We start from the raw sequence: 68262 nt of genomic DNA on the forward strand, positions 1-68262 counted from the left end.
TCAATTTCTTCATCTGAAAATTGTTCATATCCTTTCATCATTTATCAATTGGAGAATGGCTTGGATTCTTATAAGTCTGAGTTAATTCTCTACATATTTTGGAAATGAGGCCTTTATCAGAACATTGAACGTAAAAATGTTTTCCCAATTTATCACTTTCCCTCTTGTTAAAAACTGCTTTATAGATCCCAACCACCCCCACCCCTGAAAAACTGGGTTTGAAGATGACCCAGCAATCCCAAACTCCTTTTGCATACCAAAAAAAAAAAAAAAACAAAACAAAAAAAAAAACACTTGTCTCCATGTCTCTGTCAGAACCTTCCTTGGCACAGGAATAGCAAAGGAAACCTTATGCAAGACCTCCCTGTCCATGTCTTTGAAGTATTTCTTTAAAGATAACTGTTGAGCCATATAACTACCCTCTACTTCTTTGTCATTAGGACTGGAAATTGATTTTTTTAAAAAAGGGCCCAGGAAAACCCTTGGAGCGCTAATCATACCATTGTGTCATAAATTCCAGCTGCATTATCTCAATCCTTGCTAGGATAATCCCCGCTCTTTTTGGGTATTGTCCCTTGCCTAGCTGCCTCCTGCCCTGAACCTTCTTATCTTGACACCTATCCTGTCAGGATTAAGTTATGTTCCTTTCTTGGAAATTATGGTTCAGTCCTCCCAGTGTCCTTGCCCCTTATCTGCCTGTTTCCCCTATAAGGTTGTATACTTTAGATTATGTATTTTGTTTGCAAATCCTAATTAGCTAAAACCCTATATAAGTTTCCTGCCTTGGTTTATCTGCACTAAATGCTTTGGACAAGATTCCTATGAGGTCAGGTAGCCTAAACTTTTCATATTAAAGATTAAAAACCAATCTCTGTCTGCCTCAGTTTCTCTGGTATTACATAACAACAGCTGCAAAGATGTTAGATAAGGAAGCAAGCCAACCCTTTGTTTGGTTTTTGTCAACCCTGCTTACACAAAAGCCTGTAAAAGGCCTGATGTCTCTTTTGTTCACTACCACATGCTTTGGATAGAACTCTCATGTGTGGTCAGTTGACCTTCAATAAATTCTCCAATTTAAAATAAGTGTTTGCCTCCATATCATGGCACTCTAATCTCCCTCTCAAATAAAATATTAAAAATTGTCTAATCTCTATCTTGCCTCAATTTCTCCGGCATTACATGGGCAATCAAATTTTGCAATGATCTATCTACAATTTAGTTCCATGATAGCACCCTTGCTCATATTCTGGAAAATGGACAATGCTTTCTAATTTTTCCCATCACCAGCAGAGGTGAAACACGAGTGAAACATTTTTCTAGCATGATGCTTTCAATGAACAGGCAAACAGGGTTAAATGATTTAGCCAGTGTCGCACAATTAGTACATGTCTAAGACTGAATGAGCCCTTCTGATTCTAAGGCAAGTGTTCAATCCACCCTGCCACGTAGAAGTTAAGGTTACCAAGCACTGAATAGTCAATCATAAGTAAAAACAACAGCCAGCAAGTCTACATAATACATCACTAATTTGTTGTAGAGACGCCAAGAGATACAGGTATTTTAAACCAAAACAATTTAGAAAAGATTTTAAGAATTCTTTCCAGGATATGAGATAAACGTCATAAAAAGGAATAATACATAACGCTGAAGCTGTTCGATTGGTTCAGTTTTTTAAATAACCCAGCCAATTGGAAAGTAAAATTGATATCTGTTAGTTTGCATGCGTTCTTTTCAATAGAGAAGGATTTAGCATTTTTTGTCCAACCAGGCGTTAGTTTTCCAATGCTTCATTTGAACACACAAACTACAAGTAAACCAAATATGAGGAGGCTGCGGCTCATCTTTTCTGAATTGTTTGGCACTTTATTATTTTTAGACCATGCCTGAACCCGCCAAGTCAGCTCCAGCCCCGAAGAAGGGCTCCAAGAAGGCTATGACCAAAGCACAGAAAAAAGACGGGAAAAAGCACAAGCGCAGCCGCAAGGAAAGCTATTCCATCTATGTGTACAAGGTGTTGAAGCAGGTGCACCCCGACACGGGCATCTTCTCCAAAGCCATGGGCATCATGAACTCCTTCGTTAATGACATCTTTGAGCGTATCGCTGGCGAGACATCCCGCCTGGCACCTTACAACAAGCGCTCCACTATCACGTCCCGGGAGATCCAGACGGCTGTACGCCTGCTGCTGCCTGGGGAGCTGGCCAAGCACGCAGTGTCTGAAGGTACTAAAGCAGTCACCAAGTATACCAGCTCTAAGTAACCACTTAACTCCTAAAACCTTAAAAATCACAACCCCAAGGGCTCTTTTTAGAACCACCTATACTTTCGGACAAAAAGTTTTGAACACTCAACTTAAAAGAGAAAATTTTTTTAAAGTACCGGAATCTGACACACAGAATGAATATCCAGTAGATAATCTTGGATTAACTCGAGAAGGCTCGACTTGAAAATTTCACCAAGAGGAAAATAGTTAATAGTGGACAAGATGCTATTCTAAACTCATCTTATGAGACATTTTGTACTCCCAGAAAAGGGAAAAGAAGAGAAAGACTTTAAAAACGACACCCCTCCCCCCACCTGCATCAAATTTTTTTCCCTTGGTTGTTGGTTTTGTTCAGGTGAGAAACCAAATAATTGCTTGAAGATCTATTTCTGGAAAAAAAGACTACCTTAAATAAAGGAGTAATTTTATAGAAATTATTCTTATAAACATCTAAAGGGAATTTACACGGGAGAGAATTATTGCTCCAGGATGGGAGGAGGGAAGAGAAATGAGATAGGGAGGGAGAAAGGGAAGGCCTGTCCCTTGTTCCCGAGGGTTTCTAAACTAGAAGCAAAGTTTTTTTGTTTTGTTTTGTTTTGTGTTGGAATCTTTACTAAAGTGTTAAGACATTTCTTTACAAAGTGTTAAAGACATTGGAGTTAATTTAATCTTAGAGTTATTTGGGGCCAGAACTTGAAACAAGATACTAAGTGGAACTGATTGAACAATGCTTGTGTTCACACCTTTAAAAAGCTAAGTATCTAAGTACTCAATAGAGTTCACTCCTTTGGGAGAGTTCAGGGCTAGTATGAGAGCTGAATTCACACTTCCCTTAGGACCAGAGAGCACTCTGGGAGATAATCCAGAATCCCTCTCCCTCCAGAAGGCAGAGTTAACCTTTGGGAGATGATATATATGGAGGAAGCTCTTGGAGCAAAAGGAGAATTTCTCTGGAACATCAACAGGGCTCTGAGACAAAACACTCTGGAAGAAAAGACTACTCGCCACAGACTGGAGATTGAGAAGCCACGAGTCAGAGCTGGCTGGAGGCTGAAGAAAGCAGAGGCAGAAGCCAAGGACAAAGCTGCAAGATCTCTTGGAGCCAGGTAGAGAGATAGGCCTCAACTAACTGGGCTAAATTTGAAGGAGAAATAAATGTTTGCAATTTTTACCAGCTGGCTGAGATTTTGGAATAATTATTTACTTCAACTGAGACTAACACTGCCTCCAAGGAAAATCACCATACCCTTGCTCTTTTAAGTCTCCATGCCCTGTTGGGGATATGGTCATTAATCTCTTCATTGTCTTCCTCCTTAATATCAGGCTTCCCTATTTGGCTACTCCGAGAAGCAACTTTTTTCTTTCTTCTAGGGATAGGGTTTCTTAGTGCTAACTGAATTATATTGTATAAATTAAATGCCTCAATGGAAATTGAATGAGGACCGTTTTCATTGTAATATGCGGACATCTATTGTCCAACCAGGGACCAGTTATAGAGAGATCTGCTCCTGCTCTACGAACCAAGGGGAGATGCGGTTTAATGTACCCAGAAGTCTACCTACCTGTCCCCAAGTTATAAGTAGCCCTTGTCCTTCTATCAGCTTAAGCATGCTTTCTATAGCACCACTTGTGGGTGGGGTTGAAGGGGTTGAAGGCAGGGATGGAGAGTCTTTAGCTAGCATTTGTCCCATTTTAGCCAAAATTCTACTTTAATTCTTTTAACAAAATTTCTTTGTTGTACTCACTCTGATTTCTGAGTTGAGAAGACTTTTCCACTCGATCAGGGTCACAGGCTTTTCCACTTAAAATCAGGATCGGAGCTTTTCTACTGAAATCAGCTGAGGGTCCTGTCAGCCCCCCATTGGGCGCCAAAATGTGGGGGTTTTCCTGGGAAGGCAGTCTTAGGTTTTGAGGTCTTTCTCTTTATCATCTGGTAATTATATTGGAGCTTTTTGCACTGAATACTGCTCCGTTGAGTTAAAAAATCTGTATTCTCTCCAACTGTAATCCTGATTGCTTTTCTGTTGGTTGATGACATCAGAGTCTTGAATTTCTAAAGACTCTCTGGGTGTAACCTCAGCTGCTATCATGCCCCACCTGTCCTTTGATTGATACTTAGGAGCTGAGCCCTGCCTCTTAATTCTCTGGGTCAGTCTACATTCAGAGGCCCATTGAAAATCTTGATTGCATTGTGGACATGGGGTTTTGGGTTTTCTCTCACCCTGTCTTCTCATTCTATCTCCATATCTACATTGAGCTCTCAAATGTCCAACTTTTCCACACTGAAAACATCTTTGAGTTTCTCTAGAATTCCGTTGCCAAGAAGGACCCTGTCTTTCCATGTTCATCATAGTTTGGGTATAATAAGCATTTGTGCCCACTGTAGCACAGCGTCTTATGATCTCCTCTAAAGGAGCATCTTTGTCTAGTCCCCATATAATTCTTTTGCAAATCTCATTGACATTTTCCTTAGCCAGATGTCTAGTCATTATTTCTGTAGCAGCATTATCTCCAATGGTTCTGATTACAGCTGTTTGCAAACGTCCCACAAAATCTGCAAAAGGTTCATTGGGACCTTGCTCTATTTTTGTGAAAGCTTTATTTCCATCTTTCTGTATAGGGAGAGAATTCCAAGCTTTTGTTGCAGCCTTAGAAATCTGCTCATACACTGTTATAGGATAATAAATCTGCTCTGAATTCTCTGCATACTGACCTTCGCTAGCTAGTTGGTCAAAAGTGATTTGTCCAATAATTCCCGTTTGCCTATTGCGTTGAGCTTGAAGCCTACATAATTGATGATACTCCGAAAGCCACAACAAATTTTGTCCCGGTTCTAAGCATGTTTTCGCTATGGATTTCCAATCATTTGGGGTTAAGATTTCATAAGATAAATTATCTAGCAACATCTTCATATAAGATGATGTAGTCCCATAAAGAGTGCAACCCTTTTTCAAATCTTTAATTTTTTCCAAATTAAAAGGAGTGTATTGTCTTTCTTTTTGACTTGAAGAGTCAATCTTTTCCATATATCTTCTCCTTTATTTTTTGCTTTAATTAATGCTTCTTCTAATCTTGTCATATTCTGCTTCACAGGAGAAGCTGATTGTATCTCTGCCTCTCTCTCTTCCTCTTCTCAGATGAGGAATGATCTAATTCCTCCTGCTGTGAAGTATCACACTCAGGATTGTACTTAACTCCATTATCTGAATTTTCCTGCTTATCATCTAGTTTAGTTGGCACTTTCTTCTTTTTCATTTTAACACTTAAAAAGCTTCTTATAGCCAGTTGTATTAAATTATATGTATTAAATATGTCTTTAGAAATTAAGTTAGGGCCATTTTTATTACAGAATTGACAAACATTCTCTCCTACTAAGTTCCATTCATCCAGATCCAAATCTTTCTCCAGAGAGAAACAAGGACATATTTTCTTAACAGTTTGTAAAAGTTCAGTGATCTGCTCCATAATTATGATCAAACCTTGGCTTTCCATAACTTTAACAATGCTCTCTAAACATTTTCCTTGAACAGAAACAGAAGGCTGTTTTCTAAAGATCTGTCCCATCTTAGCTGAAATTCTACTTTAATTCTTTTAACAAAATTTCTTTGTTGTACTCACTCTAATTTCTGAGTTTGAAGAGACTTTTCCACTCGATCAGGGTCACAGGCTTTTCCACTTAAATCAGGATCAGAGGCTTTTCTACTGAAATCAGGATCGGAGCTTTTCCACTGAAATCAGCTGAGGGTCCTGTCAATCCCTGTTCGGGCGCCAAAATGTTGGGGTTTTCCTTGGAGGCAGCCTTAGTCTCAGTTGAAGTAAATAATTATTCCAAAATCTCAGCCAGCTGGTAAAAACTGCAAACGTTTATTTCTCCTTCAAATTTAGGCCGGTTAGTTGAGGCCTATCTCTCTGCCTGGCTCCAAGAGATCTTGCAGCTTTGTCCTTGGCTTTTTTGTTTTGCTTTTTGTTTTTGAGGTGTCACCCTGTCTGGGAAAGGAAAAGAGGCTTATGGAAATGCTTATGACATTGAACAGGAGGCCAAAATTCCTGTAACATCTCCCATGGAATCAAAGCACATAGTCCAAAGTTGTATTGTTGTTGCATAAAAAGTGCTGTGGAAACTATACAATGTTGTGTAATTGGGAATTACTATTACATATATGTGTGTGTGTGTGTGTGTGTACACACACACACACACACACACACACACATATATATATATATATATATATACATATTCCCCGAAGCAATTAAGGTTAAGTGACTTGCCCAGGGTCACATAGCTCAGCCTGTAAAGTGTCTGAAGTCGCATTTGAACTTGGATCCTCCCAACTTCAGGGCTTACTATTATATTAAAGGAAACAAATTTTCCTCAACTTTTTTTTTTTTTTAATTCAAGTTCGGCTCAGATAAGAGTAAATTCCTATTCAGAGAGAAATCAAAATTTCTGACCTTGTGGGTTTTAACATTTAGTAAATATATAACTAAAACACAATCAACGATGTAGACTACACCTTTGATTTTGTTGTTAGAATATGCTTTCTATCAAAGTTTATTTTTAAAAAGTTGCTTTGGAGTACTGAGTTTGAATTACTTTCTTAGGATTACTCAGAGGTACAATCTGGATTGAAATCTTCATCACTCCAGGGCTAACTATTACATTCCCTCAATAACATTTACATGAGATAAGAAATAAATGCCATGTCTTCTAGGAAGGCTTTCCACATCTTCCACACTGTATTTGAATTAGACTTTAAAGATGTATAAGAAATCAGCAAATAGTGAGTTTATTCCTAGCATTGGGAACAGCTTACATAATGGTACTGTTTGAGGCAAAGAAACCTACCCAAATTGTCTACTACAGAGATCACTCATAGAAAGCAGAATGATTTATTAGAATCTCTAGAAGCAGACCCCAGCCAAATTTCACAGCTGGATAGGGCCAGGGTCTTTTATACATTTCAGACAAAGAACCTCCAAAATCCTGCCCTCCATATGTTGTGATTGGTCACATAAGTCTACTGTTCCCCTAGTTGGTCAGTGGAATGTAGTAGACAAGGTGATAAACAAATTCTTTGGCCAAGTAATCCCTTCTTTGGATAATAGAATGTGGTCCAGGCCTTATCTAAAATCACATGACTCTGGAGACAAGGAAACTGAGGTCTATAGGCTTGATCTACTTTAACAGTTTCTGATCAATATATGCTTAATCTGTAAATTCTTCACCTTTTCCCACACAGTACTGAAGTAGCAAAGTAGAGACTATATCCTGAAGATAAATTGTGGTACAGTTTGGTTGGATTGTTGGGTGGTCTGAAAAGAATAACATGAGAGACTAGAAATATAGGGGGCTGTCAGACTTTGGAAAGTAAAGGCATCTGAATTGTATTCTATAAGCACTAAAGAGCTACTGACATTTTTAAGCAGTGGAATTATATGACTAAATTTATGCTTAAGAAAAATTGTTCTGGCAGTATTATGACGGATAGATTCAAGTTTGTATGTGTACTGGGAATGTAAGACATAAGTGGAGGTGGAAATGTTGTGCCACGGTTTTATTTTATTCTTCTGACTCAGTTTCCCTAATTGGTCCTGCCTCAGTTTCCCTAAATTGTTCTGCCTCAGTTTCCCTAATTGTTATGCCTCAATCCCCTTAGTTGTAAACCCCCCTCTGGTTCATGAAGACTGACAGGGTTATTTGCTCTAAGGTTATAAACTGTCAATGTGTAAACCCAAAAAAGGGGAATCCAGACATTCTGTCTCTTGCCAGACACTTTCTTAGCTCCCAGTTACTAAGAATTAATGGTCCTACCCCCAAATCTGTCAGAACCGAATTAATGGTTCCTGCCTGGAGATTTCCCCTCACCAGACTATAACTATGTCATGGAGAACTCGAATTGGCTGCTAGATGCTGAGTGGATGCTGTTGGATGCTACATTCTTGAAGACCATAGTCTCATTCAGTTCTGGGACCAAACCATGATCCATTTGGTCTCAGTAAATCTCTCCTTTGCAAATAAAATATTAAATTGTTCTCTAATCTCTATCTTGCCTCAGTTTCTCCAGCATTACAGAAAGATGCTAGATTATTAATTCTCTAGTGATTGGTGATAAAGGCCTGTATGTTAGAAAAGTGGAGGGCATAAATTAGAGAGGATATGTTAAATGATTTTTTTCCCCATTCTTTTATGCTATGAAAGAAAATGTAGGATGTTTCCCAATATAGTGATGTAAGAATGTAATGAAACTAAAAGGGATGTTTATATAAAAACATAAGGGTTTAAAAGGCTAAGGACATTTAATGTCTTAAAAGTTTAATTTTTGAATTACCTAGTTTTTAAATATTTAAAACTGAAAAAACTTAGGAAAAAAGACAGGTGAGTATAAATTAATATTATTTGATGATATTAAACCAGTTCTATTTCCTTAACTTTATGATTCAATTTTATAATCAGTTTACTAATGACATTTAGATAAGTAGTCAATTTGATGACATATCCTTATCACAAAAGAGTCAATAGAGAGAACAAAAAAGAAGTGCAAAGATATATGTGTAGATATACTTTCTGTCTCTGGGCAAGTAATAACTAATTTAATAATTAGACAAACTAATAAAAAATGGTCAGTGGAGCAGCTAAAAGTTTTGATATTCTTTTGTAAAAAAAAAAAAAAAAAAAAAAAAAGGTGCCCTTGACAAGTGAAAATCAATACTGATTGGTTCACCTTTAATGAGGAGATGGGCTGGAAATCTTCAACTCCTTCTGTTGGGAACAGTGGCTTGAAGAGCCACATGAGCAGAGGAAGCCATCTCTATCCAGAGCACTCTATTTGGTTTTCTTCTTCATAATCTAGTTCATCCTTAACTTCAATAGATATGTGCAAAGACTGGGGCTCATTTTCTTGGGGCAATAATGTGCCTGGATTAGATTCTGTTTACATTCTACACAGAAATAAGGTTTCCTTATTTGGTGAGGTTTTACCCAAGATAGAGGCACATGTTTCCTTAAGAATTAAGAATATCAATCAATCATTATTTCATCGACTGATTGACTGACCTATAGGAGCTGGGCCCTGAATGAGGAAATAAAAAACCTTAATGGTAATTTAATAATTGGTTGCTGTTATGATAGCAAAATATTAATTTCTCTCATAATCATGTCCCTGTTACTGTAGGTGCATCTCCAAGGTATTGTGTGAACCCTAATCTCTTCTCTCCATTCTCTCTTGGCAATCTCATCAGTTTCTATGGGCTTTAAATATCTCTGAGCAGATGATTACCAAATGTATATATTAAGTCCTAGTCTCTTTTGTACCTCACCAATTGTTTATTGGGCATTTCCAACTGGAATTTGCCATCTTCAAACTCAGCAGGAGCCTGGAGAGGAGAGACTTGAGTTCAAATAAGTAATAAAAATTATCATATTTGAAACTAACATTATTTTTGTCCCTAAATTTCTTCTGATCTTCTCTACTTCTGTTGAATAATACTGTTCTAGTCACCGAAATTGGCAAAATCTATCATACAAGAACTTTCTCTTCCTCCTCCTCTATAAAATCAACTGAAAAATATTGATATTTCTACCTCCATAAGATCCCTTACATATCAATTTTCTTTTAACTTACAGGTTTCACTACAAAAGTCCAAACTCTAATAATCTATCCTGGACGGCTTGCAATAGTGTATTAAACCGAACCCAATTTTATCCTCCACACGACAGGAAAGGCAGTTTAAGGGTAAAATCCGCATTTTTCTCCTACTGAATGAACTCCAATGATCCCAAACTTTTTTTTCTTCCTGGATATTTAATTTCATCAGTGTAGCTTTAGAACTCCTCGTAAATAACTTTTCTCTAATTAAAACTTGCTAAACCTCAAGGAGATGGTGACACGTGATAGTGATAACTTTGCAATTTGGTTGTTCCCAGGATATTAGAGAATAAGTGATTTGTTCTAATGAAACTCCACGATTCCCAGATTTTTCCGTCTTAATCTCAATATTTATTTACCCTATTCTTCAATTTGTGGGTAAAAAATCATCCCACCTAATAACTCCCGTAAAGAACAATGATGGGGAAACTCTTTTTCCAAGGCAAGTACAGAAGCTCCAAAACAAACACAAACTTTAGTACAACTTTACAGCTTCTCTCACTGACAACGTGGGTGGCTCTGAAAACAGGCATTAGCCGATAATTCCGTGCAAAAATGACATTAAGCTCTCTCCCTTCGGATGTGATGGGCTAACTCTATGTCCTTGGGCATGATTGTTACCCGTTTTGCGTAGATGGCACACAGATTCGTGTCTTCAAAGAGCCCTACTGAATAGGCTTCACTCGCCTCTTGCAAAGCCATTAACAGCTGAACTCTGGAAGTGAAAATCAGTTTTAAAATTCTGTGCAATCTCCTGGACCAGTGCGCGAATTTAGGGTTTCAAAGGAAAGGGGAGCTTGCAGATTAGAAGCTCAGTGGATTTCTGGTAGTGTCGGATCTCTTGGAATGCCATGGCGCCAGGTCAATAGCGATGAGGCTTCTTCATGCCGCCAGTGGCAGGAGTGCTCTTACAAGACGCCTTAGTGGCCCACTGTTTGCAAGGTGCTTTGCCTCCCGTAGACTTACGAGCCATGAATAATAATAAACAGATTTTACCTGGAAAACCAAAATCGGAAGTTGGGAGCCCTTGCTATCTCATTTATATACATAACCTTGCTCTGGAACTTTGGAAATGCTGGCGCTTGAATTGATTGGTTAAAAATGAAAGCCTACAAGTAGCTGAATATGTTAACAATTTGAACAGAAATCGATTCTCAATGCCCATTTTCTCTATAGGCTTCTTTGGTGATTTTTTTTGTTCAGCTTGTCTCCTACTTTGGATCTTGATTCTCTAGCAGTTTTTAATTTTATCCTATAGAGACGTATTAATTTGTGCTGCTTAAGCTGTACTTCAATTGTCACACACAAATATATTTTCTTAGAAACAGTGAGGTAAAAACTAAACTCACCAATAAAATGTATATGTATACTCATACATAAATATTTACTTGGACTTGGGAACATTAGTTAACTTGCATAACATTTGAAAAAGCCTGATAGAATGTGATTGGTTAAATGGTTTAACTCTTTGCTTCTTATTCTTTCTTCTTAGTTTCTTCAAATTCTTTTAAATACAAATTGTGATAGGGGAGCCACCTGCCACTGGCTGCTGGAGGTCTAACTCAGACCTATAGAATGGATCCATTCATGTGAGAGGATGATATGATATAAAGGGACTGAGAGGCACTTGAGTTGTCTGACTTCTCTCCTCTTCCTTCTTTCCTCCAATTTATTTCATTCCCAATCCAAAAGGGACATCTTCGAAGATGGTTTTGCATCTCCTTCAAATTTATGATTCACAGCTATGGAGGCTCTGGGAGAATTGGCCTGCCCCTTCACCTAGGCATGGTCCTTAATAACAAATCACAATACTTCCGTTTCCTCACTCAAACTTCTTAAGTTCTGGGATCTTCCTCACTCTACTCATACTCTTACCATCTCTCCCATTCTGCTCTATCCTGTACCATAGAAACTCTTGAACATCGAATCTGATTTGACTCATGTAAACTTTATTTTTTATTAAGTAGCCCACCCGTCAAAAACAGTGATTTCCTGAATCTAGCATTTGTACCATTACAAATCTCTCTTTCATACATTACACAGTTGGAAGTGGCAATGGACAATATTAAAACATTCCATACAGTGGAGAAGTTGCAAACCAGCAAGCAGCTTGTTATAAAAAAAAAAAAAAAAAAAAAAAAAAAAAAAAAGCTAACTGAAGGAGAGGCTATCATACACTTTCTTATCTAGTCCTCAGTTAACTGAAAAGAGAACGTAGACTTTCAAGTATTTCAGCCAGATATACCAATTCTAGTTCCAATGCTTTATCTAGAAGCAGCTGTTTTGGGTGAGTAGCTAGTACACAGGGCTCACTTTGCAACTACCTGCAGGTTCATCTGAAACAAGGAAGGATTGATCTTAAAATCGTTTTCAAAACTTTTATCTTGTTGTGCCACAATTCCCTTTTATTGTCCTGTGTCAGTTTCCCTAATTGTTCTACCTCAGTTTCCCTGAATTGTTCTGCTTCAATCCCCCTGATTGCAACCCCCCTTCCTGCTCATTAGGGCTGTAGAGATCTGGCCACTCTGGGATTCCAAAAGATAAAATCCAGAGTCCTATCTCAGATACCTAATTGGCATCCTCTATCTCTAAGTTCCAAACTTTGTCTCTGATTACCCCCTTAATTCCCAGTTTATCAGAATTTGTGATCCTTAGCCCCCACCATGTCAGAACTGGATTGATGGTCCATTCATGGAAATTCCTGCCTCTACCAGTGTTCAGACCCCACCGCTTGCCTTTCTCTCCCTGACTTCTGAAGCCATATATAATTCATTGGACTCTCACATTCGATGCTGATGCTGATGCTGAATCAGCTCTGGGACTAAAATGGATCCTTTGGTCCCAGAAAATCTCTCCTGTGGTGTACTCTTCTTTTTTATAACATATGATGGTTCTCTCTGGGAGCAGGTTTCTTGGGGAGGTTTTCTGGAGGCAGCCTTAGTTTCAGTTAAGAGTAATAATCACCTCAAATACAGCCAGCTGTTAAAATTCAAATGTTTATTTTCTCCTTCCAAGTCTGGTCTCCTTGCCTGGGGCTGCGCAGCTTTCTGGAGAGCCTTTCAGACCAGCCTTGGTCTCAGTGGGGGAAGGACAGGAGGCCAGCCACCACAGTGGTGTGAGATGTGGTTCCGCCTCCGAGAATAGGCTTCTTCTGAACTGAACTGACGCTCCCCTCTCAATTTTTTCAACTGAACTGGACTGACTGAGCTCAGCTGTTTTTATGCTCTCTCAAAGGTTGACTCATCCTCTGAGAGTGGAATTATGGGTTTTTGACTTGTGAATCTCATACTGAATACTGACTTGTGAATTTCCCAAAAGTGTGAACTCCAATGAGTACTTAAATACATTAGTAAGCTAGAGAATTTGCTAAGTACCATGCTAAATTAGGCAACTGACATCACTTTGTAAGGATTCTCATACTCTCCCCTCAGAAATCCAAATAAAATGTTAAAAACTCTCTAATTTCTATCTTGCCTCAGATTCTCTCGTATTACACTCTAAGGAATGTTCGTGTTCTTGATCAATTTTTACAATTAATTTACACAATTTTCTTAGTTCATATTTTATTTTACAATTCAAAGAATGCATTACAATTTCATTGTATATACAATAAGATGAGACAATAAATATTTATCGATAATATCATTTGTGATCTATTTGTGACATGACCATGATAATAATTATTATTATATGACATCTCATTTGATCCTCATAACAACCTTGTGAAACTGATGCTCTGGTTATACCAGTTTTAAGAAAAGGAAACTGAAGTCTCGCTAGAGAATATAAATAATTTACCTACGATCACATAGTTGGCAAGCATCAAAGAAAGGATTTGGATATCTTACATTAAAAATTGAAAAATAGGGAGGATTAAATCTAAAAGAAAGAAAAAATAATTCAACAATCTCTTTGTATTTCTTTGCACTATTTAACTTGGTGATTTCATCAGCTCCCATATATTTAACTATTGATTTTATGTTTATTGATTCTCAAATCTATCTATCCTGTTTCAAAATCTCCAGTCTTGCATCTCCAAATGCCTTTCTGACATCTGGAACTGGATAGCCAATACATATTTTAAATTAATCATTCCCAAAACAAAATTATCTCTACCACATTTTCACAACCTTAGTGTTGACCTCTCTCATTCCCATATCCAATCTGTTGTCAAAGTCTATGGATATCACCTTCACAACATCTCTAACAACACTGCTACCACTCTAGTCTAGGCCCTCAACTCTCTCCACTTCTATCTCATGATTTTCTTAAAGCACAAGTCTAATTATCACTACTCTCTCTCCCCAGCCCTTATTCAATAAACTTCAGTGGCTTCCTTTTGTCTTGGGGATTAACTACAAAATGCTCTATTTGGCACTAAAAACTCTTTATAATCTAGCTCTTCCTTACATTTCTAGTTTTATTATATCTTACCCCTGGACATGTACTCTTTGGTTAATAACATTAGATTCTTGGCTTTTCCTCTAACAAGATATTCCTTCTTTCAGGTTCTGAGAATTTTCTCCAGCTCCTTAGACTGACTTCCACAGTTTTAAATCTCAAGTAAAATCCCACCTTGACTGAAAGTCTTGTCCACTTCCTCTTACTTCTAGGGCCTTCCTTCTGTTAAGTATTTCCTATTTATCCTATAAACAACATGCTTTGTATATTTTTATCTGCATCTTCTTTCTGACATAAGCTTCTGAAGAGCAGGGTCTGTCTCCTAACTTTTTTATTTTCAGAGCTCAGCATTAGTGCCTGGCCCTAATTTTTTACTACCTGATTATTAATATTAAATTGTATCAATTAAGTTAAATAAATAGCCTGAAGAACTTCTGGAGTAAATAAAGAAAATTCAAATTGTAAAAATTCAAACAATTACAAATTATTTGAAAAGGGGGCAATGCTTCTACAACATTGTTGGAACATTGTAATTTTTTTTAGTTAATGGACACATATGCAATTAAGCTTGTTTTATTATTCCATGGCCTTAATTGTTAGCCTAATTATTTCAGCTATAATATTAAGGCCTTTTAGTTAAAGCAATTGTGATCCACCATTTTTCTTTCATTTTTTAAAAAGATTCAAGTCCTGTCAAGGTCAGTTAGTCTCTGAAGAGCATGGATAATTGATGAGATTGCTCCTAGCCCTCAAGGAACAAGCCAGTCAATTTTGGGTAGAATCCCACCCAATTAGGAGACTTTTTTTTTTAAGAATACAAATAGAACCCACTTTAGATGGACCTTTACTCTGGGAAAAGGAATCCCTGTCCTTGATCTCCTCAGATACAGTTGAGGGTGACCTTGTCTGTGAAAGAGAAAAATAGTAAAAAAGATTCAGGTAAAAATGATACCCCCTGTCTAGACTGCTAGAAGCAGCCCACTCACATAATCAAGCAGGAGGAGCTGAAGACTTTTGCCCACCTCCACAAAATCAGTATTTATCATGTAATGCTGGAGAAACTGAGACAGAATAGAGAGTAGAGGATTATTAATATTTTATTTGAAAGGGAGAGATTTACTGGGACCAAATAGATCCATGGTTTGGTCCCATGGCTAAATGAGACTATCATCTCCAAGAATCCAGCAATGAATGTCAGATCCAAGATTCTTTTATAGGGTAACAAGAACGGTGACATAATGGGGTAGGTACTGTTGTGCCACAGTTCTCTTTTAATGTCCTGACCCAGTTTCCCTATTCAGTTACTGTGCCTCAGGTTATAACTATTCCCTCTTAATGTTTGATAGCATAAAGGTCTTATATCCTAGACTTTAGGTTATACTTATTCCCCCTTAATATTTAATGGGATAAAGGTCTTTATCCATTTTAGACATCATTAGAATATCAGAAGCCTCTCCAGTACCTCCCTCTATTATGTCATCCTAGGTACCTGCTTCCATTATGTCATCCTCATCCTAGATTCCTCCCCCCATTAGGTCATCCCCATCCAGGTACCTCCCCCATTATGTCATCGGTCTTGTAACCCTATAAAAGAATCTTGTATCCAACATTCACTGCTGAATTCTTTGAGACGATAGTCTCATTCAGCTCTGGGACTAAACCATGGATCCATTTGGTCCTAGTAAATCTCTCCCTTTCAAATAAAATATTAATAATCCTCTACTCTCTATCTTGCTCAGTTTTTCTGGCATTACATTTCGGAGGCCCCAGGGAGATATTAGAAAATGAGCAGGTTTGTTAAAGACTAGATTATTTAAGTTATTGCCTGTTTTGTCTTTTGAACCTAACCTATTCCACTGATCAACTAACTAGTCTATTTCTTAGCCAATACCAGATGGTTTTGGTAACTGCTGCTTTATAATATAATTTTAGATCTGGTACAGAACTAGGCTACCTTCATTTTTTTTTTTTTTTTCATTAATTCCCTTGAAATTCTTGACCTTTTGTTTTTCCATATGAACTTTGTTGTTATTTTTTCTAGGTCATTAAAATAGTTTTTTGGGAGTCTGATTGGTATAGCGCTAAATAAATAGATTAGTTTAGGTAGTATTATCATCTTTATTATATTTGCTTGCCCAATCCAAGAGCATTTAATATTTTTCCATTTGGTTAGATCTGACTTTATTTGTGTGAAAAATGGTCTGTAATTTTGCTCATAAAGTTTCTGATTTTCCCTTGGCAGATAGATTCCTAAATATTTTATATTATCAGTAGTTACTTTAAATGGAATTTCTCTTTGTAACTCAAACTGTTGGATTTTGTTAATGATATAAAAGAATGCTGATGACTTATGTAGGTTTATTTTGTATCCTTCAATTTTGCTAAAGGTGTGGATTATTTCTAAAAGCTTTTTAGAAGAATCTCTGGGGTTCTCTAAGTATACCATCATATCATCAGCAAAGAGTGATAATTTGGTTTCCTCATTACCTACTCTAATTCCTTTAATTTCTTTCTCAGCTCTTATTGCCAAAACTAGCATTTCTAATACAATATTGAATAGTAATGGTGTTAGAGGGCAATATTTTTCACTCCTGATCTCATTGGGAATGGTTCCAGTTTATCCCCATTATATATAATACTTACGGTTTTAAATAGATACTACTGATTATTTTAAGGAAAAGACCAGTTATTCCGATACTCTCAAGTGTATAATAGGAATGGATGTTGCATTTTTTAAAATGCTTTTTCTGCATCTATTGAGATGATCTTACGGTTTTTGTTAATTTGGTTATTAATATGGTCAATTATACTAATAGTTTTCCTATTATTGAACCAGCCCTGCATTCCTGGTATAAATCCTACCTGATCATGGTGTATTATCCTGGGAATGATTTTCTGTAGTCTTTTTGCTAATATCTTGCTTAAGATTTTAGCATCAATATTCATTAGGGAGATTGGTCTATAATTTTCTTTCTCTATTTTCAACCTACCTGGTTTAGATATCAGTGCCATGTCTGTGTCATAAAAGGAATTTGGTAGGACTCCTTCATTTCCTATTTTTTCAAATAGTTTATATAGCATTGGGGCTAATTGTTCTTTAAATGTTTGGTAGAATTCACATGCAAAGCCATCTGGTTCTGGGGATTTTTTTTTAAGGAGTTGATGAATAGCCTGCTCTATTTCTTTTTCTGAGATGGGACTATTTAAGCAATTTACTTCCTCCTCTGATAATCTGGGAAGCCTATATTTTTGGAGATAGTCATCCATTTCACTTAAGTTATCAAATTTATTGGCATAAAGTTGGTCAAAGTAACTCCTTATTATTGCTCTAATTTCCTCTTCATTGGTGGAAAGTTCCCCCTTTTCATTTTTAAGACTAACAATTTGATTTTCCTCTTTCCTTTTTCTAATCAGATTTACTAAAGGTTTATCTACTTTATTGCTTTTTTCATAAAACCAACTCTTAATTTTATTAATTCAATAGTTTTTTTTTTTTTTTTTTTACTTTCAATATTACTAATTTCTCCTTTTAATTTTAGAATTTCAAGTTTAGTATTTGATTGGGGGTTTTTAATTTGGTCTTTTTCTAGCTTTTTAAGTTGCAAGCCCAATTCATTGATCTTCTCTTTCTCTAATTTATTCAAGTAAGCCTCTAAAGATATAAAATTTCCCCTTATTACTGATTTGGCTGCATCCCACAAATTTTGGTATGATGTCTCATCATTGTTATTATCTTGAGTGAAATTATTGTGTCTATAATTTGCAGTTTCACCCAATCATTCTTTAAGATGAGATTATTTAGTTTCCAATTATTTTTTGGTCTATCTACCCCTAACTTTTTGTTGAATGTAGGTTTTTATTGCATGGTGATCTGAAAAGAAAGCATTTACTATTTCTGCCTTCCTGCATTTAATTTTGAGGTTTTTGTGTCCTAATATATAGTCAATTTTTGACTTCCATGAACTGTTGAGAAGAAAGGAGTATACTTTCTTCTAGTATACTCCTTTCTGTCACCATTCCGTTTTCTCCAAAGATCTATCATACGTAATTTTTAAAATATTCTATTTACCTCCTTAATTTCTTTCTTATTTGTTTTGTGGTTTGATTTATCTAATTCTGCGGGTGCAAGATTGAGATCTCCCACTATTATAGTTTTGCTGTCTATTTCTTCTTTCCAACTCTCTTAACTTCTCCTTTAGGAAGTTAGATGATATGCCACTTGGTGCATATATGTTTAGTATTGATATTGCTTCATTGTATATGCTACCCTTTAGCAAGATATAGTTTCCTTCCTTATCTTTTAATTAGATCAATTTTTGCTTTTGCTTGATCTGAGATCAGGATGGCTACCCCTCCTTTTTTTAACTTCACCTGAAGCATAATAGGTTCTGCTCCAGACTTTTACCTTTACTCTGTATGTATCTCCCTGCTTTAAATGTGTTTCCTGTAAACAACACATTGTAGGGTTCTGGCTTTTGATCCAGTCTGCTATCTGCCTCCGCTTTTTGGGAGAGTTCATCCCATTCGCATTTAGGCTTAAAATTACTAATTCTGTATTTCCTGCCATCTTATCATCCTCAGATAATGCTTTTCTTTTTCTTATTCCCCCCCTTACCCCTTTTCCCAGTATTAAACTTATGGACACCACTTGCATTACACAGCTTTCCCCTCCCACCTCCTTTGAATCTCTTCCCCTTTCTTGTACCCTTTCCTTATTATTCTTTTCCTTTTCCTCTCCCACTCTTTAATGAGGTGAGAGAAGTTTCTCTGTAAACCAAATATGTCAATTATTTTCTCTTTGAGCTAAGTCTGATGAAAGTAAGATTCACTCCTTAAAATAATCAGCAGCATCTATTTAAAACCATCAGTAAGCATCATATGTAATGGAGACAAATGCATGCATTCCCAATAAGATCTGGAGTGAAACAAGGTTGCCCACTATCACTGTTACTATTTAATATTGTATTAGAAACGCTAGCTTTGGCAATAAGAGCTGAGAAAGAGATTAAAGGAATAAGAATAGGCAATGAGGAAACCAAATTATCACTCTTTGCTGATGATATGATGGTATACTTAGAGAACCCCAGAGATTCTACTAAAAAGTTATTAGAAATAATCCACAACTTTAGCAAAGTTGCTGGTTATAAAATAAACCCACATAAGTCATCAGCATTCTTATATATCACTAACAAAATTCAACAGTCAGAGTTACAAAGAGAAATTCCATTTAAAGGAACTACTGATAATATAAAATATTTAGGAATCTGTCTGCCAAGGGAAAATCAGAAACTTTATGAGCAAAATTACAGACCACTTTTCACACAAATTAAGTCTGATCTAAACAATTGGAAAAATATTAAATGTTCTTGGATAGGGTGAGCAAACATAATAAAGATGACAATATCACCTACACTAATCTATTTATTTAGCGCTATACCAATCAGACTCCCAAAAAACTATTTTAATGACCTAGAAAAAATAACAACAAAATTCATATGGAAAAACAAGAGGTCAAGAATTTCAAGGGAATTAATGAAAAAAAAAAAATCAAATGAAGGTGGCTTAGCTGTACCAGATCTAGAATTATATTATAGAGCAGCAGTTACCAAAACCATTTGGTATTGGCTAAGGAATAGATTAGTTAATCAGTGCAATAGGTTAGGTTCAAGGGACAAAACAGTCAACAACTATAGCAACCTAGTCTTTGACAAACCCAAAGACCCCAGCTTTGGGGATAAGAACTTACTGTTTGATAAAAATTGCTGGGAAAATTGGAAACTAATATGGTAGACCACACTTAACACCATACACCAAGATAAGGTCAAAATGGGTTCGTCAAAATGGGTTCATGACTTAGGCATAAAGAATGAAATTATTAATAAATTAGAGGAACACAGGATAGTTTACCTCTCAGACCTGTGGAAGGGGAAGGAATTTATGACCAAAGAGGAACTAGAGATCATTACTGATCACAAAATAGAAAATTTCGACTATACCAAACTGAAAAGTTTTTGTACAAACAAAACTAATGCTGACAAGATTAGAAGGGAAGAAATAAACTAGGAAAATATTTTTACAGTCAAAGGTTCTGATAAAGGCCTCATTTCCAAAATATATAGAGAATTAACTCTAATTTATAAAAAATCAAGCCATTCTCCAATTGAAAAATGGTCAAAGGATATGAACAGACAATTCTCAGATGAAGAAATTGAAACTATTTCTAGTCATATGAAAAGATGCTCCAAGTCATTATTAATCAGAGAAATGCAAATTAAGACAACTCTAAGATACCACTACACACCTGTCAGATTGGCTAAGATGACAGGAAAAAATAATGATGATTGTTGGAGGGGATGTGGGAAAACTGGGACATTGATGCATTGTTGGTGGAGTTGTGAACGAATCCAACCATTTTGGAGAGTAGTTTGGAACTATGCTCAAAAAGTTATCAAACTGTGCATACCCTTTGATCCATCAGTGTTACTACTAGGCTTATATCCCAAAGAGATCATAAAGAAGGGAAAGGGACCTGTATGTCCACAAATGTTTGTAGCAGCCTTTTTTGTAGTGGCTAGAAACTGGAAACTGAGTGGATGCCCATCAGTTGGAGAATGGCTGAATAAATTGTGGTATATGAGTATTATGGAATATTATTGTTCTGTTAGAAATGACCAACAGGATGATTTCAGAAAGGCCTGGAGAGACTTACACGAACTAATGCTGAGTGAAATGAGCAGGACCAAGAAATCATTATATACTTCAACAACAATACTATATGATGACCAGTTCTGATGGACCTGGCCATCCTCAGCAATGAGATCAACCAAATCATTTCTAATGGAGCAGTAATGAACTGAACTAGCTATGCCCAGAAAAAGAACTCTGGGAGATGACTAAAAACCATTACATTGAATTCCCAATCCCTATATTTATGCCCACCTGCATTTTTGATTTCCTTCACAAGCTAATTGTACAATATTTCAGATTCTGATTCCTTTTGTACAGCAAAATAACGGTTTGGTCATGTATACTTATTGTGTATCTAATTTATATTTTAATATATTTAACATCTACTGGTCATCCTGCCATCTGGGGGAGGGGGTGGGGGGTAAGAGGTGAAAAATTGGAACAAGAGGTTTGGCAATTGTTAATGCTGTAAAGTTACCCATACATACAACCTGTAAATAAAAGGCTATTAAATTAAAAAAAAAAAAAAGTAAGATTCATACAATGTTCCTCCCCCTCTCTAAATTCCCTCAGATATGATAGGTTTCTTATGCCTCATCGTGAGATGTAGTTTCCCTCTTTTTATCTCTCCTTTTCCCTTTTTCTGACACCATCCCCTTTCCATTTCTACTTCCCTTTTTTAATGTTATATCAGTAAAATCAAATTATATACATGTGTGATTTTTATATATATAAAATACATTTTTCAAGAGTTCCTTTTACTTTTTTCTGTTTCTCTTGAGTCTTATGGTTGGAGATCAATTTTTTTGTTTAGATCTGGTTTTTTCCTTAGAAACAATGGAATTCCTCTGTTTCATTAAATGTCCATCTTCCATGGAAGAAAATGCTCAACTTAGCTGGGTAGTTTATTCTTGGCTGCATTCAAAGTTCTTTTGCCTTTAGGAATATCAGATCCAGGCCCTTCAATCCTTTAATGTTGAGGCAGCCAGATCTTGAGTGACCCTTATTGTGGCACCTCGGTATTGAACTGTTTTTTTCCTGGCTGCTTGTAATATTTTTTCTTTAGTCTGATAGTTCTGAAATTTGGCCACAATATTCCTTGGAGTTTTTATTTTAGGGTATTTTTCAAAAGGTGTTCGATGAATTCTTACAACGCCTATTTTACCTTTTGGTTCTATTACTTCTGGGCAGTTCTCTTTGGTGATTTCTGTAAAATAGTATCTAGGCTCTTTTTTTCAGCATAATTTTTGGGAAGTCCAATGATCCTCAGGTCATCTCTCCTAGATCTATTTTCCAGGTCTGTTGTTTTTCCAAGTAAATATTTGACACTTTTTCCTAATTTTTCTTTTTCTTTTTTTTTTCTTTTGGTTTTGCTTGACTGATTCTTGATGTCTCAATGAATCAGTCATTTATATTTGTTCAATTCTGACTTTTAGTAAGTTATTTTCTTCATTAGCTTTTTTTACTTTTTTTGTATATGTCCAATTAAGTTTTTAAATGAGTTGTCTTGCTCTATGGATTTTTTTTCCATTTCACTAATTTTTTTTTAATGAGTTATTTTCTTTTTCCAATTCATAAATCCTACTTTCTTGGGAATTCTTTACCTTTTCTAATTCATAAATTCTGTTTCCCTGAACTTCTTGGGAGTTTTTTACCTTTTCCAATTTATATATCAGGAAGTTATTTTTCTCTTGCATAGCTTCTCTTTCCTTTCCCTATTTCTCTTCTAGTTCTCTTTTAAGGTTTTTAATAGTCTCTTCTAGGAGAGCTTTTTGTGTTGGGGACCAACAATTGTCAGGAGACTGTCTGCTATTAGTCTCCTTGGGGTTGAAAACCTGCTCTCTTTCTGTATAGAAGCTATCAATCATCCTTTTGATTTTTTTACTCATTTTGTTAAATCCTGTAGGGCCTGCCTTCAGGGCTAGGTTACCAGCTTCCTCTGCAGAACAAGAATAGGTGTATTGACGGGTAGCTGTCCTGCCAATTGGCTACAAAGCACAGCAAGATACAGGAGTGCTCTGGGAAAGAGTTCTCTCTCACCTGCCCCCCTCCCCCCTCCCAGAAGTAACTCAGGGCTGCACTGTGGAGCTGTGGAAGTGCCTTGCAAAGAACCCTGCTGTGTGAGTTAGACTGCCCTGGGGCTAGAAGCTGGGCTGTGAAAGTGTCACTACCTCAGGCCAAAGTCTGCCATGGGACTGTGGGTATTAGTGGCTGGCCAGGCATGTTAAGTGTGGGTCAATGCCTAGTTTCTGCCATACTAATTTCCAATTTTCCCAGCAATTTTTGTCAAACAGTGAGTTCTTATCCCAAAAGCTGTGGTCTTTGGGTTTGTCAAACACTAGAGTATTAAAGTTATTATTTTGTCCTTTGAACCTAACCTATTCCACTGATCAACTAATCTATTCCTTAGCCAATACCAAATGGTTTTGGTAACTGAGCAGCTTCTATATTAAAAGATCTAAGGGCCTAGAATATGATAATCCAGAAGGCAAAGGAGCTTGGATTACAACCAAGAATCAACTACCCAAAAAAACTGAGCATAATCTTAGGTAAATGATGGATATTCAATGACATTGAGGACTTTCAAACTTTCCTCATAAAAAGACCAGAGCCTAAAAGAAAACTGAATGTTCAAATACAAGATTCAAAGAGAAGCATAACAAGGTAGACAAGAAAAAAACCCACAATATTCAATAAGATTAAACTGTTTACATTTTTCCATTGGAAGATGATACTTGTAATTCTAAAGCTCTGTATCTTTATTAGGGCTGTTGGAATATTCTTAGAAGGTATGAGTATAAACTGACATTGATGTGATGATAAAACAATTAAAAGGTGAAAACAAGCATTATATTGGAAGAAGAAAAAAGGAGGAGCCTGAATAGGATAAATTATATCTTATGAAGAAGCATGAAGACCTATTACAGTAGAGGGAAAGAAGGGAAGGGGTGAGCATTGTTTGAACATTAATCTCATCAGATTTGACTCAGAGAGAATAAAAATAATTGGGTAAAGAAATTTATCTTGGCGACAGCTAGGTGGTGCAGTGGATAGAGCACCAGCCTTGAAGTCAGGAGAACCTGAGTTCAAATCTAGCCTTAGACACTTAACATTTCCTAGCTGTGTGACCTTAGGTAAGTCACTTAACTCCAATTGCCTCAGCAAAAAGAAAAAAAAAATCTCTCTTACCCTACAGAAAAGTAGGAATGGAAATTAGATTAAAAGTGGGAATGGGGGGAGGAAATTGGCAGAAGAGAGAGAAAAAAGAAAAAGGAGGTTGATAGTGTTGTGCCACAATTTCCTATAATTGTTATACCCGTTTTCCTAAATTGCTCTGCCTCAGTTTCCCTAAATTGTTCTGCCTCAGTTTCTTAAATTGTTCTGCCTCAATCCTCCTGGTTGCAACCCTCCTTCCTGAACATTAGTTCTGATATAAATTAGGGCTGGGAGGCCTGACCACTATCATTCTATAGAGCCATAAACTGCAGATGGTTAATCTCAGATGGGGAGAATATCTCCTATCTCAGACTGAGTGGCTCCTAGCCCTCCCAACTTATCAGGATTTATGATCCTTCCTTACCCCCAACAGAATTAAATTATGGTCTGTTCCTGCAAGTTCCCATTCACCAGTACTCACTCCCATCCTGCTTTAAGCCCCTGATCACTAGAGCCCTATAAGAATCCCTGGAATCCATCACTTGGTGCTGCATGCTTTGAGACATGAGTCCAATTCAGCCATTGGGGGTAACATGGATCCTGTTTTGCCCTCAGCCCTCTCAAATAAAATATTAAAAACTCTCTAATCTCTATCTTGCCACAGTTTCTCCAGCATTACAATAGAAGAGAGAGTTTATTGAGGGAGGAATTGGTTAGAAGCAAAACACTGGTGAGGAAAGATAAGGAGAAAGGAGGGAAAGATAAACAGGAAAATAAGATGGAGTGAAATATACAGTAAATATAACTGTGAGTGTAAGTAGTGTTGAGTCCTGGATAAATCATAACCATCACCATCACCACCCCTTCCCTGCCATTAGCACTGGAAAATTGAGTTTGAAAAAGGAGCCCAGGAAAAATCTTGACCCTCAGACCACCTTTGCATACCATTATGTCATAAACTCCAGGTACATTATTTCAGTCCTTGCTAGGATAATTCCCCCTCCTTTTGAGTATTGCCCCTCGTCTGGATGTATCCTGCCCTCAACCTTCTTATCTTGACCCCTAACCTGTCAGGATTTAATTATGATCCTCTCCTGGAATTATGGCTTGTCCATACTCCCAGAGTCCTTGTATCCCTTATCTGCCTTTGTTTCCCCTATGAGACTGTGTATTCAGGTTATATATTCTGTTTGCATATTCTAGTTAACTAAAACTATATATAAATTTTTTGCCTTGGTTTATCTGCTAGCTTAACTCCACATTAAAGATTAAAAACCAATCTCTGCTTGCCTCAGTTTCTCTGGTATTACTGTAGGATGAACTCTCACATAAGACAAAAGAGCATAGCAGAGTTCATTAAAAACCAGAATCCTAAAATATGTTGTTTATAAAAAACACATCTGAATCTCACACAGGATAAAGTTAAAAGATTAGAACTGAATTTATTATTTTTTATTAAAATTTTTATTTTCAAAATATATACATAGAAAATTTTCAACCCTTATAAATTCACCCTTATAAAACCTTGTGTTCTAATTTTTTCCCCCTCCCTTTCCCCCATCCCTTCCCCTAGATGGCAAGTAATCCAATATATGTTAAATATGTATAATTCTTCTATACATGTTTCCACAAATATCATGCTGCACAAAAAAAATTAGATTAAAAAAAGGGAAAAATGAGAAAGAATCAAAATGCAAGCAAACAACAACAACAACAAAAAGAGTGAAAATATTATATTGTGGTCCACATTCCGTCCCCACAGTTCTTTCTCTGGGTACATATGGCTCTTTTCATCACAAAACTATTGGAACTGGCCTAAATCATCTCATTGTTGATGAGAGCCATGTCCATCAGAATTGATCTTTGTATAATCTTGCTATTACTATGTATAATGAATGATCTCCTGGTTCTGCCCATTTCACTCAACATTGATATAAGTCTTTCCAGGCCTTTCTGAAATAATTCCTGCTGATCATTTTTTACAGAACAATAATATTCTATAACATCATATACTATATATATATGCATGTATATACTATATATATCATATATAACATTCATATACTTACAGAATATACATATATATATATATATATATATATATATTTTTTTTTTAAAGCAGGGGTGGTACTCTTGATCTCAGACAAAGCAAAAACAAAATAGATGTGATGAAGAGACAACAAAGGATATTACATCTTGCTAAAAGGTATGAAAGACAATGAAATAAACATAAATTGCACCAAATGGCATAGCAGGCAAATTCTTAGAGAAAAAATTTAGTGAGTTACAGGAAATTAGACAGCAAAACTGTACTAGTGGGGGACTTCAATTTCCCCCTCTTAGAAGTAAATAGATCTTAACATGAAATTAACAAGAAAGAAGTTAAGGAGGGGAATGGAAATTTAGAAAAGTTAGATATTATAGACTTCTGGAGAAAAATAAAAAGGGATATAAAGGAATATAACTTTTCTCAACAGTTCGTGCACCCACATAAAAATTGACCCCATATTAGGCCATAAAAACCTGGGCATTCAAGTTAAAAAGCTAGAAAAAAAATTTTAAATGCCCACTTAAACACCAAATTAGAAATTCTGAAAATCAGGGGAGCAATTAATAAAATTGAAAGTTAAAAAATACATAAAGATCTGGTGTTATGGGGAGAGGAAATAAAATAGATAAATCTTTTAAAATTTGATTTTTTTTTTTGAAAAGGAGAAAATCAAATTATTAATATCAAAAAGGATGAATTCACCATGAATGAATGGAAATTAAAGCAATAATTAGGACCTAGTTTGCCCAGCTGTATGCCAATAAATTTAAGTAAAAATGGATGAATATTTATAAAAATATAAATTGCAGATTACTAGAAGGGTAAAAAAACTAAAACAGTTTTAGAAAAAGAAATTGTACAAACCATCAATGAATTCCCTAAGAAAATTTCTCTAGAGACAGATTCTACCAAATTTTTTTCTAAATTTAAAAAATTTTAGAATTTAAAGAATAATTCCAGTACTATACCATATAAATTAATTGGAAAAATAGGTGAAGAGGAGTCTTACCAAATTCTTTTTATGACAGAAATTGATGCTGTTGCCCAGTAAGGAAGAGCCAAAAGAGAGGGAAAATTATAGACCAATTTCCCTACCAAATATTGATGCAAAAATTTAAGTAGCAAAGAGATTACAGCAATTTATCACAAAGATAATATACTATGATCAGTTGGGATTTATACAAGGAATACAGGGTTGGTTCAATATGGGGAAAACTAGGAGCATAATTAACAATATCAATAACAAAATCAACAAAAAACATGATTGTCTCAATAAATGCCAAAAAAAAAAAAAAAAGCTTTTAACAAAAGATAATGCCCATTCTCATTAAAAATGCTTAAGAATAAACAGAGCTTTCCTTAAAATGATACTCAGTATCTCTGTAAAACCATCAGCAAGAATTATCTGTAATGGGAATAAGCTAGAAGCCTTTCCAAGAAGATCAGGAGTGAAGCAAGGATATCCATTACTACCACTTAACTTTAGCAATAAGAGAAGAAAAAGAAATTGAAGGAATTAAAACAGGCAGATTACAATGACCCTAAAGAATCAACTAAAAAATTACTTGTAATTGTTAACATTTTTAGCAAAGTTACATAATACAAAATAAACCCACATAAATCATCAGTATTTCTATATATTCTATATATTACCAACAAAGCCCAGTAGCAAGAGATAGAAAAAGAAATTCATTTAAAATAACTGTGGACAATATAAAATATTTGGAAGTCTACTCACCAAGACAAATCCAGAAATTATTTGAATACAATTACAAAACATTTTTCATGCAAATAAAATCAGATCTAAGGAACTGAGAAAATATTAATTGCTCATGGATGGACCAAGCTATTATAATAAAAATGACAGTTCTATCTAGATTAATTTACTTATTCAATACCATACCAATTAATAGACCAAAAATTAATTTATTGAGCTAGAAAAAAATAACAGAATTAATCTAGAAGAATAAAAGATCAGAAAAACCAAAGGAATTAATGGGGGGTAAAAGGGAATGCAAAGGAAGATAGTCTGGCCATAGTATATCTAAAAGTATAAAATGTGGAAAAATTATGATTATGATTTTCATAATTGTCAAGATGATATGTGTAATAAATATACTAATTTAGATTTCTCAGAACTGCCTTTTCTATCTTGGGAGGCAGTCTTTCAGTAACGTTTGAAATGATCATTCAATTCTTGACAATATTCTCTTGTATATGTTAAGCTTAGTGAATCAAAGATTGCAAAATCTATTTCAGTCACAGAACTCTGGTCCCTTCAGGGAATTCAGCAATAGTCTTAAAGTGGCTGTGTGATCTAATGTTCATGATAGACATTACCAAGTACTTCTCAGAACTGAATGTCAAGCTGTAGAGCCTCTATTGAGCTTCTCAGCTCCCTACTTTCAAATCTGAAAAACTTTGAAAGTGCAAATTGGAGGAATGGTGCATTTCCCCACTCTGAAAGGACAAAAACCTTCTACAATATTTTAATATGCTGGCGAATGTACAAAACTAACTAAGGCATTTAGTGAAAGATTCAAAGACATGAAAAGTAAACAAATGGAGTTGAAGATTTTTGCTATACCATTCAGCGTGGAACCAGCTGATGTGCCTGATTGCATAGAACACAAAATCATTCAACTATCAAGCAATAATGAGCTGAAAGGTAGGTACAACAATCTCTCACTGCTTGAGTTCTACAAATGTTATATAAGCAATAATGAATTTCTCATTTTGAGAAGCTATGCATTAAAATAATGCATCCATATTCAGAACAATTTGCTGCTGCAAGTAATTCTTTTCAAAAGTTCCCATCACAAAAGTCCACTGCTCTCCCTACTAACTCAAATTTGAAAAAGCAGTTGCAAGTAGCAACATTATCAACACTAGGAAATATCACACACCTCAGCAAAGAGAAGTAGTTTAAGCTGTCACATTAAGGGTGTGTTACTTACATGTTTGACCAAATATAGCAGGCTAATTTTAAGTATGTCTTGTAAATGATGTTATAAATATCCAAATGGCCCTTGGCAAAAAAAAAAAGTTCCCCAAACCTGTGTTAATAGAACAGGCAAGAGTCCAGTGTCACTCTTCAGCGTACATGTCAGGGAGTAAAGTATAAAAAGATTGGAAAGGTAAGAGCTAATGAAGGGCTTTGAATGCTAAATAAAAGATTTTTGTATTTGATCTGAGATAGAATAGGTATTCATGGAACTTTATTGGTTGGGGGACAGAGGAGGTGACATAATCATACTTGCACTTTAGGAAAATCACTTTAGTGACTGAATGGAGGCCACATTGTTTATGAGACAGACAGACTATACAATACTACAAGCATCAGGTGATGTGGGCCCGCACTTGAATGGTAGTATTGTCAAAGAGAAGGGGGGGTATTGGGGAGATATTGGCAAGGGCCCTAGCTTTTTAAAACCCTTCACACTCAGTTCCCAACTATTTCCAGATTACTAGGCATCACTTCCCCACCAGCCCTTTGATCTTCTTTCTGTTCCCCATAAAAAACCCTCCATCTTTCATTTCCATTCCTTGGCTCTCCTTGTCTCCATGTCTGGAAAACACTGCCTTCTTATCACCCCCTCAAAGATCCACCTTCTTCCTTCAAGAAATATCTGAAACAGTACATGCATCAAATATTCTCCCCAGTTAATAGTACTCTCTCCCCCACACTACCATATATTTAACTGCTTTGTATTTAGTCATTTTACATTTGTGAGTCAACTTCTTGCAATAAATAAAGGCAGAGATTTATTAAAGGTAGAAATTCTCAATTTTTTTCATGGAGCCCTTTGGCAATCTAGGAAAGATCATGAATACTAGTACAAAAAAAAAAAGTGTCTTAAAATGTATAAAGGACAACATGTAGGATTAAAAAAAGGAAATACATCATAAGTAAATAAAGATGCATTTGTTCCCATCTAAATTGCTGGACCTGGACCTTCTTAAATTATCCCCTGCTTTAAGCTTAGGAGGAGACAGAACGGTCCACATGTTACTCTCTCTCACTTCAAAGAGTATTTCTTTCGAATGAAAATTTGTGAGTGTAGTTACAATTATTCCCAAACTCAGTGAGAAAATTTCCAAATACTTCAGAATCCCACCCTCTATGTACTTACATTTGTCTTTGCTTCTAGTTCTATCAACATTTCCTCCCCATCAGTACACCTCTAACACCTTCAACCCACCCCTGACCTTTCTGTGGTTGAGGCAACGTTTGCTGCCAGTCTGAGTAATGAAAAAATAGAATTTCATCATAGTATCTATGGAGAAGATATCTCCGGTGGGGAAGCTTTGGGAAAAACTTAAGTGACTTTCCCAGGTTTATACAATCGAAAATGAGTCATTCTGATTCAAGGGTGGTTAATCTACTGGGCTACCTTGCCGCTGTTTGGGGCCTAGACTCTGTATCTTACTGTCTTTGGCATATTTGGATACAAAATCTATTTAAAAGGTTATGGAAGGGAGGATTTCAGATGTTAAGTCAGACCTGAGGATAACTTCATGAGGGTACTACGGACAATTTAATAAGGCATCATATCTCAGAATTCTACCTGGTAGTTTTTATTGTAAATTTTGCAGCAATCCCGCTCTCCCGAACCCACCAGGAAAAACGATCATTCCCCCTAATTAAGTGCAGAGCCTCCACGACCACGTAGACAGACACACACACACACACACACACACACACACACACACGACTGACGACTAGCATTCAGAACATTAGCAGTCGAAAGGATACTAGCACAACTCTTTGGTGAAGAGATGGGCGGCCCTGAAAAGGGCCTTTTGAGTGTATGCGTGCAGGCGCGGGAAACCGGTGGAGACTGCCTTAACCGCCGAAACCATAGAGCGTGCGGCCCTGGCGTTTGAGGGCGTAGACCACGTCCATGGCCGTGACGGTCTTCCTCTTGGCGTGCTCCGTGTAGGTGACGGCGTCGCGGATCACGTTCTCCAAAAAGACCTTGAGCACCCCGCGGGTCTCCTCGTAGATCAGCCCCGAGATACGTTTAACGCCACCCCTGCGCGCCAAGCGGCGGATAGCAGGCTTGGTGATACCCTGGATGTTATCGCGCAACACTTTTCTGTGCCGCTTGGCACCGCCTTTACCAAGCCCTTTCCCTCCCTTGCCGCGACCAGACATGATGAAGGTTGTCAAGACGAGCTTACTCGATAGCTAACCGCCGGCAGCCGCGGTATATATAGAGAACGGCCTATCCCGGCACCGGACCTCTTTGAGAACAAGGAACGAGGCCAGGAGGCGGGGTAGAGAGGCGGTAGGGGAGAGCGGGAGAGAAAAAAGCAGTAAGCTCCTCCCTAAGAGGGCTGGCTTGCGGCTTGCTCCTTGCCGAGAGGAGGGAACGAGGAACCTTACGTCTGACTCTCGCGGTTTTTAAATTTTCCTTGTTTGATTCAAGGGATCCCTCCTTGGTCCTTCAGTTCCATTCAGTTTTGAAGTGATAGTACTCCCTTTGCGCTTCTGTTTTGCACGTTTTGCGTTGCCGTTCTTGAAAGATGCAGTGGGAGTCTATGACCGATTTTTTGATTTCTGGTATTTTTGCCGTAAGAAAGTTGTCTTGTTGAATAAAAGTCCTTGCCATCCCTTGGCCTATTGTCTAAATTTTAATTACACCACCTAGGAATTGCTCATACACACGAAGAAAACAAAGAAAAATACAAACTATAGAAACAAAGGCAATATTGCGATGAATGGATTCAAATGGATCTCTGAAATCCCAAGATTGTCATCAGTTCCCTCCTCCCTTCCCTCTGTCCCTTCCCCTTCTCCTCTCTTGCATACAATCGTTGCTTTCATTTTTTTAAAGATGGGTTTAAGAATTGGGTTGGGGAAGGGAGCGACCCAAGGCTATTCAGAGATGGTGGAGGGTAGCCCTTTGACCCTTTGACCCTTTGTCCCACCATCTATCTTATCTATTATTGTGACAGAGTGCTGGGGTTCAGTTCCTCTGACCAAAATCAGAGCAACCAATAATCTCTAGATTTTCTTTAATGGTTATTTGACACTTCAAAAGGTGATGGAAGCCACAAGGACAAATGCTTTTTCTCCCTCCAAGAAGTTGCTGTGATTGCTGTGGAGACTGGGGTCGGGGAAGGGAAGAGGAATAATGGTCACCTTCATGGGGATACTACCGGGATCCCAAGAACTGGTGATAGTAAGGGAGAGGAAAGTCAGCCACAGTCTTATGTGAGTCTTGGATTTCTTGAGAGAAAAGATTGCAAAAGGAATGAGCAGCTCTCAAGGATGAAATTCCTGAAGATACTCCCTGAAGAGGCCTAATTAATGAGGAGGAGGAGGAGGAGGAGGAGGGAGGGGGAGGAGGAGGAGAGGGAGGAGGAGAAGGGGAGGGGGGGAGGGGAAGGGAGGGGAAGAGGGAGGGGAGGAGGGGGGAGGGGAGGAGGAGGGGAGGAGGAGGAGGAGGACGAGGACGAGGACGAGGACGAGGACGAGGATGAGGAGGAGAAGGGAGGGGGGAGGAGGAGGGGGAGGAGGAGGAGGGAGGAGGAGAGAGGGGGAGGAGGGGGAGGGAGGGGGACAGAGAGGGAGGGAGGAGGAAGGAGGGGGAAGAGGGAGGGGAGGAGGAGGAGGAGGAGGAGGAGGAGGAAGTTATCCAGAAAAGACCGGCATTCGTCCATGAGGAATTTAATGAGGAGCTTAGAATAACAATCATTTTATTTTTTAAGTTCAGAAGATGGAATCCAGCCGAGAATGGCAAACGAATTCAAAAGAGTGCTGGAGTTGTATTGAGAACAGCATCAGGAATGCTGAAGTTCAAGAATGAATTATGGGTGGGAATGAAAGTTAAGGACCCCAGAATAGGGGTTATTTTGAGCAACAGTCCAGAAAGAGAAGATGACCCAAGACACTGATGCTGGAAGCACAGATTCAGGGAAGTGAAGGTTTTCAGATGAGGGAAAGCTAGTTAGCTAATGTGTTGGGTGGCAGCATCAGAATCCAAAAAGCCCCGGACAGCCAAGAGCAGCAGTGTAAAATGGAGGTTATTCAAAAAATCCAATTTTTTGAAAAAACCCCCCAAATTGGTAATGGGTTGGCTGGAACACCTTGAAAGGATCTGGGAGCTGGAGAGGATTGTAGTGAGCTCAAGAGGCATTACCGTGAGAAAAGCTAAGGAGGTCTAAGACCGTGTCAAGAGACGTCTAACGTCTATTCTAGACCACTTCTGGAGTCGTATGCTCAGCTCTGGGTGATAGTTTTTAGATGGGTTGAAGCTGAAAATCGTCAAGGAGGTGCCTGGACCTAGAGATGTTTTGAAAAAGAACTAAAGTAGTTTAGTTTCAAGGCTGGTTTTGTGTGTGGTGTGTGTGTGTGTTGGGGAGGGGGGTGAAAAAGGAGAACAGGTGGGAAGCATCGAGGGAAATGGGACAGGGCAGTGACACAGTATAGCTAGCTGCCTACATCCTCCTTTGAACTCAGAGGGTGGTTTGGAGGAGTAATTACATTTGTTCGGTTGCAGAGAGGCAGGTGATGGCTTTTGTTGGGAGGGAAATCTTAACCATTTAGAGCTATCCTTAGTTGCAAAGGGATGCTTCGGCTCCCCTGTCCCTAGCAAATGATCACTGAGCAGTGAAAATTCTTGCCCTGGTACAGTTTGTGTTGGGTGGTTCCTGGGGTCCGTCCCAACTCCCAGATTCAGTGATTTTTCTTTTTCTTTTTCTTGAGTTGAATCAAAGGGAACTAAGGAAGCAGCTCAGTTACGGGCTTTTCTCCTGCTTCCCTTCCCCCCCTCCCCCAGCACCCCCTCCCTTTCGCAACAGCGACCCTTCCCCATCAAAATCTAGGCCTTTCTCAGGTCCCAAGCGGCTTGAACTTGCAAAGGTGACAGTTTACTAGGTGAAATTAGCGGTCCAAGGACCTTCCCAAGCCCTTTGTGTCTTGAAGGGAGCTGCCTGCCTTGGATGCAAAATCCTCCTTGCTGCTGCATCTCATTCCCATGAATCCCTATGCCGAAATCGCGAAAGAGCCTGTGCTACTTCCTTCAGCGAGAAACGCGATTTCGATGTAAATGTGATGGGAATGTTTATCGTTTTTGAATAAAAGAGAAGTCCAGCGTGTGCTTAAGTATACTGTGGAGGAAAGGTCATCGGGAGTGAAAGGGCAACTCTCAAATTTCCAGGAAACACAGGGAGTTGTCGCCACCTGAGCTGAGTTTTGTGAAGGGTTAGGGGGTTTGGGAAACGCTCCGAGTGCATTATTTGAGATTTCAGAAAGAAGCTGAGCGGCAGACGAACCCAGAGTCTCGTCGCTTCAGATTCGGACAGAAATAGCTGGATGGCGTGCCGGGAATTTTTGCATTTTCCCCTTTTTTTCCGGGCTAAGAAACACAACCGTGAAGGAGAGTCGAGTGGCTGTAAGAGACAGAGAAGGCGGGTTGCACAGCGCACCAATCACAGCACGGCTCCCTTGTCTATATATAGTCCCAGGCCCAGGAGTCTCAGCTATAGAGACCGTGGTGGTCTGTCTTCCTTTGCTTTTCTGTTTTGGAGGTAGTCAGAGCAGAAAGTCATGTCTGAGACAGCCCCCGCTGCCCCGGCCGCTCCGGCTCCCGCTCCGGCTGAGAAGACCCCGGTGAAGAAGAAGGCCAAGAGAGCTGCGGGGTCCGGCGGAGCCCGGCGTAAGGCCGCCGGTCCCCCAGTGTCCGAGCTGATCACTAAAGCGGTGGAAGCCTCCAAAGAGCGCAGCGGCGTGTCCCTGGCCGCCCTGAAAAAGGCGCTGGCGGCCGCCGGCTACGACGTGGAGAAGAACAATAGTCGCATCAAGCTGGGGCTCAAGAGCTTGGTGAGCAAAGGCACTTTGGTGCAGACCAAAGGCACCGGTGCTTCCGGTTCCTTCAAGCTCAACAAGAAGGCTTCTGCCGGTGACGGGAAAGCCAAGGGCAAGAAGACTGCTGCGGCTAAGACCAAGAAGCCTGCTAGCGCTGCGGCCAAGAAAACTAAAAAGGCGGCTGGGGCGGCAGGTACCAAGAAGAGTGTGAAGAAGACCCCCAAAAAGCTAAAGAAACCGGCTGCGGTAGGAGCCAAGAAGGCGACCAAGAGCCCCAAGAAGACCAAGGCCGCGAAGCCGAAGAAAGTGGCCAAGAGCCCTGCTAAGGCCAAGGTCGTGAAGCCCAAGGGGGCTAAGCCGAAGGCAACTAAGCCTAAGAAGGCAGCGCCAAAGAAAAAATGAGTCAAGGGTGCTCCGGGAAACTTCCGCTTTTAGAAGCCTCAAAGGCTCTTTTCAGAGCCACCCCACAGTCTCGGAGAAAGGGCTAATTGGCACGTTCGCAAACACTCGCCATTACTACCACCCTTCAGCCTGCCGGTCTGCTGTTTGGGGGACCGTACTGAAACAAGGGTGCGCCTTGGCGTGGCAGGGGTGTCGAGTAGATCCGGCAGGTGAGGGGTTTACACGGTACATACTGCCCTAGTAGTGTCCTCGCGTGCCGCCTTGGCAGGGCTTTTTCTGCGGCCGCGGATCGGGCTTCAGGTTATATTACAGTAAAGCCACCCCCTCCCCCCCCCCACAGGGTTCTCATTCAGGGAAGCTATTTATTGTACTTCGCAGAGCAGCACTGCTAGCTTGACATATATTTGCTCCGCGATAAAATACTGCCCACCTGGTTAGCAGTGAGGATTTTCTCGCCCTAGGGAAAGCTGGGCGTGGGGCTGTGGCGTTTGGACCATAAGACCATATAATAACCCCGACCTCTCCCAGGGAGAGATTTTTACGAGACGGGGTGCAGATGGCTATAACTTTTTTACACTAGGAAAACTGCCACCAGCCGCGTGGCGTTAACAGCTTTTTCCCCTTGAAATAATTGGGTGGCTCTGAAAAGAGCCTTTGCTTGGGGTGGCGGCTCAGGTGATCCCTTTCACTTGCCCTTGGCCTTGTGATGACTCTCGGTCTTCTTGGGCAACAGCACCGCCTGAATGTTGGGCAGAACGCCGCCCTGAGCGATGGTCACTTTGCCCAGCAATTTGTTAAGCTCTTCGTCGTTGCGGATGGCCAGCTGAAGATGCCGCGGAATGATACGCGTCTTCTTGTTGTCACGGGCCGCGTTACCAGCCAGCTCCAGGATCTCAGCTGTCAGGTATTCCAGAACGGCAGCTAAGTAAACCGGAGCCCCCGCACCCACTCGCTCCGAGTAGTTGCCCTTGCGGAGCAAACGGTGCACCCGACCCACGGGAAACTGGAGACCTGCCCGAGACGAACGAGACTTTGCCTTAGCGCGGGCTTTGCCTCCCTGCTTTCCGCGTCCCGACATGACCAAAAGACAAGTTACTTTTAGCAGGAGAAAAAAAAAAACGAGCTACGCTCTGCTCTCTTTCCAAGAATGCAAGACCTAATATACCATCAAGCAGTAGGCTAAGTGACGCTGTCCGATTGGTTCAAAGTCTTTCAAAAGGCAGCCAATGGGAAAGAACAACAGGCATCTCATCGTTTGCATACGCTCCTCCCAATGGCGAAACGGCTTAACACGTTCCATCCAATCAGCTGTCAGAACTTCCCAATCTCTCATTTGAATACTCGCGCTACAAGTACGACAGACTAGGTAAGACGGAGCCGCGTTTAGTTTCTCCTCGCGACTCCTTTAGTTCTCTGTCACGCACTGCCCGGTATGCCTGAACCCGCCAAGTCCGCTCCTGCCCCGAAGAAGGGTTCCAAGAAGGCCGTCACCAAGGCGCAGAAGAAAGACGGCAAGAAGCGCAAGCGCAGCCGCAAGGAAAGCTACTCCATCTACGTGTACAAGGTGCTGAAGCAGGTGCACCCCGACACGGGCATCTCCTCCAAAGCCATGGGCATCATGAACTCTTTCGTCAACGATATCTTCGAGCGCATCGCCGGCGAGGCGTCCCGCCTGGCGCATTACAACAAACGCTCCACCATCACGTCCCGGGAGATCCAGACGGCCGTGCGTCTGCTGCTGCCCGGGGAGCTGGCCAAGCACGCCGTGTCCGAGGGCACCAAGGCCGTCACCAAGTACACCAGCTCCAAGTAATCTACTTGGCAGCGAACATCCTAACTTGCAACCCCAAGGGCTCTTTTCAGAGCCACCTACTCTCTCAAAATAAGAGCTTTAGTCCACATGTCACGTTAGGGGCTGTCTCGCCTCTCTGTGTCTTGACTGCTTGCTTTAGGGACTGTCCATCTCGCGGCCTCCTATACAAAACAATAGAATTCTAAGCCCCTCCCCCCAGTGCCAGCTCGATTGCTTCTGTGGGTTTAACTATCATCTTTATGTAGATGACTTCTAGATTGATGTTTTCAGTTCTAATCTTTCTCTTGATAGATTGGCTTGAACAATTAAAAGATAATGGATAGCCATGGAAAAGAATTATACAAGATATAGTACTCAAGTAGCAGCTTGGTAGTACCTGTTATCATGCAACGCTCCTTACCTTGCCTGAATCCAGATTCTCGCTGGGGGACGAGTACCTCCACCGCATTTCGATCTGGCTACCTTTACAGAAGACTGCACAAAGGGCATATAAAACTCGCTGAGAGGGCGAAATTGCTGGCAAACCTGGAAAGCAGGGGAGACAAATTAGGTGTACCTCATGCCCGTACACTCGAGGAAACCTCAAAAGTTTCCGTTACTTTAGAACCAATTAGAATTCGGACAAATTGATTTCAGATCTAGACGTGATCCGGCTGCTGAGGGGCCGCACAAGGTAAAAAGGACCTTTTTGATTGCTGGAAATAGAAAAGCTTGGGGAGGAGGAAGGGGGTCTAACAAAAAAGTGAATTACTACTAGTGTAGTCTTTTAAAAAGAGTTTCATTTGTTATTATTATTTTGCTGAGACATTTAGGGGGGCGTTCTCATGACTTCAGGGCTGATGCTCTGTCCACTGCGCTACCTAGTTGCCCCCGAGTTTCATTTAGTTGTAAAAACTGCTAGAAAATGAGAAATGTTGGGAGGGAAAGTTACATTGTACTGTTGAAACAGCTACAAAGGAGCACATATTAGTCTTCATCAAACTGATATGCTGTGCAGCTGGAACCCTTTCGGAGAAGTAGATCTATTTCTTCCCACAGTCCATCTTCCTCAGACCTCCTTTATTCCCTTTTGCTTGCCTTACCTTATAACTCCCTATTTTCTTTAATGACACTCCCATTTGGCAAGGGATTATCCTCCATTTAATTTTTCGTCTATCTTTTCCTGGCCCCTTATTGCATGCTTTGTAAAAAATAATGCTTCCTTATCACATAAACAAAGGGAATATGCATTAATTAGGGAATGGCTGAATAAGTTACCATATATGAATGCAATGGAATACTGTTGTGCAATAGGAAATTATCAACAGGCAAATTTCAGAACAATATGGAAAGACTTGTATGAACTAATGCAACGTGAGATATGATCAATTATGAATGACAGCTTTTCTCAGCAACAAAATGGTATAACAAGTACAAAGGACACGGGAAGGAAGATGCTTTCTCCATCCAGATAAAGAAATATCTATGCAGATAAGAGCACTTTTTTTTACTTATTCTTAGTAGCATTTTTCCTTTTGATCCTTTCTTTTACAGCTGTGATGAGTATTGAATAATATGTTTTACTTGATAGTTTATTGCTTATTATTTTAGGAATTTGGGAAGGAGAAAATTTGCGGAGTCAAAATGTAGAAATGAATGCTAAAAATTATCTTGAGGTATTTGGAAAAACATAAAATATTAAAATTTTAAAATCTTATAATCAAACTAAAAATTATCAATAATCACCATTTCACATAACTTTCATGACTATTAAGTTTAATACAAAAGAAATGAATATACATGTAGAACCTGAAGTATACATACAGAAGTTTGCATTTTTATAACAAGACAAAGAAAAGAAGAGATACCAAAAATCTTCAAGTAACAAGGTATAGCATAGTGTACAGTACCGGCTAGCTCTCTGGAGGGCTTCAGGGTTAGCTAGAGTCAGGATACATTAAGGTCTTTGGTCTTTAGGGGAAGAAGTGGCACAAGGCTTGTCAAAGATGTCGCCTGGATTCTGGGGTCCGGAATCTCCAGCTTCTGTCCTCCTGGTCCTGTCCCAAGTCTTTCTGACTCTCTCCCTCCCCCCACCAATCTTTGCCCATGATTATTTCACTACCAAATATTCAACAAGCACCAATGGTGAGGAGAGCCATTGTCTCACATCAAATAGGTAGCCTTAAGTGCTCTCTTGTCTGATTCAGAGTTTTAGCTCTCTACATCTCCTTCTCTTGTTTTAGAACACAAGCGGTCACACCCTCCCTGATTTCTCAGAAAAAGGGGTGAAAACACCAAAAGGATGGTGATCATGTTCCCCCTACACACTTCTTAGGAAGGGAGGTGAAATCACTAAAAAGATGATCAGCCCTCCCTGACTGCTGAGGAAGGGAGATGAAAAACACCAAAGGGAAGTGGGGAGTCAAGCCAGATATTGTTAGGAGGTTTCTGGGCTGAAGGGTCTTACTAGAAACAGTTATACACAAATCCATCAGCATGGGGGGAGGGGAGGTGGTATTACACAAGCACATAGCAATAAAGCACAGGCTAGCAGTGATGACTCTCCCCACAGCTGGTGCAGGTTCAATGTGGTGTAACAAACACGAATTGTACATGCATGGAGTAATATAAGAAACAATATGAATCAACATGGTATTGTAAGAGATTTCTAGAAGTCCTAGAAGGAGGGTATATAAATAACAATCACACATATGTCTCCATCAACCAAGAGATAGTCCAAAACCAATGTAGGTCCATTACTTCATGTATCAGGGAATCCAATGATTCCTGCAACAAACTTATGTGTTAGGGAATCCAATGATTCCTGCAAATTTTGAAGTCCTGCAACAGTCTCATCATGCCTCAAGGATTCCAATGATTCCGGAGGGTTTTGAAGTCCTGCATCAGTCTATTAACAATTTTTTATATCCATGAATCAATTGCCCTAACTGCCATGCTCTTTCAGGTGGGTACAATCAGCGATGGAACCACTCCATGTTTCTTGGGTCTTTTCCTTCGTTTCAAGGGTCTGTTCCATCTCTCTCCAATGGACAAGGTGAATACGGCGCGTTGGCACCCATCTGATTCCTTCTCCATCTGTAGAAATACAAGCAAACCCTCTCCCCCAAGCAGTTAATCTATCTGGTCCTTTCCATTCACCACTTTCTGGATCTCTACATATCACTTGGCAATTATCTAAAGACAGTGGAGTGGCTGGGTTATAAAACCTGTCTGCTGGAGCTAATGCGTCCTTATCACAAATTTAAAAATTAATGTAGAGAGCTAATTTAGAAGTTCTCTAGGGTTACCTGTGGCTCCCCCTTTCTTTTGTTTTTGGAGGAGCATCTTGATGTCTGTTTGTCCTCTCTACTACTGCCTGTCCTTGAGGATTAAAAGGTATGCCAATGGTGAGTAAAATCTAATACTGAGCACAAAAGTGTGCAAAATGTTTAGAAGTGTATCCAGGTCCATTGTTTGTTGTTATTGCTGGTGGCACACCCATGATTGCAAAAGTTTGAATAAGGAATTCAGTGAACAGTCAGACTGTCTCTTTGGCTGCTGGTATTGCAAAAGTAAATCCTGAAAAGGTGTCTACTACAACATGGATAAAAGACAGACAACCAAAAGATTTATAATAGGTTACATCCATTTGCCAGATTTCATTGGGTCACAAACCACAAGGGTTTTTCCCTGGAGGGAGTGTAGGAGCATGGAAAGGAAGATAAGCTGTATAGCTTTTTACTATGCTCCTAACTTCCTAGCCTCCTCCCAAATTGTAAATTGTAATTGTAAATTGTAAGCATAAAGCTTGAGCAGTCTGATGATATTTAGAATGTGATTCTTGGGCTTCCTGAAATAAAGGAGTATTGGCCAACATAGTTAAAAGGCTATATCTGCCTTTGAATTTCCATCAAAAATAGGACCTGGAAGTCCACTATGAAAGTGGACATGCAAGATATAAATCTTACTTGGATGCTTTCTCACTTGCTCTTGAAGTTCCTTAAAGAGCTCATATATATTGGAAGCTACAAATTTTATTTAGGCTGTGGCAATTCTTTGTACTACACCTACTGAATAGGCCGAATCAGATATTATATTTATATTTCCTGGATAATAGGTTAGAGCTAGCATGATTGCATACAATTCATTCTGCTGAGTGAACTGAAAAGGAGTTCTGACTACTCTGTAGTTAAGTCATGAGAGTTACAGCACAAATATTATGTTTGGATGCATCTGTAAGTTGGTCCTTTAAGAGGAACTTTAGAAACTTTTTCAAGAATCCATTGCCAATTATGTAATAGTCGGATTGTCTTTAATGGGGACCTGTGTGTAAAATTTGGAACCGTGGCCAATAAAATTTGCCACTCAGGGATGGTTTTACAGCATACATTAATTTGTGCATTGGTATAAAAGGTGTATATCTTGTCAGGTCTTATCCCAGATAATTGTACTGCTGGCTTAATGGCCTTTAATAAAATTTTAGCCATAAGCACTAAAGAGTAAGGCATTGTTCTGGTTGTGCTGAGAGGTTCACCCACTCTATCACACTGTCTCCTTGATGAAGGACTGCTGTGGGTGCCTTTTTTTTTTTTTTTTTAGCAAAAACTGAGTTTCTGAGTGACTCTTTCAACCACATTGGATGAAGCCAGTTCAACTTCTCTTAAAGACTCTTGAGCTTCTTTTGTAAGCTGGCATGGTGAGTTTAAAGCACTGTCTCCCCTTAAAATGTCATATAATGGTTGCATTTGATAGGTAGTCAAGCCTAACCCTGGACACATCCATTGGATATCTTCTATCAATTTCTGAAAGTCATTTAAGGTGTTTAACTTCTCTGTTCTTAACGAAAGTTTTTGTACTGTAAGCACCTTAGGGTATATACTTCATATCCTAAATATTGAAAAGGAGCATGTTTTTGAATTTTTTCTGAAGCTATGTGCAATTTTTAGTTCCTTAGTGTTTCTATGGTCTTTTGTAGACATACTTTTAACATTTATTCCTCAGGTGCACATCCCAATATATCATACATGTAATATAACGTTCCTTTTGGAAATGCTTTTCTTACTGGAGCAAGAGCATCAGCAACATACATTTGACACATAGTAGGGCTATTTTCCATTCCCTGTGGCAAAACTGTCCATTCATATCTTTTATAAGGCTCAGCTAAGTTAACGCTGGGCACTGAAAAGGCAAATCTTTTCATATTTTCCTTATCTAGAAGGATAGAATAGAAACAATCCTTAACGTCTATAACCCAAAGAGGCCATTCTCTAGGCAATTGAGTAGGAGATGGAAGTCCAGGCTGAAGAGTTCCCATAGTTTCCATCTGTTCATTTACTTTTCTTAAATCAGTCAACATCCTCCATTTTCCAGATTTCTTTCTTACAACAAATACAAGGGAATTCCAAGGACTTAGAGAAGGTTGTAAGTGTCCTTGGTCAAGTTGGTCCTGTATGTTATCTAATAAGGACTGAATTTTATCACTAGCTAAGGGCCACTGTTCTATCTACACTGGTGTATCAGTTTTCCATTGGATAGGAACAGGTAAGAGTTTTGGCAGGCCTTCAACAGCAGGGCTGCCTAAAATAACCGAAGTACTCATTTGTAATCCCAACTGTTGTAAAATGTCTCTTCCCCACACATTGATGAGGATTTTTTCAACTATAAAAGGAGTAAAAACTCCTGTTTCACCTTCAAATGTCCATTTCAAAGGGGTAGCACTAACTTCAGCTGCTATTGATTCTCCTATGCCAGACATATAGGTGTCTGCCTTAATCTTTGACTTGTGACTGGGCCAGCTGGCACCTCTAATAAGTGTATGATCTGCACCTGTGTCTACCAGTCCTTCTGGTAGTATACCATTTATATAGAGAGTGAGCATAGGTATGTCAGCTGTAACTGCTGCAGTCTAGAATATTCCTGGATGCTGTTGCTTGGAGTCAGAATCTGGGCAGCTATCACCAGATTGCCTATTAGGAGTCTGTATCAGTAAACCTCATGCTACTACTTCTCCTGGTTGATAAATCACACATTGTCTAACTGTATTAGTGACTGGGATATTACCTACATGTTATGGGCTAGAACTTGAAACAAGGTGCTAAATCAGTGGAATTGATAGAGACAATAGCATGGTGCTTAACAGTTCTCTAGTTAAGTACATGTATTTAGTACTTACTATAGTTCTACAAGATTCACAGCTTTGATTAGAGAAGATATAAGCTGGAACAAACTCCGCCAGAATCAGAAAAAGGGAAGACCAGAGAAGTGGTGGCAGGCTGTCCTCCTTAACTTCTCCACTGAAACCAAGATCTGGAAGGCCTACAGAAAAACTAGTTGAGCCACAGGTGAAGGAGACAATAACTCCAGAAGGCCTTTAAGAAGGCTAGCCAAGCCCCAAGTGAAGGAGATAAGACTTGGAAAGAAACAACAAAGTATTTGGATTTTAATCCCTGGCTGCACTTGTGATTACTGCACTGAAAGGAAGACTGCCCCCAGAGACCCCAAGGAAACCTTAACAGAGAATATTACATTTTGCCTCAGCCCGAGAAGCAGAGTGAGTCTGGAAGAAGAGAGACAAAAGCAAGAGAGAGGGGAGGTTCAGAGGAGAGGCAAGACAAAATCTGATCAAGCCTGTTTTTAATGAGTGCAATAGTACAGGTATATATAGCAATAAGAAAGGAAGCAGGGTTGCACAGACTTAGTACAGGGTGGGGGTCCTAGACAAAGGATTGGTTTCCCGCCCAAGGATGAGCTGATCAGGTGTCTTTGATCATGTAGGAAACTCCAGGATGTGATTAGGAGATGCCTAGATATCTGCCAATTCAAGGTGAAGGTAGTCTTTGGAATGTGGCCTTATCACCTGTATGGCCTTATCACCTGTAGATTAATGCCGGCTCCCCTCAGGTCCCCCTTTTTGTATTTATATAAAAAGAATCAATTATAGAATTTTTCATTTCCTGACCTGTGCCTGGCTTAGGAAACTGCTGCTTCAGGCTGTGAAGTGATAGGAGGCTCTCATTTCATGCAGAGTGGGTGTGCCATGCTGACAATCAAAGTTGATCAAAGCTGATAAAGATTAGATCAGTCTCAGATAGAAAGACTCAGTTCACCAGACTGATGCAAAACATGAGGAGGCCAAAATAAATTGCTTCCTATGTGAAGAGACGAGTTTGCTTTACAGGCCAGGCAAACGGCTGCAGTCTTACAGACCATTATTAATTGTCCTCTTCTCATGTAGAAACCTTAAAGAAACAAAACACAAGTATCCAGTAACAGACAAATGACCAGGCTAAATACTCAGTTGCCCAAGCATTTAGGATACAATGATTACATATAACCAGACTGAAAATAGCAAGATATGACATAAATGAATTGCAGTTACAGAAGGAAAAATGCAAAAACAGAACTATAACACAACATAAGCAGTTAAAACTCAACCTTCAGTACATACAGGATAAAATAGCCTTAACCCAGGTTTATTGCAATCAATCGTCCCAGTAACTGTCAGAAGGTGAAGCTTTAAAACTCCCAAATAGCATTAACTAATTAACTATAAGCCCAAGAAATTTTACCTCCAATAACAAATTCCATTAATCAAATTTCTGATAAATCTTAAAGATTTATCATAACCTTATAGTAATGACAAGAAGAAATTTTGTCTCAGTAAGTTCACAACTTAGAACAATTATCATACCTAGGTAGATGTTACATAAGTGAACATTATACATACAAATCATTTTGCTTTTAAAATACCCAGTACATAGAAAAATATCCCAAATTAAATATTGTCCATAACAGAAACATTTCCAAAAGGACAAAGAACTATTATTTTCAGAGGCCCTTTAAATAATCCCAGGATGGCCCAATACAATCAATTTAAACTTATATAGAATACCCAATTCCACATGAAAGAATTCAAAAGTTTTGTTAAAAATACCAATTAAACTATTCCTACCAAAGTATGGATCACATTTATGACCACACTCCTCAACCAAAAAAACCTTTATGTTTCAAGAAACAAATATTCAATCAATTAACCTAAAAGTAAGCATGTTCCTTTAAATCACAGTTTGCTGTGCTGGCAGTAATCAGATAAGAAAAAAAAAATGCAGGAGCATACTCAGGGGGGAGAGGGGAAAGTACTCCCTTCCCCTACTCCTGCCCCCTAGGAAAAAAACTTCCCTCAGGTTCTCCACTCAATGTGCTACATGGGGATCCTTTTCAAGATTTAGCCCATCAGTTTATTTACTTTCTTCCCAAATCTACCCATTTCCAGTTTTCTCTTTCTCCCTCCTTTGCCCAGGTAGCAGAAGGCAGTGGGGGTGGGTGGCTCCCTCCCCTACCTCTTCATCTACTCCCAAAAGTCTTTCTTTCACCTCCCTAAAACCATGCAAACCTCTAATTGCTCCTCCAATTCAGTCCTTCCTAAAAATCACCCGCATTCCTCTTTCCTTTTCCTTCAAAAACCCTTAAGATTCACACTATATGAATAGCCCAAACTTCCACAAAACCCACACATGTCCAGCAGAGCTGGATTCAAAGTTTAACTTATGTTAACAAATAACTCAATATATTTCAGAAGGCAAAAAACTCTGAACCAAACGAATACAGCCATTTTTAAGTTTTGTTATGTTATTTTTCTTTTTTGCCACATTTCTTCTAACAACATCTTATCTTCAGAGCTTTTGAATTTTATTGCTCTTTAGTCTAATAGGCTCAGTTTCAAGGGGAAAAAACTTTCCTGTCCCTTTAAAATATCTAAATTCCATTTTCTTACAAAATTAGTACATCAGGTTAAAAGTTTTAAAATCACAAGCAGATTTTCAAATAACCAATTCCCAAATTCCTTTATCATTGTTCTTAAAACTTGAACAAAGCTTTTACATCAGCAAACAGACTGGGGGGCGTTTCCAAGACCTCCGGCCCAGGGGAGAAGTTTGTTTCATCTTGAATTCCCTTTTTCCCTTCCAGAATCCAAAGAGTCTTCTATGAACTTCCAAGCCCATTTAGTGCTTTTCTCTGCCTTCACAGAGAATGCCTACATATTCCATTCAAACTTCTTTTCTTTAAATGTTAGTACACTGCTCTTCTAGATATATATATATATATATATTTTTAACTTTCCAAACTTTCAAATCCCTTTCAATCTACTTTTTTTATTTTTTTATTTCTTCCCTTCTCTCCCTTTTTCTCACAGGCTGCTGCAGTCAGCCAGATACACACACACACACACACACACACACACACACACACACACACAGATTTTTCAAACTTCTTGATATTTTCTAAGCCTGCAACACAGAGACTGAATTCTTATCTTTTACAAACTTGCTAACTTTTAACACAGACATACACAGACACACATGGAGCTCCATTTTACTAATTCAACCAACAAAGTAGACAGACAAATCACACAGAACATAGAACACACAGTTACAACATTAAACAAACATATAACACATATCCAGAGGATATTTTCCAGCGTCCCAGAAAATACCCATCTCAGAACTTTACCCAGAACAGATCCAGAATAACCAGAACCAGCCTGAATTACTTTGTTAACATAAAAATCATTAAGGCAATCTCCAACTCTTTTTCACCTTTTCTCATCAGTGGTTCCTTCCTGCGGGAACCATAGGCAGACATCTTCTAAAAATTTAAAAATTTTACAAATTCTTTTTTTCTCAACCTTTACTCTATGCGTCCTTAATAAGTCTTTGAAACCCTCAATAAATCTATCATATACACTAGTTTCTTCTCTTTCTTGGTATCAAAACCTCTTACTACCCAGATCTCTGTTCCTCGGGGCAGGCGGACCCGTGGCGACCTTATTCTCTAAATTCTCCGGGACTGCGCAGTCTTTTTGTTGAGAGGTTCGATCTAGCAATGGCTACTCCTTACTCCAAAATCTTCTGGGCCCCACTTTGGGCGCCATTTGCCTCGGCCTGCGAGGCAGTGTGTGGACCCTGGAAGAAGAGAGACAAAAGCAAGAGAGAAGGGAGGCGCAGAGGGGAGGCAAGACAAAATAATCTGATCAAGCCTCATTTTAATGAGTGCAATAGTACAGGTATATATAGCAATAGGAAAGGAAGCAGGGTTACACAAACTTAGTACAGGGTGGGGGTCCTAGACAAAGGATTGGTTTCCCACCCAAGGATGAGCTGATCAGGTGTCTTTGGTCATGTAGGAAACTCCAGGATGTGATTAAGAAATGCCTAGATATCTGCCTATTCAAGGTGAAGGTAGTCTTTGGAATGTAGCCTTATCATCTGTATGGCCTTATCACCTGTAGATTAGTGCTGGCTCCCCACAACATTTTAGAGACAATATTATACCTACACATTTCCCACATCAGTGTATGGATGAACACTGTAAGTACTCTCAGGAGGTGAAATGATCAAGCCTACTATACCTGGAGGCAAAGGATCCATAGGCTGAAGAGGAACATATTTCACCTCTCCAAGGGATATCTCAGTAGTTCCAGCTGCATACAACTCTATTCTCCCCAATTGCAATCCCTTTTTTCCATCAGGTTGTATCCTTGCTGATTAATTATGTAATCCCTTTCTCCCATCAGATTGCTTCTTGGCTGATTGGTCATGTCTTGTACTGAACTTCTAAAGACTCTCTGGGTATAGACGAGTCTTTCTGGATATCCCTTGCCAAAAGGGACCCTGTCTTCCCATGTTCAGATCTTGGGAAGTCTGCATCGTAGCCTGGGTATCAAATGTATTTGTGCCCACTGTGGCACAGCGTCTACTGATCTCTTCTAAAGAAGCATCCCTTGGAGCAAAATCTCCTAAGCTTCAGGTGAAGTCAAAAAAGCAGAGGTAGCCATCCTGATCTCAGATCAAGCAAAAGCAAAAATTGATCTAAAAAAAAGAGATAAGAAAGGGCACCTTGCTAAAGGATAACACAGATAATGAAGCAATATCAATATTAAACATATATGCACCAAGTGGTGTAGCATCTAAATTCTTAAAAGAGAAATTTAAGAGAGCTGCAAGAAGAAATAGACAGCAAAACTATAATAGATCTCAACCTTGCACTCTCAGAATTAGATAAATCAAACCACAAAATAAATAAGAAAGAAGTCAAAGAAGTAAATAGAATTCTAGAAAAGTTAGATATGATAGATCTCTGGAGAAAATGAAATGGAGATAGCAAGGAATACACTTTCTTTTCAGCACTTCATGGAACCTATACAAAAATTGACCATATATTAGGACATAAAAACCTCAAACTCAAATGCAGTAAGGCAGAAATAGTAAATGCATCCTTTTCAGACTACAAAGCAATGAAAATTACATTCAACAAAAAGCCAGGGGAAAGTAGACCAAAAAATAATTGGAAACTAAATAATCTCATACTAAAGAATGATTGGGTGAAACAGCAAATCATAGATCATCATTAATAACCTCACCAAGAAAATACAATAATTGAGACATCTACCAAAATGTGTGGATCAGCAAAGCGTAATAAGGGGAAATTTCATATCTCTAGAGGCTACTTGCATAAAATAGAGAAAGAGAAGGTCAATGAATTGGGTTTGCAACTAAAAATGCTAGAAAAGGAACAACTTAAAAACACCCAGTCAAACACAAAAATTGAAATTCTAAAAATAAAAGGAGAGATCAATAAAATTGAAAGTAAAGAAACTATTGAATTAATTAATAAAACTAAGAGTTGGTTCTATGAAAAAATACAACAAAATAGACAAACCCTTAGTAAATCTGATTAAAAAATTACCCTGGCATGGGTTCTGTCAATAAAAAGTTATAACAAAAACAAAAGAAAGAAAGAAAAAAATTAAATAAAATAAAGAAGCATCCTTGTATAGTCCTAGTATAATTCTTCTACAAACCTCATTAGCATTTTCTTTAGCAAGTTGCCTTATAATTTCTCTTGCTGCATTTTCACCAATAGTTCATATGACAGCTGTCTGCAAATGTCCCACAAAATCAGCAAAGGGTTCATTTGGACCTTGTGCTATTTTTGTGAAGGCTTCTCCTCTGTCTTGTTTACCTGGGATAAAGCCCTATTCTTTGATAGCAGCAGCAGCAATTTGCTCATATGCTGCCATGAGGTAATTAATCTGTGCTGAAATATCTGCATAAGAACCTACACCTGTTAGTTCGTCACAGGTGATTGGTGTATTAACTCCAGTTTGTCTATTTCTTTGGGCTTGCATCCTACAGAGTTCACTATATTCAGAAAGCCACAACAAGTTTTGTCCAGGTTCTAAGCATGTTCTTGCTCTAGATTTCCAGTCACTAGGAGTTAAAATTTCATAAGCCAAATTCTAAAATAACATCTTAACATAAGATAATGTAGCCCTGTGAAAAGTGCAAGCCTTTTTCAGATCTTTGATAATTTCTAGATTAAAAGGAGTGCATCTTTTCTTTTCTTGACCTTAAGAGTTAAGCTGTTCAATCACAGGATAAATTTCTATTCTCAAATCAGCTGTATTCTGCCCTTTCTCTGAGGCTTTAAGTAGTGCCTTTTGCAATTGAGTCATAGGAGGGGGTAATTGCTGGTGATACCACTGCTCCTCCCTCTCCTCCTCCTCCTCCCTACACCCTTCACTTCCCACCTGATTATTCACGAGTTCTGAATGAGTCTGGCTATGAGGTGAAATTATTACTGCCTGATTCATTGTAAGGACCAGTTTTTTGATCATGCCCTTGTTTTCTTCTTATAGCAAATTTCTATAATCACAGCAAATGGTTAATAGAGGCCATGAGCTCAATTCAATTATGTAATTAATACCTTGCTATTTTCAGTCTAGCTGTATATAGTCATTCTACCCTAAACAATTAGGTGAATGAGTATTTGGCCTAGTCATGTATCACTTATTAGATATTTGTGTCTGCAGGTAATTAGGTCCTTAAAGGTTTCTAAAATAATGTAAGAAAAATTGACACAATTGTCTGAAAGGCTACTACTTTAGGGTTTATTGAAACTACTGCTGATACATCTTTAACATTTGTCTGTATCATGTGTCTTATGATACAGACATGTTTCCTTACATGTAAAGCTGCTGGCCAATTTATATTGATCTCTCTTCATCTTGTAGTAGTCCTTGTGAACTTGTCTTTCTATCTCAGATTATTCTAATCACTATTTGTTAGAATGGTTTTTATTCTAGATTGAGTTATAACTGCAATGACCAGCTTCAGGGACCAGGATCAACCCTCTGAATGTTTTAATCAGTTCCAGCCCACCACACCCCAAAACAGGATCCTGTAGAAAGACCCAGCACTACACCCATTCTCAGCAGGAAATAGTTTCAAAAACTGAGACCATCTTCCCTGGCCCAAAAAGGACTTAGGGCCTCATTGAATTGGGGACAACTGGAACTAGATGGATACTGAACACCAAATTCTGTGTGGGTCCTCTGGTACAATGTATTTGGGATTTAGGATGGGAAACATTGGGTTAAGATTTGAATAAATGTTACTGTAAAAGGGTTGCCTACTAACAATTCCGTTTAATGTTTGTCAAATTATAGAATGAATCTGCATTATTTAATTGAACACAACATTCCCTTCAGAACATGTGATTATTTGAAGGATCTTTGGATAAGTAGAAAACCCCTACTGTACTACTTGACAATCGGAGTCCTGTCTACTCTCCCTGGGATGATTCCTTTGAAAAAATATAAGGGAGGATAAAGGAAAGTTGGTGGATTTTCCCAGAAGCACATAAAAGAGTGGGAAAAATACCTTTACCAGGCAACTCCCCTAGGGATTAGCATGAAGTGACATCAGCTGCTGGGGGAGAGGTGGGAGGTGGATTTGACAGAAGCTAAACCTCTGGCAGCAAGTTACAGGTTTCTCTCTGGTTACCATAATTGTCCTTCCCAGAACCACAGTCCTACCTAACTCTTTTAGGCTGATCCCAATCTCAGTGCCACCAGCTCCTATTCAATTTTCCCTGAACTCTACTGTCCCTGCCAACACACCAATTCCAGTCAAAAGCCCTCCCCACAATCCCTTTAAGTCTTACTTTTTGCTTGGTCTGTTGCCAGCAATGCCCTCATTTTTAAACTCCACAAGTCTTTTTGATCCACTTTTCCAGTTTTGTAACCCCAGTTCCTTAATTAATATTTCAGTGTCATCCCATTGTAGTTTGGTATCGAGCACCTGAAGGTTTGTGATTTGCTTGTCCCCTTCTTAATAATCCTGTACCTTTCTGCATCATGACAGTAATGTTTCCCCAGCTGTCTATTCTTCTGAGTGGAACTATTTCAAGTCTCACCTTTCCTTCAGAGTTTCCCACCAGCCAGCAACGGCAGAGTCATCTTTCCTCATAGTAATGCTAGGATTGGCTGGCACAACCTCTTCCTTGAGCACCACCTCTCACTTAGCGCAAGTAGTTCTGGGAAGGCGCTGAATTGAATGCAGATAATGACCCAAATAGAAACTACAGTGTTAATTCTCTGACTGAGATGGTACTTCAAAACCTTAGGGGGTTTGATGTGCAATTCTTGCAATGAGAAGGCCTCTATGCCACCCTAAGTGAGAAAGGCTGTTTTTCTGGGGTTATCAGGAAGAGTCTGGCTCTTGTCCATAAGAATCTTGAATCCAGACTGTGGTGTTCTTTTTCTTTAAAATAGAATATAATGGTTCTCTTTGGGCAGGTTTCTCGGGGAGGTTTTCTGCAGGCAGCCTTAGTTTCAGTTACAAGCAAGTAACAATCACCCAAATGCAGCCAGTGCTAAAAGTTCTGATTCCTTATGCCCACATAGCCCGGTCAGTCAGGCCTAGTTTCTGCTTGGTTCTAAGAGCTCTTCCTGCAGCTTTAACTTGCTTCTGCCTCCAGCTTTTCTTCAGCCTCCAGCCAGCACCTCTGTTGGGGCTGTGCCTGGAGAGCCTTTCGGACCAGCTGGGTCCAGTGGGGAAGTGTGCAGCCCAGCCACCACAGCCTTCCAGATGAAGGAATCTGGTTGCGCCCCTGGGCAGAGTGGGCTTCTCCTCAAATTGACTTGATGCTCCTCTTCAATCTAATTCAAATTAACTGCCAACCAGCCTCTGTCCACTCCCTATATCATCTTCCAAAGGCTTACCCTCTGAGCAGAGAGGTGACTCATGCTTTATAAACCCCAAAATCCCATCTACAGCCCCACTGTCACTTAGTACCTGTTTCTAAGACCTGCAATATCTCTCGTATCGTAAATTAACTATACTGGAACCATGCTAAATTAGATAATTATTGTCTCTATCAACTCTAATGACTTTACACTTTGTAAAGATACCAACACCAGACGAATGAAGCAGAATCAGAGGATGAACTGCTACCAGTCCCTGTTTAATTTCTCCCCATGGCTAACCATGGTGAGAAGAGGGCCAGGAGGTATTCTATTCCAGGTTTTGAGTCTTACAATAATTTGGCTCACCAAAATTCCTTTATTGAAATCACAAAGACTGCTTGTCTCTGAACATTAATAATCTAGTGACTGAAGCAAAAATTTACTTTTGAATAAAAAGTTAAACCTTGGATTTAGGACAGGAAAGAATGTCCTGTTAGGGAGATGAAGGTATTTTGGGAGAAAGATAATGATATAATAAACTTTACTCTGATGCATATCTCAACTATTTACAGCTCTAAGTAACCAAGATTGGGGTTTAAGGGGTTTGTTTACTCATTTACATCATAGAAGAATTTTGTTAGGCTACAGGAATTCCCCTGAAGTGTCTACTTTGTATCAAAACCTATGAGCATTTGAGATATATGTTTTGTCTGATCAATAAACCTTAAAGAGTCCTGAGCAACAGACTTCTCCGTCTCGCCCCTGTCATATGCATCCTATTTTACTGTGAAGAAGCTGGAATTCAACAGTGGCAGCCAAACTAGGGACGGAATATGACAGAGCCTGTAGCACAATTCCAGGTAACTTAAATAAAAAGCACTGAATTTAAGATTAAATAATTATCATCAGCTAAATAGGGAATATGATACAAGATAAAACTAAGACGATTATTATTCTAGCTAATATCACATATATCTTGTGGTTCAGACAGCATTTAATGTAAAAAGTTGAGAGATCTCTAGAAGTGAAAAGCAAAGCTTAGAATGGAAGTCTCCAACAATCCCAGTGTACAATGAAGTGGGAGGAAGCATCAATGTAGTAGGTCAACACTTTAATTCCTAAAGCAAATACCTCTCCCACTGCACTTGGACCTCATCCTTGTATTGGCTGAGACTTAAGTATCTCTGAACTGGGAACCACTAAAGAAAATTAGAACTCGACCAATAAGTACATAGTTGCCCATATTTGACTGGTTTCATAAGAATGATGTCATAGGAAGATAACAAGAAGGGACTGGGGCAGTCTCAGAATGATAGTGAGGGGCTTTGGCATGCCCCGTAGGAGGAGGATAGCAGGAGGGGCTCAAGGCTGCCTTAGAAGACAGTGAGAGGGGAGCTAAGACACCCTTGACCACTGCTTAAAGTCCCTCAGCATCAAACTCTGCAGAATAGATTAGTCTTTACTAGATTTCACAGCTGTCTCGAAAGTCTCACTTCATCTCGTTCAATACTGAATTAAGGCAAACTGAATCAGATAGCAGGAATTGAGGAACAGTATTTTGGTGCATTAATTGAAAGAAAGACCAGGAAACCCTCCAATCTTAGTATTCTCTATTTTGCAGGCCTTCCAAATAATTTGAGGAAGACAGGAGGACCAGAATGAAACTTAAATGCTGGAAGAGGTAATAAAGAAACTGAGTACATAGAGCTAGAGACCACCGAGAGATTAATCAGATAAATTGGTCCCAGGGTTACTTAATTAATTATCCCAAAGAACTGTTCTGAGTACCTCAGTTTTATAGACAATGAGAGGCACTGGAAGGGATAACCCAGTGGGAGCCACAATGAGGAATATGATTATAATGACATCTAAAATGGATAACCCACCCTGTCAAACATTAAGAAGGATTTATAGAAAACCATCTCATCAACCATTTACAGGGAAACATTTGAGTTTTGGGCAGAGTGCACTTATTCTATCAGATATTTCTGGAAGAGGGAAAGCGTTATAACCTGAGAATGACTAACAGGACACTGAGAAACTGTCCCCACATTAAAGGGAACTTTGAGAAGGGTCAAGGGGGGAAGAAGTAGCACCTTTCCCTCCCCAGGCTTCCATTCCAACTTCAGTAGATATGGACCCAAAAGAAAAGTCAAATTTATACTTAGGGAACTAATTCAGAAAAACATTTTAAAAGATATTCTTCTCAAAAAATAAACACTTTCTTAGCTCCTGATCTAAATAAATCCAATTTAAATGAAAAGGACTGTAGTCAGTTTTTGTTTTGCTTTATCAGTAAGGAGGCAACCTTAAACTCCATTGAAACAACCTGCCTCTAAAACACACTCAATGGAAACGTTAGGGTCCTGATATTGAGTCATAATTCCACCTTGAAAAAGAGTGAAGGAAAACTGATTGGAACCTGAGGCCCCACATGTACTGCCCAGTATTTAAAAGGAATCTTTATTTCACCTCTGATTTCTGTGTAATTCTCATCCCTAGTGTGTTTTAGCCTTTCATAACCCCAATCTCCCAGCTATTCAGAAGATCCCTGATTGGGCAGCAAATTCTGGGCTTATACCTAATTTGTAATTAAATCAGTCTCTCACTCAATTTGTATTTCCTCTTGACACTGCCAAGAGATGGGGCTGTTAATACAAGGAGACCGCAGGTAGTTCCATTCTTTGCCTTCTAAACCTGACTGCTTTCCATCCCCACAGTTGTGAAGATATATTTTCATATTATTGTTTAAAGAAGAAATTGGCAAAATAACATCTGTAGCACACTCTGCTGGAGGATCTCTCAAAGTCAAGATTCCTTCTGTCGTCTCCTAGGAAAGTGTTTGGTCTCTTTGTTATATAAGCTCTACTGAAAGAGTAAGATAATGTGTGGTGATTCACAACTGAGGGAAGCGCTTGTATTAACTGTACTTTTGAAAGGGTTCTTTGGGTTCCAGTATTTGGGTTTGAATTTCAAAATATTTCATCAATTATCCTAATATAATAGAAAGCAATGAGTAGAACAATTGAAACTTTATATATTGGGAGAATGATGTAATTTAATTTGCTGTTATTCTAAGAAGCTTGATGTTTATGAGGTTAATTATATAAAATCTGAACTGCTGCTCATATGAATCAACACCATTGTAGTACAGCCTAATGATTGATTTTGGTACTACTTAATGGTATTGTTTAATTAAAGAAGTAACTAGCTTTACCTAGGAACTTAACACAAGGGTCAGAATCAAATGATGATTATTTTTCAAACATGGCCTGAAAGGTCCAGCTTATAATCACAAGAAATTGATATTCAAATCAAAGATTTGATTTAGAATAAGACATCTAAATTGATGATCAACTAGGTTTTTAGGACAAATGAGAAACTGACATATTTTGGGAAAATATTTCCAAAAGTAGATGACCATGAAAGCTAGTCAACCACAGACAAGATGAAGAGAACGATCCATTGAATCCTGTCTACCTAATGAAGTTTCATCACTTTATAAGACAACAATCGTTATAATTGATTATTTTTAAGGATGCCCCAGCACAGCAAAGATCTAGTTAAAATTAATATTAAATATGAAACCATATATTAATACATCCCATATGTTCAAATAATTGATAAGAAATGATTCTTTCATAATTAGAACTTACAACTTTAAATTAGCAAACTGAGGAAGTTGATTGTCTGCCACCTTCATTGGCCATGCCAAAATACACTCTGACCACTTGAATGATGATTACAGAGCCCACTCTTGGGACAGTGAGAGTATATGTCCAAACCTATGGGTGGGGTGTGATATCTTCTTTTCCCTAAATTCATTTCTTTTAATCAGTTATAATACTTAAAAAGCTTCAATGTACTTGTTTTGTGAAACTTTTAAAATCAGGTGTTCCCTCCCCATCCAAACCCCAATGGAAGGTCCACCTGTGGAAGTTATGTAAAATTCTATAAAGCTTCAAGGTCCAATGAAACAAAGCCTCCTGTTCCCACCATAAAACCTCAAAGAAAAAGTGTGCAGGAAGTGAATAAGAGAGGCAAGATTCAGTCCAAATGATGGCTCAAATGATATATTTATAGTCAAACATAAAGAACCTGAATAATATCTAAAAGGAAGAATAGAATCAATAACAAAACCCAGTAATATATAATAACCAACACACCACATATTATTTCATTTTTAATGTTTTTTTCTTTTATTTTGCTTCTAAACACTCACAATACAACTAGAATGAAGAAAAAAGGAGAAAGGAAAACATTACTTAATTGGTGGAGAACCTGACCTCGATCACTGTGGGCTAGGAGTCCCAGTGCTCATGAGTCTCCTTGAACTGGGAAATGACTCAAGGCAGAGCGTCCTCCATGATGAGACCTAATGAGCTAGCTCTTGTATAGGGCTTTTTATGGGGCTTTTGATGAAGATGTTTAATGAGATTTGGAAGGAGGCATTAGGGTTTGAAGTTTTGGTCCATCCTTGAAGGGTTGACTAAGAGAGATGTGTTGCGCTCATCAAGGATAATCATGAGGGGCTACAGTCGTACTAATAACGATATACATGACAACGCATTCTAAGAATTGTCCCGAGTCATAGGAAGGGCTATTGTTCAAACACAGATAAGCAGCCAAGAGCGGTACAATGACAAGTATCTCTCTTGAGAAGCTGTTTGAACCTCTTCCCGAGAAGCTCAACCCAGCCACAGGAATGAACTCACCTGTAATAGACCCCTATTCCCCTGGAGAGAGAGAGAGACAGAGAGAGAGATGAGAGGGTGCCCAGGTCTGTATCTGACAACGTCTTTCTTTGAGTGGATAGATTTTCAACTTAAACTGTGTATGGAAGCTAAATATTATTGCACACATTGAGAACAGCTATTTACATACTTGAAATGTCAAGCACTAATATGTCTGGAGACAAGAGAAACCCTGAAATTGAAGTTAAGGAAGATCGAGGTCCAACGATAAAAGGACCCTTTTAATGAAATTGCCTGCATCTGAAGTTTCTCAATGAAGTTTTTCACTGTACTAAATTTTGATACCACATGAGCAAAACTATACAACAAATTTTCATCAACACATAGGTGTTTGATTAAGGCCTTAAAATTTCCCAATACTTGAGTTTAATTAGGGACTTAAGAAAAGAAAGAGATGAAACGGCAAAGGTACGGGCCCGATTGGGGACATTGCTAAATATACAAAATTGTGCTGGAAAGGAAATTAGATTCCTGTAAGATTGGGAATATTTAATGCTTCCCACACTGGTAGGGCGCTCAGGAAATGCCACACAGCTGCCATTAGATTATATCTCATGCATAAAGATAGATGTGTGCAAAGAACTGCAATGGCAATTGTATATATATATATGGATTAACAAATCAGTGGGAGATCAACAGTCAGAATTTCTATTTAATTTTCTGCCACTGAGAACAGAAACTAAATTAAAGAAATTAAAATAAGAAAAAGAAGATGAGAGTTAAAATTCTAGCAGGCTTCTTCCCACCGAATATATATGTTAAGAGATAGTCGAATGTTATAGGTCTCTTTATTCTGTTCCTCTGCAGACATAGTCTTGGAAGTTATTGAAGATCGTACTATGTACAGAATTAAAGTTGTAAAATGAATCGTCATAACCTCTTGAATATCAATACTGAACACATTGTGCCTGGATGCACTTATTTACTGCTTTTTTGTAAAATATAAGCAGTGACACTGATAATATATTTATATTCCATACACATTGAAGTTGATTGTTCTGCCATTAACTCAAGGAAACAGAACTTGAAATCTGAGCAAAATATAAACTTATATTATCATTGCTGATGATTAATTTATAAATATGCTAAAGAGTACTTGAAGTACTTCATCCCACATTTATTTCTTTTCCTTGCTTGAGGAACCGGAAGATTAAGCTAAACTGAGGCTCAGATTATGTTCATATGTTGGTGGATATGTGACAATATTTATGACCATTCCAGTAACAAATTATTTTTAAACAAAGGAAAACACCTGATTGCTGAGTATTTCACAGTTATTCATTGAGGTAATAAGAATCAAAATATAATCAGCAAAATAGATAATTTGAATTATGCAATGAATTCATGAAATAAATCTAAAGAAAATGAAAAACTTTTACATAAAAATATCTGAGGGAATCTTGAATATGAAAAAATAATCAAATTTCTGGTTTCTAGCATGCCAACTCTTAGATATCCAACAAGTAATTACCGACTAGCCAAAGCATTGTACCACCATGATAGAGCACCCATTAAAAGTCAGGAGACTATTCAGAGCCAATCACTTATCAGTGACACTGAGCTGGCTCACAGCGACCAAAAAATTCATGTCCGTGGACATGTATTGAAGTGAGACACAAAGAAAGATATCTATGAGAAATTCCTAAGCTTTAACATCTATAGTGTTGCCAAAAGCATTGCTATAGAGGAATCAAGAATAATCCTCACCTGGGGTGTCATAGAAGGAGATAGGGTATAGCCATATATAAGCAATATGATTTTATGGTTTGAAGAGGAGTATTTTCTGCCTTACTGCATTTGAGAGTTTGAGGTTTTTTATGTCCAGATATATTAGCCTACTAGAAGAATTATGAAGTGCTGAAAAAGAAAGTGTGTGTATTCCTCATATTCCATTTCTTAGTTTTCTCCAGAGATCTACTACATCTGAACTTTCTAGAATTCCCATTGCCTTTGACTCTTTCTTATTATACTGTGTCTGACTCATCCACCTGAGAGTGCAAGGTTGAGATTCATTATAGTTTGTCTGGCTCTTCTCAAAGCCTCCTTAAAATTTCTCTTGAATTTGACGTGCCAAAATTCACTGGCATTAGCATGTTTAATATTATTGTCATTCTAAATATCCTTTGAAAAGCAAGTCCCTTTTCATCTTTTAGACTAATTTCGCCTTTATTTGATCTGAGACCTTCAGGATGGCTTAAAAATTTCCGCTTTTTGACTGTCTTGAAGCTAGGAGATTTTAGACCCAAGGGATGCTCATAGGAAGAGATCAGGATGCCAGCAGTGGCACAAATACTATGCCCAGCGTGATGTGACTCAAGATCTGTTGGAACATGGAAGACAGGGTCCTCAAGGCAAGGATATCCCAGGAAAAGACTGCCCAATCCAGAGTCTTGGAAGTTCAGCAATACATCAATCAGCCAAGGCAACCTGATTGGGAGAAAGGGATTACATAATTAACAGCAAGGATGTTAAACCTGACGGAAAAGGATTGCACTGGGGAGAAGAGCTGTAGCGGCCGGAACCACTGAGGATATCTTTGGAGAGGCAATATGTCCTCAAATAAGTGAACCTTTGCCTCCAGGTGGTGTTAGTAGGTTTGATCACCCTCCCCGGAGGGAGGGTTTCACAGTGTCATCCGGCACCGATGGGAAATGGAAAAGGGCCACGTCTTCAAATGTTGGGAGTTAGCACCAATTCCCAGTGATGAAAATAGAAGTAGATGATATGCGCCATTCCAGTGACTACCTTCACCTGAATAGCAGATATCGCAGGCTTTCAATCGCAATCCCAGTTTCCTACACATCAAAAAGACACCTGACTGAAGTCATCCCGGGTGTGTTCAACTCAGTCTAGGACCCCACCTCCCAGCTCAGCTTGTGTGGTAACCCTGCTTCCTTTCCGCCACATACAGGCATACTGTAATAGCCACCTATTAAAAATGAGGGTTTGGGATTATTTGTCTGGCTCCCCCTGCCTCCCTCTCTTGGCTTTGTGTCTCTCTTCCTAGGTCTGGCCACACTGCCCTGCGCTGAGGCAAATGGCGCCCAAAGGGAAATGCCTGGGTAAGATTTCGGCGCGAGGCTGGCCGCTAGATTTGAACCTCTCAACAAAAGCACGCGAGTCCCGAGACCCAGAATATGCCTGCTACTGTCCTACTTCTGCCCGAGGAAGGTATCTGTGGCAAGAGGTTTCCTGACACCAAGAAAGAGAAGAAACTAGTGAAGGCTGGGATAGACTTACGAGGGCTCAGTGACTTGGCCGGGTGACGGTTGGCAGCGTTTATAAAAAGACCTGTACCAAATTTTTAAAGACACCGCCTGAGTGAGTTCCTTTGTGAGGAATATGTTCTGATTATAAAGCAAGAGTTAGAGTATCGCCTAATGATTTTTGTTACCAAAGCACTGTGCTTGGTTCCGGGTTGTATTCTGAATCTGTTCTGTAAAGTTCTCGAGATGCCGGTATTGACGCCGGTAAAATATCCTTGATATGTGTGTTATATGTTTGTTTTTGCTGTAATCAAAAGTGTCTCCAAGGCCCGTGATTTCGTCTGTTCATTGTTGCTGAATTAGTAAATGGTTCCCGTGTCTCGTGTATGTCTGTGTTAAAAGTTAGTGCAAAGTTTGTAAAGATAAGAATCTGGCCCCAGCAGGCTTAGAAATACTGCAAAGTTTGAAAAATTCAGTGTGTGTGTAAAAGTGTGTATTCATTATCGCAGCAGCCTGTGAGAAAAGTTGAGAGGAAGGAAGAAATAAAAAGAAAAAGGGTGGATTGAAAGGGATTTGAAAGTTTGAAAGCAAAATATATGGTATATACATTCTGAAGTGTAATACAATACTAAGAAAAAGTTAAAGCTGAATGAATATCTAGGCAGCCCCCAGAAGGCAGAGGCGCCACCAAATGGCTGGAAGTCTAAGAATTTTGACCTGGAAGGAAAAAGGAAATCATGAAACAAACTTCCTGGCTGGAGGTCTGGGGAAAGTCGTTCTCTGCCCATTGTTGACGAAGCTTTTGTTGTTCCAAATATCAAGGAATTTAGAATTAAGGGTTTGAAAATCTAGCTTTGTGATTTTCAAAACTTCTTAACTGGATGCACTAATTTTGTAAATAAAACAATTTTCTTAATGATAAGTTTTTTCCTTAAACAGAGCCTATTAGAGTAAAGAGCAATAAAAATTAAAGTTTAGATAGATGCTGCACAGAAGAAAAGAAAGAAAAAAAAAACCTAAAAAATATTAGCAGCTGGTCTGAGTTTCACTTCTTTTGAAATATTGTTACTACAATATAGTTATATTTAAACCAGCTCCATGGATGTGCGGATTTCGGTAGAAAGTTTGGGTTATTCACTATAGTGAACTTATAGGTTTTGAAGGAAAGCTTAAGAGAACTGCAAGGATTTCTTGTTGAAGGACTGACCTGGAGGGGCAATTGAGGTTTGCATAGCCTTTAGAAGGCAGCGAAGCACTTTGCAGGTGAAGAGGGTGAGGAGCTCCACCCCACCGCTCTCTGCCACCTGGGCAGCAGGAGAAAGAGAAACCTGAAATGGGTAGATTGGGCAGCAACAAACTGATGGCTAAATCTTGAAAGCGATCCCCATGTAGCACATTGAGTGAGAACCGAGAGGAAGTTTTTCCTAGGGGTGTGAGTAGGGGAGTTGCCACTTTCTCCCTCTCCCCTGGTATGCCCCCATTTTTTTCTATCTGATTACGCCAGCACAAAAAAACCGTGATTTAAAGAACATGCATTATTTTCTAGAAGAATTGATTGTTATTGTTTTAAAACATAGTGCCTTGGTTGAGAGGTGTACTTGCAAAGGTGGGATCCGCTACTTTGCAGAATAGACAATTGGTATTTTAACAAAACTTTGAATCTTCATGTGGAGTTCTGGTGATTCTGTTTAAATTGAATGTAGTCAGCCATCCCATTGCCTGAAGGGCCTCTGAAAAACAATGTTAGTTCTTGTCCTTAAATGTTTCTACAGGACAATATTTAATTTGGATATTTTTCTATCAAAAAATAGATTTAGGAGAATATCTACCTAGGTATGATAATTGTTTCAAGCCGTAACCCCACGAGACAGGCCCTTCTAATAATATATGAATCTTAAAGATTTATCAGAAATTATCAAGTGAACCTGTTATTGGAGATAAATTTCGTGCGCCAGAAGTTAATTAATTAATGCTATTTCAAGCTTCAAAGCTCGTTCTTCTGATAAGTTACTGTGATGTAATTGATTGGAAACAAACTGGGTTAAGGCTTATTTTATCCCAGGTATGTGCTGAAGGAAAGTTTTAACTGCCATGGTGTTATATATAGTTCTGTTTCTTTGCATTTTCTTCTGTAACTGCAGTAATTCATTTGCGTCATATCTGCTATTTTCAGTCTGGCTGCGGTGTAACTGCATCCCAAATGCTTAAAGTGTCTGAGACAGCTCAATATTGTCATTTGTCTGTTACTGACAATGTTTGTTTCTTTAAGGTTTTGGCATGATAAGAGGACAACAACAGAGGTCTGTAAGACTGCCGTTTGCCTGGCCTGTAAAGCAAACTCATCTCTTCACATGGTAAAGCGGTTCTGGTTTCAGCCTCTTTTCATATTTTAAAGAAGGAATCGGTCTTCGTCTGAGACTGATCTAATCTTTTATCAGCTTGATCAATCTTGACGCATGGGGCGATGGCACCCACTCTGAAAAGGAAAGTTTGAGCCTCCATCACTACAGTTTGAAGCAGCAGTTTCAAGCCAGGCACAGGTCAGAAAATGAAAAATTTACACCATCTGGCATAAATACAAAAGGGGGGACCTGAGGGGAGCCGCATTAATCTACAGGTGATAAGGGCCATGTGGCGGTGATAAGGTACACATTCAAAGACTACCTTCACCTTGAATTGGCAGACATCTAGGCATCTTAAATCCACATCCTGAGTTTCCTACATGATCAAAGACACCGACCAAGCCATCCAAGTAAGTCCGAACTTTGTCTAGGACCCCCACCTCTGTACTAAGTTCAGTAACCCTGCTTCCTTTCTTATTGCTATATATATACCTGTACTATTGCACCGCCAAAAACAGTCGAATTAGATTTTGTCTTCTGCCTCCTCTGAACCTCCTCTTGCTTTTTGTCTCTTTCCGGGACTCACTCGCCTCGGGCTGAGCAAATGTAAGAATATTCTCCTAAGGTTTCCTAGTCTCAGGCAAGGAAGCCCTCCTTTCAGTGCGTGCAGGACAAGCAGCTAGGATTAAACCAAAATACTTTGTAAGCTGTTTCCTTTTCCAAGTCTTATCTCCTCACTTAGTTGGCTAGCCTTCTTAAAGGGCCTCTGAGTTATTGTCTCCCTTCACCTGTAGCTCAACCAGTTTTTCTGTAGGCCTTCCAGATCTTGGTTTCAGGGAGAAGTGGTGATGACAGCCTGCCACCACTTCTCTGGCCTCCTTTTCTGATCTCTGGCGCAGCTTGTTCAAGCTGGCATTCCCCAGTTCAAAGCCAGAATTTCTGTAGTTCATAGTAAGTACTAAATATGTACCTAACTAGAGAACTGTTAAGCACCATGCTATTGTCTCCCCACTCAATTCCACTGATTTAGCACCTTGTTTCAAGTTCTAGCCCAACATGTAGGTAATATCCCAGTCACTAATACAGTTAGACAATGTGATTTATCAAATCCGTGAGAAGTGTAGTAGCATGAGGCTCATTGATGGTTAGACTCCTAATAGGTACCCGGTGATAGCTGCCCAGATTCTGACCCGGGCGTGCATCCAGGAATATTCTGTGACCGCAGCAGTTTGGCAGAAATAAGGATATACCCATGCTCACCTCTGAGAATGGTGAGGTCACCAGAAGGATTGTGCACACAGGTGCAGATCATACACTTATTAGCGGTGCCAGCTGGCCCAGTCACAAGTCAAAGATTAAGGCAGACACCTACATGTTCAGCAGGAGAACTGCAATAGTATTGAAGTTAGTGCTACCCTGAAATGGACATTTGAAGGTGAAACAGAGTTTTACTCTCGTGAGAAGAAAAATCTCATCAATGGGAAGAGACATTTTACAACACAGTTAGATTTTACAAATGAGAATACTGAAATATTTTAGTGTCTGTTGAAGGCTCACAAAACCCCTACCTGTTCCATCCAATGGAAACCGATACACCAGTGTAGATAGAAGCCCAGTGGCCTCAGCTAGTGATAAAATCAGTCCCAGCTGGCGCGATATGTGACCAACTTTGATTCAAGGACACTACAACCTTCTCAAGTCCTTGAATTCCCTTGTATTTGTTGTAAGAGAAATCTTGGAAAATGGAGATGTTGACTGATTTAAGAAAAGCAAATGAACAGATGGAACTATGGGAACCCTCAGCCTGACGATCTCCTACTCACCGTTTAGAGAATGGCCTCAAGAGTAGACGCATACTGCTTCATTCTGGGTCCTCTAGATAAGGAAAATATGAAAGATTTGTTTTTCAGTGCCCAGCTGCTAACTTAGCTGGAGCCTTTAAAAGTATATGAATGGACAAGCCTTTGCCACAGGGGAATGGAAAAATATCATACTATGTCAATGTATATGTTGGGTTACGTTTGCTCCCCAGGTAAGCATTTCAAAGGAATGTTATATTACATGGCGATATATTGGATGTGCACTGAGGAATAAATGTTAAAAAGAGGTTCACAAAAGACCATAGAAACACTATAAACTAAAAATTACATAGCTTCAGAAAAATTCAAAACATGCCCTTTCAATATTTAGATATGGTTATATACCCCATGTGCTTATGGTACAAAACTTCTAAGCGGTGTTCAACAGAGAAGCAACAAATCTTAAATGACTTTCAGAATTGATAGAAGATATCTGTCGGATGTGTCCAGGGTTAGCTTGACTACCTATCAAATGCAACCATTATATGGCATTTTAAGGGGGAGACAGTGCTTTAAACTCACCATGCCAGCTTACATAAAAAGAAGCCAAGAGCCCTTGGTGAAGTTGAACTAGCTTCATCCAATGTAGTTGAAAGAGTCACTCAGAAATCAGTTTTTGCTAAAAAAAAAAAAAAAAGGCACCCACAGCAATCAAACAAGAGACAGGTGATAGGAGTGTAAGAACTTTCAGTACAACCAGAACAATGCTCTACTCTTAGTGCTTATGGCTAAAATTTTATTAAAGGCCATTAAGCCAGTAGTGCACAATTGATCTGGGATAAGACCTGACAAGATATACACCTTATACCAATGCACAAATTAATGTTGTAAACCATCCTGAGTGTGCAACCTGACACATGGTTCCAAATTTGCTACACAGGTCCCCTATTAAAGACAATCCCACCACTTATTATACAATTGGTAATGATTTTGAAAAGTTTCTAAAGTTCTTAGCGCGACCAATCTCAGATGCATCCAAACATAATATTGGAAGCGAATTCCTCATGACTTAACCACAGAGTAGTCAGAACTCCTCTTTCAGTTCACTGCAGAATGAATTGCAGTAAATCATGCTACTCAACCTATTATCCAGGCAATACACACGATCTGCCTATTCAGTAGGGTGTAGTACAAAGAATCTGCCAAGAGCCCAAATAGAAATTTGTAGCTTCCAATATATAGTTTTATGAACTCAAGAGCAAGTGAGAAAGCATCCAAGTAAGATTATATCTTGCATGTCCACTTTGGTGGACTTCCAGGTCCTATTTTTTGATGAAATTCAAAGGCAGATATGTTTTAACTATATGTTGCCAATACCCTTTATTTCAGTGCTTCAAGAATCACATTCTAAATATTTCATCAGACTGCTCAAGCTTTCGGCACACCTATAATTACAATTTACAATTTGGGAGAGGTTGTAGTTAGAGCATAGCAAAGCTATACAGCCATCTCCTTCCATGCTCCTACACTCCCCTCCAGGGAAAACCCTGTGGTTTGTGGACCCAAATTGAAACTGGCAAAATGGATGTAACCCATTATAACCCTTTGGCTGTCTGTCTTTTTTATCCATGTTAGTACACCTTTTCAGGATTTCACTTTTGCAAATACCAGCAGCCATGAGATAGCCCCACTGTCTACTGAATTCTTTTTATTCAAACTTTTGCAATCATGGTGTGCCAATTAGCAATAACAACAAACAATGGACCTGATACACTTCTAAACATTTTGCACAATTTCGTGCCCGCATTAGATTTCACCACCATTGGCATACCTTTAACCCTAAGACAGGCAAGTAGTAGAGAGGACAAATGAGATGATCAAGATGCTCCTCCAAAACAAAAAGAAAGTGGGGGAGCCATATAACCCTGAGAACTTTAAATTAGCTCTCGATTAATTTTAAATTTGTGATAAGGACGATTAGGCCCAGCAGATGTGCTCTGAGAACCCAGCCACCCACTGTCTTTAGATACCTGCCAAGGATATGTGAGATCCAGAAAGTGGTGAATGAAAAAAAAAAAAAAGGACCAGAGGATCAACGCTTGGGGGAGAGGGTTTGTCACAGTATTTTCACAGAGACAGAAGAACTGATGTGGTGCCAACGTCAGATTCACCTTGTCCATTGAGAGATGGAACAGACCCTTGAAACGAAGAAAGACCTAAGAAACATGGAGTGGTTCCATCGCTGATTGTACCCAATTTGAAAGATATGGCAGTTAGGCAATTGATTCATGGATATAAAAAATTGCTAATAGACTGATGTAGGGATCAAAACCTCCGAACGCTGGAACTTTGAGGCATGAAGGAGACTGTTGTGTGATTCTCAAAATTTGCAGAACCATTGACCCCTAATATATGTTTGTTGTGCAACCATTGGATTCCCGATGGTTAATAAAGTAATGGACCTACATTGGTTTTACCATTCCCTCAGCGATGGAGACATATGTGATTGTTATTTATATACCCTCCTTCTAGACTCTAGAAACTTACAATACCATGTTGATTCATATTGTTTCATACTCCATGCATGTACACCTGTGTTTGTTACACCATCAGAACCCTGCACCAGCTGTGGGAGAGTCATCACTGCTAGCCTGTGCTTATTACAGTGTGCTTGTGTGTAATACCACCTCCCCCTCCCCCGCATGCTGATGGATTTGTGTATAACTGTTTCTAAGACCCTTCAGCCCAGAAACCTCCCAACAATATCTGGCTTGACCTCACCTCCCTTGGTAGTTTTTTCATCTCCTCTCAGCAGTCAGAGGGCTGATCATCTTTAGTGATTTCACCTCTCTAAGAAGCAGGGAACATGATCACCATCCTTTGGTGTCGTTCTTTCAGAAACTGTAGGGTGTGACCGCTGTGCCTCAAAACAAGAGAAAGAGATGTGAGAGCCAAAAACTCTGAATCAGACAAGAGAGCACTTAAGGCCACTATTTGATGGTGACAATGGCTTCCCACTATTGTGCTTGTTGAATATCATTTGGTAGTGAAATAATCATGGGCAGCATCAGTGGGGAGGAAAGAGAGTCGTTACCTGGGATGAATTAGGAGGACAGGAAGCTGGAGATTCCTCGACCCCAGAACCGGAAGCATCTTTTGACAAGCCTTGTGCCACTTCTTCCCTAAAAGACCAAAGACCTTAATGCAACTTGACTCTAGCTAACCTTGAAGCCCTCCAGAGAGTTAAATGGGTACTGTACACTTAAAGTGCTATACCTTACTTGAAGATTTTTGGTATTCTTCTTTTCTTTTGTCTTTGTTATAAAATGCAAACTTCTGTATGTGTACTTGTGTTCTCTTTTCCAGTTTTGTAACCCCAGTTCCTTAATTATTATTTCAGTAAGTCATCCCATTAGAAGTTTGCATCGAGCACCTGAAGGTTTGTGATTTGCTTGTCCCCTTCTTAATAATCCTGTACCTTTCTGCATCATGACAGTAATGTTTCCCCAGCTGTCTATTCTTCTGAGTGGAACTATTTCAAGTCTCACCTTTCCTTCAGAGTTTCCCACCAGCCAGCAACGGCAGAGTCATCTTTCCTCATAGTAATGCTAGGATTGGCTGGCACAACCTCTTCCTTGAGCACCACCTCTCACTTAGCGCAAGTAGTTCTGGGAAGGCGCTGAATTGAATGCAGATAATGACCCAAATAGAAACTACAGTGTTAATTCTCTGACTGAGATGGTACTTCAAAACCTTAGGGGGTTTGATGTGCAATTCTTGCAATGAGAAGGCCTCTATGCCACCCTAAGTGAGAAAGGCTGTTTTTCTGGGGTTATCAGGAAGAGTCTGGCTCTTGTCCATAAGAATCTTGAATCCAGACTGTGGTGTTCTTTTTCTTTAAAATAGAATATAATGGTTCTC

The 68262-nt window shown here is 39.0% G+C and overlaps 5 protein-coding genes and 1 pseudogene across 5 annotated transcripts; 3 read left to right on the forward strand and 3 right to left on the reverse strand.

Moving 5' to 3' along the window:
• The first annotated feature begins 1879 nt into the window (after positions 1-1879).
• On the forward strand, positions 1880-2330 carry LOC100929673 (histone H2B type 2-E-like). Its single transcript, XM_003770605.2, has one exon. It carries the CDS (start codon positions 1880-1882, stop codon positions 2258-2260), a length of 381 nt encoding a protein of 126 aa, XP_003770653.1. The 3' UTR covers positions 2261-2330.
• An 8140-nt stretch (positions 2331-10470) lies between these two features.
• LOC100930188 lies at positions 10471-10882 on the reverse strand (annotated as a pseudogene).
• Positions 10883-31011: 20129 nt separating this feature from the next.
• Positions 31012-31407, reverse strand: LOC100927605 (histone H4). Its single transcript, XM_031945900.1, has one exon. It carries the CDS (start codon positions 31359-31361, stop codon positions 31050-31052), a length of 312 nt encoding a protein of 103 aa, XP_031801760.1. The 5' UTR covers positions 31362-31407; the 3' UTR covers positions 31012-31049.
• A 3271-nt stretch (positions 31408-34678) lies between these two features.
• On the forward strand, positions 34679-35695 carry LOC100926570 (histone H1.4). The gene has a single exon (XM_003768697.4). The coding sequence runs from the start codon at positions 34761-34763 to the stop codon at positions 35418-35420; it is 660 nt and encodes a 219-aa protein (XP_003768745.1). The 5' UTR covers positions 34679-34760; the 3' UTR covers positions 35421-35695.
• Positions 35696-36067: 372 nt separating this feature from the next.
• LOC100927088 (histone H2A type 3) lies at positions 36068-36564 on the reverse strand. Its single transcript, XM_012548681.3, has one exon. It carries the CDS (start codon positions 36496-36498, stop codon positions 36106-36108), a length of 393 nt encoding a protein of 130 aa, XP_012404135.1. The 5' UTR covers positions 36499-36564; the 3' UTR covers positions 36068-36105.
• Positions 36565-36774: 210 nt separating this feature from the next.
• LOC100926834 (histone H2B type 2-E) lies at positions 36775-37292 on the forward strand. The gene has a single exon (XM_012548682.3). It carries the CDS (start codon positions 36853-36855, stop codon positions 37231-37233), a length of 381 nt encoding a protein of 126 aa, XP_012404136.1. The 5' UTR covers positions 36775-36852; the 3' UTR covers positions 37234-37292.
• The last annotated feature ends 30970 nt before the right edge of the window (positions 37293-68262 follow it).

The sequence above is a fragment of the Sarcophilus harrisii genome, chromosome 1, assembly GCF_902635505.1.
Source record: "Sarcophilus harrisii chromosome 1, mSarHar1.11, whole genome shotgun sequence".
Lineage (NCBI taxonomy): Eukaryota > Metazoa > Chordata > Mammalia > Dasyuromorphia > Dasyuridae > Sarcophilus > Sarcophilus harrisii.

What these genes read in the sequence shown, in the direction of transcription:
- LOC100929673 (XM_003770605.2), top strand. Translation starts at nt 1,880, where the DNA reads ATGCCTGAACCCGCCAAGTCAGCTCCAGCCCCGAAGAAGGGCTCCAAG.
- LOC100927605 (XM_031945900.1), bottom strand. Translation starts at nt 31,361, where the DNA reads ATGTCTGGTCGCGGCAAGGGAGGGAAAGGGCTTGGTAAAGGCGGTGCC.
- LOC100926834 (XM_012548682.3), top strand. Translation starts at nt 36,853, where the DNA reads ATGCCTGAACCCGCCAAGTCCGCTCCTGCCCCGAAGAAGGGTTCCAAG.
- LOC100926570 (XM_003768697.4), top strand. Translation starts at nt 34,761, where the DNA reads ATGTCTGAGACAGCCCCCGCTGCCCCGGCCGCTCCGGCTCCCGCTCCG.
- LOC100927088 (XM_012548681.3), bottom strand. Translation starts at nt 36,498, where the DNA reads ATGTCGGGACGCGGAAAGCAGGGAGGCAAAGCCCGCGCTAAGGCAAAG.